Here is a 72,089-nt window from a genome sequence, read left to right as displayed (position 1 = left end):
AATTAAGTGATTAGATTTAACAAGAAAATAAAAGAGTCAGTGCAAAATTAAGAGATCAGATTTGACAATTTCACTACACTAATCGAATGGATATTAATGTCTTCCTCGATCATCCAAATGAGCAACAAATCGTGTATGCTTTAACAGAAGAAGAAATCATTGCTACAGTTAGAGAAGAAGATAAAGGAAATAATCCTAAGAATAATAGTACGGAAATACAAAAGTTTGCATGCCATGAAGCTCTAAACATGTTTGAAAAGCTAAAAATATTTTAGTTTCAACAAGAAGGTATCCATGCTAGCAAGTTATTACATACTAGAAAGGTAAAAAATGCGGTAACAACTCTAAAATATAAATCATTGTCCCAAACAATTTTAGATAAATATTTTATTTTATCTTAAACCTTTAATGTAACATAACATATTTTTTTTTAGTAATATACAGATAATTAATACTATGTGGAGGCAACTTTCCTTAAGACGGGAATTAGAAAAATTATAACTTATTACAATGTGAAGTTTATTCTTATTTACAAAGATCTTCATACAAAGTGAGGTGGCAAAATATGAATGGAATGGTGAATTTAATGAGTTTGACTTTTTGTTTCACTCTTCCATTCATTTTTTGCCACCTCACTTTGTATATAAATCTTTGTAAGATTTCTTTGTAAGTATAGTATTATTGCAAATATTTTACCCACCACCAAAGCCACTGATTTTACTTAAAACAACTGGATCAAGTCATCGATTGAGACATGAGCAAATAACATAAAGAAATGGCAAAGTGGTCTCATTACATTAAAGAGAGAAATGAGAGAGGGACTGAAAGGCTCAAATTTTATTGTAATTTTGACTTTTTACCAGACCACCGATGCCTGGATAATAACATGTGTACCCTACAGGTTTCACATAAATACATTTAACCCCACACTCATTTCTCGTGAGATTGTATTATTTAAACTACAAAAGACTTAGCCAGTTTGAACCTTAGATAATCTGCAAACGCCGCTACTCAAATGGCGTTCAAAACCTTTCTTCGTCGTTGTTCTTCTTCTTCTGAAACCAAAATCTCATCTTTGTTCACAAATACATGTAAAGTGACTACAACTATACCACCAGATTCAGTACATAACGTTGAAGAGGTAGCAAGGCTTGATAAATTCATTCAAAAGGATTGTAAACAAGGTAATATCACTCTTGATGAAGCACGCTATTTCTTTTATTTAATGATTCATATGCAACCCAAACCACCGATTTCATCATTCAACCGATTGTTGGAGCTCTCACTAAGAAGAAGTTTTATGAAGAAGTTATTTTGCTTTACAAGCGAGCGACTTCAATTGGGTTGATGCCAGATCTTTTTACATTAAATGTTTTGATTAATTGTTTTTGTAACGTGGGTCGAGTTTGTGATGGTTTTGTTGTTTTCAGGAGGATTTTGAAGTGGGGTTTTAGCCCAAATGTTGTGACTTTGACTTCTTTGATTAAGGGTTTGTGTTTGGAGAATAGGGGTACGGAGGCTAATGAGTTGTTCGAATTGATGAGTCAGAGAGGTTTGCAGCCTAATTTGGTGACTTTTAATACATTGATAAATGGGCTTTGCAAGGAAGGGAAGACGGAGCAAGCTAATGGATTGTTGGAATTGATGAATCAAAGAGGTTTGCAGCCTGATGTGGTGACTTTAAATACAATGATAAGTGGGCTGTGCCAAGAGGGGAAGATGGAGGAAGCTAATGGGTTGATGGAATTGATGAGTCGAAGAGGTTTGCAGCCTAATGTGGTGACTTTTAATTCAATGATAGATGGCCTTTGCAAGGAGGGAAAGATGGAGGAAGCTAATGGGTTGATGGAATTGATAAGTCAAAGAGGTTTGCAGCCTGATGTGGTGACATTTAATTCAATTATTAATGGGCTTTGCAAAGAAGGGAAGATGGAAGAAGCTAATGTGTTGATGGAATTGATGAATCAAAGAGGTTTGCAGCCTAATGTGGTGACTTTTAATACAATGATAAATGGGCTTTGTAAGATGGGGAAGATTGAGGAAGCTAATGGGTTGTTTGAATTGATGAATCAAAGAGGTTTGCAGCCTAATGTGGTGATGTTCACTATAATGATAAGTGGGCTTTGCGAGTTGGGGAAGATGGAAGAAGTTAATGGGTTATTTGAATTGATGAATCAAAGAGGTTTGCAGCCTGATGTGGTGACATTCACAATAATGATAAGTGGGCTTTGCGAGGTGGGGATGATGGAGGAAGCTAATGGGTTGTTGGAATTGATGAGTCAAAGAGGTTTATCAAGAATATTCATCAATCAAAAGAAAAATGCAACACTAGAACTAATTACTAATTATTGTTCCAAGAGTTGATTTCTAAGGATTTGATCTCAATTTTACTGAAGCTTTGCTTATACAATTTCCGGTGTGCAACATCTAAGCAGGGTGTTTTAGTTGATGAAATGACGGTCGTTGTGAAGAGACTAGGAGATATATATTGAGGAGAAGAAGCATTTTAGGCTGAAGTGAGTACAAGTTGCAAACTCTTTCACATGAACCAGGATGCAAAATTGTTGTTGAAATTTGCATGTCTGGTGTGGAAGAAGATAGAAACATGAGACCAGCAATGGATTCAAAAGTCAAGGCTCTTTCAGAATGAGAAGCTGAAACTGCAATCAACTGTGTGGAAAATTAATAGCTGCAATATTTGAGGTATAAATTTGTTTTCTGTTTTTGGTATGTTTTTGTTTTAAGGATTTCCAAGATGAACATTTTGATTATATGAAGGTTTAACTCATGGGATTTGCAAATGTATCATAGGAAGAGTGTAATGTTTATGCAATATATTTGTGTAAGTTTAGAAAAATGATTTTGTGTTTTCTATTAGTTTGTGAGAGGACAATAGACCTTCCTAAATGAAGAAGAAGGTGTTTAAGGGTTGTTTTGTATTTGAATAAAATAGTTTGTGTTAGTAATCAGAACCATCAAAGTCAGCTAAATTTGAGGATGAATTTCTTAATGTAAAAAAGTTTAATGAATTGTTAGCGGACCCTTAAACATTATATTATTACAAAGGTAGTAAACATTATATCCAAGTACATAAAAAATTATTAAGAAGAAATTGAAAAGATCACAGGATACAACACAGTTTAGATTATGAAATGATGACTAATAGATTTGATATAACATTATGGCAAGATTCTTTCACTTATTTTTCAATCTTAATAATAAATAACACTGGCAAAGTTAAATTATCAAACATTTCAGATTGACATATGCTCAAATACAAAACCAGATTCAGCTTAATTTGTCTATAAGTTACAATAAAGATCAAATGTTAGAGAGATTAGTATCTTAGAAAACTCATCTAAAAGTTGGAGAAGACTCAAGTATTATCTCTAAATAATTTAAGCTAAATATAATCCTCATAGTTTTAAAAATAACAAAATCCACCCTAGAAAGTTGAAAGTACAAACATATCATAAGAGTAATTTCTCTTGTTTATGAAACTGATGAGGTTTATTTAACTATCCATAACCACCATCAAATCATATGATTAAAATCCAAAAGACTCCACAACTAAAAAATCCCTCAAATTATCTCAAAAACCAACAAAACCCTTAAAAGTTAAAAAATAACACAAACCACCCCAAAAAGTACAAATATTTCACATTTCATTCAGCTAACACCAAGGTGATGAAATTTAGTTAAATAATTGGTTCAGCACACACAAGTGGGTTTATGCAGTAGAAAGAAGCAAACTAGTTATATCACAATTATATGATCTTAATCCAAAAGGTAAATAAATAAACACTCTGTAGTTATCCAAAAATCAATAAAACCGCTAAAGTTTAAAAACTACCATAAAATACACCTACAGTATAAATGTTTTAGAGGTCCATTCTAAACATTTCACCCATCACCTCTGTTTTAAAAGCCGGACCGGACCGGACCGGCGGGTCTAGCCGGTTTGATTAGGACCCGATTGTGTGTCTGGTCCGAGCTAATATAAAACCTACTATTACTTAAAAACCATTTAAGCCTGTTATCAAACCGAATGAACAGTGCGACCCGCCCAGTCGAACCAGACCGCTTGGTGAACCGGGTCAATATTTAAAATGAAAAAACCCTAAATCTGATTTATTTTTCACGTGACTCCACTTCTCCACTCTATTCAATCTCTCCACTCTCCAAAATCGCAACTCCCTTCTCAGATAACTGCACTCAGTCTCAATTCAATCTCTCAACTTCATCTCAACTCCACTCTCCCTTGGACCCTTGCTCGACGACAGCAGCACCTCCCTCGCTGGATTTCGACGATAACGCACGTCCCTTCTCCCTTGCTTGATGATGGCAACACCTCTCTCGCTGGATTTCGGTGATGACACACCTCCCTTCTCCCTTGCTCGACGATGATAGCACCTCTCTCGCTCGATTGCATTGCTTGATGACGGCAACACCTCCCTCGCTGGATTTCGACAGCGATGCACCTTCCTTCTCCCTTGCTCGACGAAGGCAGCATCTCACTCACTGGATTTCGGCGACGACGCACCTCCCTTCTCCCTTGCATGATGATGACGGACGACGACGCCTCCCTCCTTTGTTGGAATCGACGACGACAACACTTCTCCTGCTCAAAATCAATGAAGACGAAAACACTCTTTTGTAAAGATATTTCCACTTTTTTTTTTTTTTTTTTTTTTTTTTATTTTTTTTTTTTTATGAATCTATTGCTTTGATGGATAATTTGTTCACTGAATTTGTATATAAAAAACACTTGCAGTTTTGTTATTAATTATTATGTATTTTATCATTTAATTTGTAATGGATGATGTTTGGGGACTTTGGATTGTAGTTAAATGGGGATTGTTATTGAGTTTGCATTGGGTAGTAATTAAGTTGGTATTCTGAAATTTAAAAAAAAAAAAAAAAAAATTTGTTTTGGCCGTGCTAACATCACTGGTCCAATTGGTCGGTTGGACCGGTTGACCCGTGACCCAGGTAGTGAAGTGGGTTGCCCTCCGGTCCATGTTTTAAAACAATGCCCATCACCAGAGCCACTAAGTTTACTTAAACAACTGGATCAAGTCACACACAAGTGGGTTTATGTTAACGCAGTAGAAGAAACCTGAAAAGAAAAGAGAAGAAAAATGTACCTTTAAGTTGTTAGAAAAGGTGTTGGGGCTAAGAGGAGGATCCATTGAGACTTTACAAACATAAGAGAAAAAAAATGAATGAATGTTATATGAAGAAAGGACATTGAGTAGCGATGAATTCTATGAAAAATATATATTTTTTTAAATTAGAAAAAAAATAACAAGGTGGGAAGTTTCTATTGTTGGTACTTGGTAGTTTATTTCAAGCAATGGTGGAAGAGAGGGAAAGTTGGACTAATTTTGATAAGGACAGACGGCTATGATTTATTAAAAAACTAGATAGAAAGCCTACGCGTTGCGCAGGTATATTTATAGAATTTTTTTTACATTATTATTAATTGTTTGTCTCGCATTAAATTATTTGTATTGAAGTTAATTTTATATTGAATTGATAATTAAAGAAATAAATAATAAAAATATTATATACCAAATAATGAGTATTAAATTTAAATATATATTTAATGTTGGTGTAAAGATACTGGACAAGTTCTAGTAGTTGTATCTCCACCCATTTAACACATAAAACAAACTCTTTGTTCTATACCTTCTTTCTTTATCTTTTTCTTTTTGAAAATAATAGTAATAAATTGAAGTTCTTGCCCAAGTCTTCTCATATTGCATTGCACCACAAAATCGTTTAACTCTTTGTAGTAAAATTACCAGTACCAAAAATTTTTAGCTATATATCTATCAACTTAACTATCCAAAAACAAATGAACAACTTTCTTGCTTTAGCACAGAAAACATATGTAAATCAATCTAACTTTTACAATTCAATCTTATTATCTCAATCTAACATTTTCTCTTCTTTTATTAAGAAGAGAAGCCCTGGAATTTGAGTACTTGAGTTTAGGTTAGTGAACATGGTATTCGGGTGAAATAGCCGCAAATATTATAATATCACTAAGCAAGGCTAACCCCAATCATAAACTATTAACAACCATGGATTCTGGACATCGTTTAGATACACTTCTCCTTTGTAAAAATGTCAGTTTCTTTAGAAGACCTGTTTCTGCAGTCGCCACAACCAACCCATATGTGTAGAGACCAAGGAAAATGTGCCATGGCAATACACTAATTCTTGATTTCAATCAAAGTAACTGCAACATTGTTATATTATTCTCTCCAGTGTTATGTAATACCAAAATTAATCTTAATTTCTGTAAAGTTTATGCACCATCCTAAAAAAATTTGTTGTACAATAAAACTTTGTTTGCTCCCCCTGGATTTCTTCTCTTTCGCTAAGTTATTTGCAATTGTCATCTTTCAACAACCAAATTTCACAAAATCTCAGACTTAAATTATTCAGTACACTCCAAAAATATCTATGCACACCAAACACATAATTGGCTTCCAATGATCTAGTAACTTTAAAGATCAAATTCAAGTTCTATGGGATTTTAATACTCCTAACCTGTGATATTTGCAAGACTTGGAACTGAAGTTGTTGAGTCTATGGACTAAAAATCAGGCCTTTCTAGCTCAAATTAATCTAATTCTGAAATTTAAAACCACAGAAGTTGGAAATTTCAGAAATCCAGTTTTTTATAGCTGTGAAAATGGTAGATCTCTTCTTTACAGTCACCAATTGAACAATAAATAAATGAAATAGAACAATTAAGATTGAAACTAATAGAAGCCATAGAGTAAGATGATATCCAGATAAAGTCACAAATTTTCAATTTAAGAAACAACACAAAAGCATAGCACAAGATAGTCACTTGGGTGGTTTCAAGATTCATGGTAAAGATTGCTTCTTGCAAATTATCAAGAAACGAATCCATGATTAGAGCACCCAATACCATTATATCACCAATCATACTGAAATTTGGTGAAGTTTGTGCATCTGCTAAGGTAAAAAGAATCAACCCCACAACTAAAAGTATTGCAGATACATATTCATGAACCGGGTGTTTTCGTCTACGGCTTGGTATGAATGTGCCCATGACCATTACAGGCAAAACCTGAGATGACAAAATAAATTTCCAATTATAGCCAAATTGATCCCGTTTACTTGATTCACATTGGAAGAGTCAATGAGCTAATTTGAATCATTTACACCATTATAAATTAAGAGACCCAATTTGGCTATCAAACAAAAACTGAAGTTATCAAAACGTCTAGCAGGGAAAATTGTTATTTTTTTTTAGCATGAAATTAAAAAAAGTAATAGAGTTAAACATTTACCTTTGTGGATTTGAACGCAAGTTGTGCTGGATAGTTAAGAAAGCCAAAGACTCTTTGGTAAGTCCATGAGAACCCCTTAAGACTGGAGAGAGCTTCACATAAGTCTTCCATGGATTCATCATCTGTTTAGTGATGAAACCTTGAAGATAAATGAGAATGATATAGACAAATCCTTGAACAAATGTGAAGTACCAACTGTAATTGGGAAAACAAAAGGTGTCCATTGATCAATACATATCTTTTCCTTGAGCTGTATTCCTCAAATTTCTCGATGACAAAACATATTTCGCAAAACTAAAACCTCATATCTTTCAACTGCCATATTGACATTTCTTAAAAAACGGAAGGAAAAATAACATAAAACTCTAAGTTCCATTTTTCTTTCCTTGGTTGTCAATTTTCTCTAAGATCAAACAGAATCTAATAAAACTAAAAATGAATTATTCACTTACAGCTTCATCAGTTTCTCCAGGGAATGTAATCTTCTGTCCATTTTGTATACCCTTCTCAACTACTAATTCCAATACATTCTTCTCTTGATCAACTTTCTCATCCCTACACACTGTGCATTAATCCTTGTTGCTAATAGTTTCTCCAGCCCAATTGATCCATCCTTCTTCACTAACCTCTTCGTAGGTTCCAGTACCTACAAATAAAGCAATCACATGTAAATTAACAAGTCATAAAGACAGTGCTTGGTTGAATAAAGCTACTATCTTTACATTATAATTGACCCAGTAAGGGTACCAAGTCCCCACCAGTGGTCTCAAAAGTGATAAATCTATAAAGACAAACCATCAAAGACCAAATGTGAAATCAATAGCAGAAACTAAAGATAAACCCATCAGGACCATACAAATCATTATACAAAAAAAAACTAAACATAGCCATAAAAAATAAAAAACTTCTAGGCATGATTTCGGCACAAGGTGAATGTGAAGGGACTAACATGAATCTATATATCTTTTAATTATACCTTTGGATATCTATATATCTTTTAATTAGACCTTTGGATGCCAAATGTGTGCTACTATTGCAAATAAATAACAATTTACATATAAACAAAGTTTTCTTGAGACATTTGGGATGCCACTATTTCATTGTTATTAATATTTAGGTGAATGTGAAGGGACTGACAGGAATCTATATATCTTTTAATTAGACCTTTGGATGCCCAATATGTGTTATTAATACTAATAAATAGCAATTTACATATAAACAAAGTTTTCTTGAGACCTTTGGGATGCCACTATTTAATTGCTATTAAAGATCCTATGTGGCATCCTACGTGGAATTCTACATGGAGTCCAAATGGCGATCAATAGAGAGGGTGTGCTGCAGGATTATATAGATAAACAGATTGTAGAAATGGATAATTAAATTTTATTTAATGGGAATTATTATTTGATTGTGATCTTCGAGAAAATAAATGGTCATTAGTAAATTATGAATTAATCTCATTCACGTGGGGATGAACATGGCATTTGCAGGTTCGGAATTTAGATCCATATCAATATTGATTTTTTTTTTCTAATGATTGGAGTGTTTGGACAATTTGTGCACATCTCAACTATATTTTAGGGATTTTGAAATTTATCGATCGAATAAAAGTTTTAGTAGCCACCAGTATTAACAACCTTAGAGACTTGAACTCGAGAGACAAAACTATCAACTAAGTAAGGTAGTAATTTATGTGTTCCTAATAAGGGTGACCACTAAGGGGATTTATCCGATTGCCAACTTCAGAGCCCCAAGTGATTAGTTAAGGTGCGCGCCAGCTGACCCGGATAGTCTGATCATAAAAAAAAAATAAATAAATAAATTTATGTGCCAGTTCTCTCTTTACAGTTCTTGTCATGGATCACAATTCATATCACATGGCCTGATTTTAGGTTGCCAGGTATTACATGGTTTGTCCATTTTTGAGCAAATTTCGGATTTTGGCTTGACTTGTTAGGGATAAGTTGATGGGGTATATAATAAAAATCATAAACTTTATTGAAAATTGATTAAGAAACACTATTTCAGCATCCAGGGTTGTCTACGTCATACCTATGCAAGCATGTTGACAATAGACAAATATGCTTAATTTTAAATATTGTGTATAAACTTAAAACAAAATAAGTGTGTAAAATGTAAATTTAGTTACAAATGACGCCACTCTTTTTTTTTTATCTTAAAAATTTGGTGTTAGAAATAAGGGTATAAAATTAAAATTTAACGAATTTGACATCCAAGTGATTAAAGAAAAAACTTTAGGGAGCAACTACATTTATGGATATTTGAATTAGAGTAGATCATGTATATGTACCTGCAAACCTTTAAAAGAAGAGCTATACAATCTAATCTCACAACCCTCGATAGCTCGCAATTTGTCAGCTCGCAAATAGATCTCGCCTGCTTGTAATGGGTCCTATTTGTCCATTTGCTAGCTAACTAATTACGAGCTGTCATGTAAGGGGTTGTGAGTGAAGGTTGTAAGATTGGATTGTAGACCTAAACATTACTATTAAAAGAAAGAAAAAGATTCCTTGTAATGGTTGTATAAATAATCGACTAATCAAAAGATGTCACATCAAACCTCGGGTGTCAGTGTACAACTTTATGAATCAGACCGTGTCATAGATATATACCAGTAAACCAGAAGAACAAGAAAAACTTTGTTATTTCAGTTGTACATACAATCAACCAATCAAAAGAAAATAAAAACTTATTCATAATTGATTGTACATAGAATCATCAAAAAAAAATTATTCAACTTTTTTCTTGATTGACAGTTTATACAACCAAAAGAATACAATTAACAAATAATAAAAATTGATAACTAAAAAACAAATCCTGTATGTTGATTCGTTGAAACATGCGCAAATAACATAAAGAAAAGAGAGAAAATGGCAATGTTGTAATATAATATAGCAAATATGGTTTAAAAATAAGATGAATACATGTCATTACATTAACGAGAGAATGAGAGAGGAAGTGAAAGACTCAATAATTTTGCTTCGTTTAACCGTGCCCTTGGTGTCTAGATAATTACATGAGAACCCTACAGGTTTCAAATAAATACATTTGATCCCACTCTCATTTCCTGTGAGATTGTATTATTTAACCCTAAACTGACAAAAGACTAAGCCAGTTTGAACCCCAGACAATCCACAAACGCCGCTACTCAAATGGCATCCAAAACCTTTCTTTGTCATTGTTATTCTTCTTCTGAAACGGTTACTGGAACCAAAATCTCATCTTTATTGACAAATTCATGTAAAGTGACTACAACTATACCAAAAGATTCAATACATAACATTGAAGAGGTAGCGAGGGTTGATAAATTCCTTCAAAAAGATTGTAATTGTAACAATTGCTGTATACTAGTAAAATACATGTATAATAATAAAAGTAAATGGGCCCAGAAATTTTCTTGTATTACGTATATACATTCTTTGTACAAAAAGAGTATCATTTACAAAATAACAATCAAAAACAGGGAAACAGTGTAGCTATTGCTCCTCGCTTGCCGACGTCCCTCCGACTGCATCATCACCTAGATCCTGCATCCACAAAGGAAAATAATGGGGTGAGCACAAAATAATGCTCAGTAAGTAAATCCGCTACTTGTCTATCCCCGTAGCTCTTTCTCTTAATTCTTTTCCTTACACTTATTCTGTTTCTGTTTCTCTTTCACACAGCTTCTTTTATTGACTTCGGTTAAATGTCATGGCCTCATCTTACTGGAGGCACAATCGAGTGGAGTTCGCACAGCACCATTCCACTTTTCATGACTATCGGGTGGAGTTCGCACAGCACCAACCCATTTCTCATAACTATCGGGTGGAGATCACAAAGCACCATCCCGTTTCTCATAACTATCGGGTGGAGATCACAAAGCACTAACCCGTTTCTCATAACTATCGGGTGGAGATCACAAAGCACCAACCCGTTTCTCATAACTATCGGGTGGAGATCACAAAGCACCAACACGTTTCTCATAACTATCGGGTGGAGATCACAAAGCACCAACACGTTTCTCATAACTATCGGGTGGAGATCACAAAGCACCAACCCGTTTCTCATAACTATCGGGTGGAGATCACAAAGCACCAACCCGTTTTTAGTGTTCTTCTCACTCACTCTACTCTAGCACTTCATCCTCTCTACTCTTAGAGTAGTTCGGTTCTCTACTCTTAGAGTAAGTGCATTCACAAGGTTATCTACTCTTTCTTAAGTCACTTCTCAATGCACAATTAATGCATATGGATGGTTTATCTACACTAATGCACTTATGAAATGTCAATATGCCATGTTGCAAGAATTAAGGTTTACTACTCATACTCAAACCTTTCTTAGGCATCTCATCAAACAACTAAAGTGCATAAAAAGACTCTACTCTAACAATAGCTCTATGGCTTTCTCTAACCATCCAAAATGGGAGAGACTCCCTCACATAGCTATATTCCCTATCATAAGATAACACTTCCAAAAAGGATTTCTCAATATCCTTCAATTTCATCTCAAACTCATCACATATTACCACTTTTTATAAAGGAAGCATATCCAACAACACAACATGAATATTCATCTCAACTCAATTTCTCAACACATAAACATATATCTCTACTCAATTTCTCATCAAGTGTCATGTATACATGTATAAAGAAATCTCTACTCAAGGATTTCTTAAACTTTAGTTTGAATTGGATTTACTTACCTTGAATGGAGGGACCTCACTAGCACTTCCTTTCCTTTGGATTGCTTGACTCTTCTCTACCCTTAAACAATAAAGCCATGAGGCTTCAATAAAATATATCCAAACCTCACAAAACCTTACATCCAAGCAAGAATCCTTACCTTAGGATGCCTTAGATTGATTTTCTACCCCAATCACTCCAAAAAGCCTTCTAAAAATCCTTGAACTAATGAAAGAGGAATTGAGGAGTAAGAAGAGAAATGGGGTGGAGAAGAAGAATGAAGGGTTTTGAATGACTTAATTCCTTTTAACACAATTTATGCACAAGCATTCCCATTTTGCCCTTACTATTCTTGAGAAATCCATCTATATCCTTTGATTCATTACAATCACATCCCCACACCAACATATTCTCCATGAAATTTCCTTACATTTTACTCCCACTTTTCCTACTAATTAGGGGTAGAATGGTCAAATTGTCCTTAGGGAAGAAAATATCTAAAACTTAACAATATTTTCAGCCGACCCGTCGCCGCGGCGAAGAAGGTTACGTCGCCGCGGTGAAACTTTCCAGCAGCTCTTCTGTGGCTGCAACACCTATTCGCCGCGGCGAAGATTCTTCTTCGCCCTGGCGAAGCCTGGAACCCCAAAATCTTCTAATTTTACCCATTTCAAAGAATTACTCAACATATCAATACAACCAAAGGCCAACAACCAATATTAATAATAAACCGACTCAATAAGAGCAAAATAAGGAACATTAGCCACGTACCTCAAGTGGGGCATTACAATTCTCTCCCCACCCCCCCTCCCCCAATAGAATTTCGCCCCCGAAATTCACACAAATAACTCCGGAAAGCGATTCTGCATGTCCCATTCTACCTCCCATGTGGCCTCTTCCACTTTGTGATTTCTCCAAAGGATTTTCACTGGTGGAACACTTTTGTTCCGAAGCTCTTTAGTCCTTCGATCTAGAATTTGAACTGGACGTTCTTCATACATAAGATTCTCTGATAACTCAACGTCCTCTACACTCAGGATGTGGAAGGGATCACTTACATACTTCTGTAGCATCGAGACATGGAAGACATTGTGCACCTTGTCCATGCTAGGTGGTAGTGCCAATCTATAGCCCACCTTTCCCACTATTTGCAATATCTCAAAAGGACCTATATATCTCGGTGCTAACTTTCCTTTGCTTCCGAAGATAGATAGATAGTAGTTTTACATTTTCTTAGATTCATTTTTGAGTGATTTTGGATTAAACAAAGTGTGAAGATTCGAGGTGAAACCAGTGGATTCATCAATTGGGGAGATTCTATTCCTTTTCTCTTGTTTCCATGATGTTGAACTTGGAGTTTTCTGTTTCTTTTAATTGTTTTATTGATTTAGCCATGAACTAACCTTTTCAGGGTTAGGGTTTTGATGTAGTTCAGATTCTAATGGGTTAGAAAGTTGATGATTATTAATTTCATATGATTTTTGCTTTGATTGTGTGATTATTCTGTATTTATTGCTTTTATGTGATGAACATGATGAGATTGAGAGATAATTCATGTTAAGCTTCTTGGGTAATCACCAATGTATTATTGGATGCTAGAGATAGATTCAAGAACCAATGAAATCAATCTAGGATTCTTGTGCTTAATGAGCTTAGATTTATTAACTTTCAATTTGTTGGGGACAGAAGGTTAATAGGGAAGAGTAGGAAAACATAGCCTGAGAAGGTATGTTGGACACCTTAGAGAATTAGATTTAAAATCAATGCAAGTGAAAATGAATTTAGTTAAATTCTTTAGGTTTAACCCATAGAGTCCGAATGAAGTCAAAACCCTACCCGTTTGTTTGAATTGATTTTATCCCATTTTAAATCTTGCTTTCGTAGTTTAATTTTATTTTAGTAAAATTTTGTTTTAGTTACAGTTTAAACTGCTCCCTTAAATCCAAAAGAATTCGATTACTTCAACTTGAAAACGGTAGAAAACTTAGTGCTTAGCAACAATCCTCGTGGAAACGATACTCACTCATCACTCTATTACTTGTGCGACTAGTATACTAGCTACATATTGCATGTTGTAGGAAACACGCATCACTGGTAATTTGGGCAGTTTTGATGGTGGGGCTGATTCACTTGTGGATTCCCATAGCCAAGATTAGGGTGATCCCTCCATCCAGGGTTATATGTGCTCGAATAAGGATCATACTTCCTTTACGGTTGTCCAAGAAAACCAACTGTTACATTCACTTGCTGAACAAGTTCCTCTTGAAGAGTTGGGCATATATCAGTTGGATGCCCTACTACCGAACAAATTCCACAAGCCTTCACTATTTGCATGTTACCTACAGCCATTTGACGAACAAGAGAAATTAAACTCGAGATTTGTTGTTCTAGGGAAGAAATATTTACCTCATTATCACGACTAGATGAAAGGTCAAGCCTACTGCCAAACTGTTGAGAATTGGCCGCCATATTTGCAATCAAGTTTCTCGCGGCCTCAGTAGTCTTATCCACCAAAGCTCCTCCACTTGCAGCATCAATCATGCTCCTATCATTGTATGTAAGGCCCTCATAGAAATACTGGATAAGTAGCTACTCACTAATCTGATGATAGGACCAGCTTGCACACAATTTCTTAAAGCGTTCCCAGTATTCATGTAGGGACTCTCCGTTATGCTGCCTTACACCACAAATTTCTTTTCGGATGTTGGCTGCCCTCGAAGCTAGGAAATATTTCTCCAAAAACAATCTCGTTCCATGTGGTTATAGTCCCGGAGGGTAAATAATAGAGTCAATCCTTAGCTGCATCCTTCAAAGAAAACGGAAAAGCTCTTAATTTAATTTGCTCCTCGGTCACCCCCGTAGGTTTCATACTCGTGCAAACCACATGAAGCTCCTTTAAATGCTTGTGAGGATCTTCACCTGCAAGGCCATGAAAAGTGGGCAAAAGATGTATTAGTCCAAATTTCAATTCAAAAGTAGTAGCATCATCTAAAACATGAAATGTTATGCATAAAGGTGTTTGATTCAAATCAAGGGCAGGAAGCTCTTTCAAAGTCCGATTTCCAGCCATGACGTCCTCCTCTTCTAAATCAAAATTGCTTTCCTCAGAATCTGTCCGAGCTTCCTTCCTTGACCTGCGCAAAGTGCTCTCAATTTTTGGGTCGAATGTTAAATCACCAAGATGAGAGGACCTGGTCATAAAACACAGAATCTTATAAAAGGAATAAATGACAAATAATGAAAACCAACCAGAAAATTAAAAAAAAAATAAAGAAATTTTTTTTTTTTTTTTATATATATATGACCAGAAGCACAAAAAGGCCAAAAACCCTATCAAAACATTCGAATTTGGCCTGAAGAGGGTGGGGCTAGAAAATTTCTAGTGTTGCTCATAATTTTGTTTTCTTCGAAATGGGTACTCGTAACATTCCTAACTCAACCAAAATGTTCCTTATGAATAGTACTACTGTTCATCAGGAACAGTACTCCTGTTGACAGTACTCCTGTTCACAGTTTTTTTTTTTTTTTTTTTTTTAAAACACAACCTAAATCCCCTCCCCCACACTTAAAACTGACATTGTCCCCAATGTAAGATGAAATGCAAGGAAAAGGCAAAAATAACCAAAATTTAAAATGCGAGAATAAGAAAATAAACTCCGCTTAGGTTCCCCGGCAACGGCGCCAAAATTTGGTGTGCTGTCATAGGCAACCAAGATTAAAAACCTTCCTAACCTAACTACTGAACTGTAAATAGGGTAAGCAAGGGTCGATCCCACGAAGAGTGTCTAGCCGAATTTTTGATGATATGAATAAGGCTGGGGGGTTTTGAGTAAAATAGAAAACAATCTTAGCCAAAAACAAAAACAAAAACAATTCAATTTGAAATCAATTAATATAACAAAACTTGGTCTCCGCCAACATCCACCATCGGAATCTTAAAACTGATCATTGATGCAAAAGTAAATCAATTCTTACTTTGAATATTCACCGTTGGAACTATTTTCCTATCTCTCCTTAATTGTAATTAATTAGGAAACAAGCAAACTTAATTAATCTTACCACTAAACAACCCTAGACAAGCGCTAAAGATTTAATCTAGTGGTAGCCTTAAGAATTAGAGAAATCGATGAAGCTAAACAACACAAACTCAAGCAGTTGTATTTAATTTAGTCGAGTGTTCTTCTTAAGATTACTAATTCCTGGCACAGCAAATTATTAACCCTAATTGCTTCACAAGTTAGAGGAATCGAACAATTACGAATTTGATATCTAACTTAGCAGTAGATTGCAACAATTAATAAACTAGTAGGCCTCCTAGTAATTAAATGCAACAATCATAAAATTAGGCATAGAAGAACATCCAATACTCAAACATAAATTGAACACTAAAATAAAACGGATTAGATCTCACAGTTTATTGATTCCAAGGCCTCCGTTTCCTTCGACCAAGTTATAAATTAGCCACTCATGGCCATCACGAAAATTCCAAAGGAAAAGTTACAGAGAAGACCAAAGAGAGGCATGTGTCCCCCCCAAACCTAATCTGATCTCCTTAAAAAATATCCAGTTCAAGTATTTGAATTCCACTAAATCTCCTAAAAGAAATATTCTAATATCCTAAAATAACGTTAATCCTAATTTGATTCTAATTAATTGAAAATAAGATAGTCCTAAAATAAAATAGGAAAGTGGTGATTCTGAGCTGTAACTTGCGTGCCACCTGTCTTCAAATCTTCCAATGATAAACTGCCCAATTGATTTGCATGACAAGGCAAAATGTTCCAGAACGTCGGTAGTGCAGGTGTGTCAAATTAAAGCCCAATTACAGCCTTGATGCAGCGAGTATCTCTCCAAACTCAAAACATGAAAGTTTTACATCTCTTTCTTAGTGTTCCACATCATTTTGAATCATCTCAATCGGAGCTCGGATGAGAGAGTTATGCCCGGATTATGAAACAATGTCGAAACTGTCTAAATTCACTTAATTAGTTCCGTTTTGCAATTAACGCCTCCATTTGCATCCTAAATCAAAATAGAATAATAATGAGTATATTTAGGCAGCAAATAAGTATAAAAGACTAGACATTAAGGGGGGTAAATATGACATTTTGCATTCTCATCAGCTCCAAATCCATGCCTCAACCAAGTCCAATCGGCAAGAAAAGAAAGAATAGAAAGAATAGAAAGAAAGAAAAGAAAGAATAGAAAAGAAAGAAAAGAAAGAATATGAAAGAATAAGAAAGAATGAGAAAGCTTGAGCAAGCAAGAAAATAAAAGAAAAGAAAAGAAGAGCTTGAGCAAGCAAGAAAAGAAAAAGAAAGAAACAAAAGAAAAGAAACAAAATAAGAAATAGAAAAGAAGAGAGAAAATGCATTTCTTTGCATTAGTGCATGTGCATCTCATCCATGCATGTTACCATGATTTCCATCATGGTTAGTGAGAATAAGAAAGAAAGAAAGAACAGAGAGAAAGAAAGAATAAGAAAGAACAGAAAGAAAGAAAGAAAGAACAGAGAGAATTAGAAAGAAAGGAAAGAACAGTGAGAACTAGAAACAGAAAAAGAACAATGAGAACTAGAAACAAAGAAAGAAAAGAGAAAGAATAGTGAGAACTAGAAACAGAGAAAGAAAAGAGAAAGAACAAAGAGAGAATGAAGAAGAGAAAGAATAGAGTAAGGAAAGAACCAAAGAGAAAGTCACGGGGATGGAAGAGTAGAGGATTTACTTACTGAGCATTTTGTGCTCACCCTGTTATTTTTCCATGTTTTGCAGGAAATAGGTGAGAAGTGGTTGGATGGATGTCAAGAAGTAGAAAGAAATGGCACCACTGTCCACCGTTGTAAAAGTTTTTGTTTATGCTATTTTTGTATTATGTAAAGAATTATATGTTAAGTAAAGGAAAATTTGGGCCCATCTACTTTTCATATAATAAATATGTGTGTTTTCTTAGTATATTTTTTTAAGTACACTAGTAGAAAAGAAGCTATTACATTTTGATGTTTAATGATGCATAATTTCCAGCCATGGGAAGTATTGTATGAGTATGTGATGAATTGGTGGAATTATGGAAGAATTAGTGATGAAATTGTGAAGTGTTGAGAATTTGTTAAAATGGCCAGGTTTGATGCTATAGTTAGTGAGTTTTTGGCTCAAATTTTGGTGGATTTAGAGAGATGTGGAAGTGTAGCCAACATGATAGTTGCATGTGCATATGAAGTGTTTGTGAAAATCCAAAGAGAAAATGAATGCATGAGTTGGCAAAACCCTATTGAAGAAAGGGTTAGAAAAAGGCAAGAATTGAAGTAGAAAGATTATGTTGGGCTTAACCAAGTGTAAATGTTAGTATTCAAGAGTGCATATTTTTATGCCAAAATTTAGAATATCACTTGGTCATGTAGTTCCATGAGGGAAATGGCCCTTAGTGCTTGGTTCTAGTTACTTGAACCTTTACTACTTCTTGAATAGCACATGAAAGTCTTAGAGAAGAATTGCATGTTAAAGTGTTACTTTGATATGGCATTTGATAGTAGAAAATGGTAGAATATGTTATGACATACCATTATGCCATAGTGAATTTTCAAGGTTGTGCATGTGAACTTGGAAAGAACATCAAAGAATGGGCTTGATCATGCATATATTGTGCATATGATTTATTTATAGCTTTGATTTGGTAAATGAGAATAGTAAAGAATATGTTATCAAAGAATGAGAAAAAGAAAGAAAAGAAAATGGCTTGTAGTTTTCTTTTAAGCTAACATGCAAGTATGTATATTTTCTCATTTACTAAAGAATGCAAGTGTAGAATTTCCATAGCTTGGAAATTTAGTTGGTAATATGAATAGTATCTCTTTCTATTCTCTTTCTACAACATGTTGTGGTATAAGGTTGTTGCAATGGGGAACCCGTGAGTGACAAAGATGCCCACATGCACGCCGCCATTAGTGAGCGGCCTCAACAGAGAGATACAACATTTGTATAGTCCGTCAGTAGCAGTGTATGTGGATGAGGACTATACCCAGCAGAAAATACCTACATGCAAGCCGCCATTAGTGAGCAGCCTCAGGTCAGCAAAACAGAATTAATATAGTCCATCAGTAGTGCATGTAGATGAGGACTGTACCCAGTATACACTCACATGGCCAGGGTTCCAAATCCATACCTCATCTTAGTCTAATCAGCAAATCAAAACAGAATAAGAAATAGAAACAGAAAAGAAAAGAAAGAGACCAACCCAAATACAGCAGGATGTCATACATGAGAGATTCAAATCATGACCTCTTAATATCTGTTGTGTGTGATTTTTTTCGTAAGCTTGAAAGTCTCGGTAGCCCGAAAATTAGTAGATCGACGTGATCTCGAGGTCATGGAATCTTGAAGTCTGACTGAACATAACCTCGTCGCGACCGTCCAATATAGCTGTTCGATAGACTAAGGGATAAGCCTTATCTCAAACATCTCGGGAGGGATGAGAACGAATCAATATCTGCGTGATCCCCAGCGCGCAATCATTAAAATCATGAAATCACTTACCAAGTCTGATGGCAATCCCGGATTTCTCTCTACTTCCTTTGGTGTAAACTTGTATAAATACCCCTTCCAAATATGAGAAAGGGGTTAGCAAATTCCAAATATGAGACTCATGGGCGTGAAGTTAGAAAACAAGCTAATTCTAGGAGGCGACATGGGGGAACAAGTTAATAATGGTCGTCGGGGGGAATCTCGCACTTAGTGACTTAGTACATAAAAGAAACGAAAAATGAAACATAATTCATAGATCACTTAAACCCTCTTAAGTACTCGATTAAAATTAAGAAGGAATATCATATAAATACCATGGAACAATGTTTAATCCTATTCATGGGGATTATGTAAATATTCCATTCCGAAAATAGAAAATGAAACAATTAGATCTTTTTTGAAGATTGCTACTAATTCATGATCTAACATGTACAAAGCGAAAGCCTCATTCTCGGTTCTACGAGAAATTTTAAGAAAGCATCCAATAGAATCATAAAGAGTCTAAGTGAAACAAACGTAATCATATGAGATATGGATATTCATTCAAAACAGACAATAAAAATGAATATATGTGTGTGGAAATTTTAATCCGCCGAGCATACAGATGATATTCTTCATATTCTTCCTCAGACATTTTCCAGGCCAAAGACATTTTTTCACATTTTCCACAAGCATGAGATGCAAGGCCATAGCTGTTTCAATTAATGTTGGAAAAGTAGCCCGCCCAGCCCGACTTGACCCGACCCGGCCCATGGCGGGTTAGTGGATTTGGCGGTGCCACTTGTTAGGGTTGGATGGCCCAGCCCGGCCTGCCAACCCTAACCCTGCAGGTTATGCTGCGGGGCCGGGTTAGCCCCCCTGCCCTCCCCTCCCCCCCCCCCCCCCCCCCCCCCCCTCCCCTTCCCTTTTTAATTTAATTTTTTCTTTTGTTTGTTTTGTTTTGTCTATGTAATGTTTTTAGTTAACTTTTCAAATATCATAATTCAATTAAATTATTTTTTTTGTTAACATTTAAAATATTATTCAATTTTATACATAAATTGTAATATAAGAAAAATTAGATTTATTCATTTATCAAAAAATAAAATAGAAATTACAACATTATTGCCTCGTTAAAAACCTCACCAAGAAAACCCCAATGGGAACAAACACTTGGTAAGAAAAAGAGTGCAATAATTGACAATTAATTTACAAGTTACAATTTACAAAACAACTAATTTGGGGGTTGACTAGGACCTCCCTCATCCGTATCATCTATATTACAAAATTGAAATGATTCTATTAAAGTATCATCGATAGCCTCGTATTGTTCTTGATGGCGCGACCGTTCCCAATCTCGAAGACATGTGAGGACTTCAATCATTTTTTGTGAAAGTTTAGTCCTCCTTTCATTTAAAATTCTTCCACTTGCACTAAATGTTTGTTCGAATGAGAAGGTTGAGACAGGAACAGCGAAAACATCCAAGGCAAGTCTTGATAATACCCGAAAAATACATTTTCTGGTTTTCCAATATTCTAAGACATCAAAGTTGGCTCCTTGTTGTGGATCTGCTGGTAACATTTCGGGGGTTCCCAAATATTGTTAAAGCTCGTTACTCTGTGACTGCATGGAGGACAATATATTCGTTGTTGGTGCTTCTGAAGAGGAGGTTGTGCTTCGAGTTCAGGTCCTCTTCGGCCTATTAAATGCACTCTAGGTGTAGAAGTCTTCATTTGTTTCTTCTGATGCAACTTCCCTAGGTATTTCGCATTTTTGCACGTTCCCACTGTTTTCATATTGGAAATATACCTCTGTAAGACAATCTCTTACCTCTCCTAATTGACTGGCATATGCTTCATTTTGTAAATTTTCAGTTAATGTGTCTAAACCATTTTCTAAACCTGCTACTTTAATTCTAGGATCAAATATAGAACCTAAACAATAAAGAAAAGAAATGGGTTTCCAATATTTAAAAAAAAAAAAAATTCCATTGCCTTTATTGGTTCCCTTAAAATTTCATTGTTTTTGTTTTTTCTAAATAACTCTGAAATTTTTATAATTGTATGTATTACCAATGGACTAGTAGGATAATACACATCAGAAAGTTGTAAAGTGGATTGGTAAAAAATTTTAAGAAAAGAATGAAATATTTTAGCTATATGCCAATCATTTTCTACCAAATAATGAGGACCTCATTTATTTGCTACAAAATAACTAATTAAATTGCCATAAGGTAAACATGAATCAAGCATTAAATAAGTACTATTCCATCTAACAGGCATGTCTAATGCAAACGTTCTAGGAGATATATTTGATTTTATACAAGCATCTTAAAATTCAGCATTTCTTTTATTACTACTAATAATCCATAATAAAGAATCCCTAATTCTATCAATATTATCTCTAATTGTTTTCATACCACTTTTCACAATTAAATTAATAATGTGACATGCACAAAATTGGTGAAAAAACTTCAAATTGTTATAAAAAAGACAATTAATTTAAAAAAATTCTATAGTTGTACTATTAGCACTTGCATTATCTAAAGTTAAACTTATCACTTTATCAATAACATCATAATCTTCTAAAACTTCAACAATTTTATTATAAATTTGTTGACCACTATGATCCACATCCATTAATCTAAATCCTAATAAAGATTTGTTTAATTTACATTCGTTATCAAAATAATGACTAGCCACACAAATATAATCTTGTTTTGCTCTACCACTCTAAATATCGGCAGTTAGCGCCACACTAACATGACAATTATGTATTTTATTTTTTAATTCTAATTTCCTTTTTCCAAACAATTTTATCAAATCATTTCTAGTTGCGGTTTTAAAATAACTTTTAAATCCTAGAAAAAAATAAATTTTTCAAAATATTTATCTTCAGCCATATTAATAGGTTGATCAGTTGCAGTAATATATAAAGCTAATTATTCCCTATATACATCAGAATTATAACGCCAAGTAGTACCCATATTAGTTAATTGAGTTTGATTGGTTTCTCTATTTCCATGTTGAGCAGTATGTTTATTAGCATGCCTTTTTAAAGTACTAGTATCATTACCTGAATCAGCTTTATAAATATTTCCACAATACTTGCATCTTGCTTTCTTCACTTGAACTCCATTTTCTGTCTCGTAAAACTTATCGAAATGCATCCAAACGTCTTATGTGTGTCTGTCGTTGGTTTTGACAGCAATTGATGAACTCGCTTTTGCTTGAGAAGAAGTTGGACGAGGACGACGATTATGAGGACGACTTCTAGAACCACCGGGAGCTGTAGCAGCATGGGGAGGAATTGGGATCATATTTTGAGGTGTATCAGATTTTGAGACTAGGAAAGCATGACTATTTGAATCTACTGCATTTATGTTAGTAAATTCAGCGGGAGTAGGATAGAAGTTTCCTTCATCATCGAAATTGATGGGAGAGAAATATCTATCCATTGTATTTAAAAAAAAAAAATTGATACAGAAGAAATAAAAAATTAAAAAAAGGAGAATTGGAATATGGAAATATGGAAATATGAATTGAAAATTGCAAAGACTAAAAATTAAAATGAGAGCAAATTGACAACAAAGAGAATAATTGAGATATTTCAATAGAGATTAGAGAAAATGAGAGAATGAGAGAATTTGGGATGTGAAAAAATATGAGAGTTGAGGGTCAATTTATAGAAAAAATTGGGAAAAAAATGAAGAAAAAGACCCCTCCAACTGCTATAAAACGATTATATTTCAAGGGTAAAAGGGGTATTTGAAAAAAAAATTAATTAATTTTCTTTTTTTTTTTTTTTTGGCCAACCCTCCAGGTTGGCAGGCTTCTTTCTAAAAAAACAAAATAGCAACCCGTCGGGTCATCGGGTTACCATATATCAACCCGGCCCACCCAGGGGATTGCATGCGGATCGAGTTTAAGCCGGACCGCCTGCTATGTGGTCTGGGTTGAACCCTCTTTAATGCAGGCCGGGTTAGGGTTGACCCGCCTAACCCGACCCATTTGCTCCACCTCTAGTTTCAGTACACAAACTCAAAAGTGCTCTCGTGGTCCATCTTTCTGCATTAGGATTTTCATCTATGACAAATTGTAAAATGGATTCTCCGCTAAAATAAAATCAATAGGTACAGAAAAGCAAAATTCAATGTTATTTTAGACCAAAAATAAACCACCAAGCCATTATAGTTTTCATCATCTTGTTGGATCCTATACCATTGGTCATTTGACACATAAAAAGGAACTTGATCGCCATCTAATTGGCTGAAATTTCTCTGAATATTGGGGTAAGGTATTGAGGCTATCCTTATCACAAATTGGATAAAATATATGTTCCACAGGAAACATATTAGAACTTTACCCTTTTGAATAAAATGGGTATAAACTTTGACATATCTGGAGGAAAATTTACAAGAAGGGTACTGATATAGATTGATCTCAATAGCACATACATTTCTCATCCTCAAACAAGTATCTTTTGTCATAACTGTGTTTACAGAAACATATTAAGGCAAAACCTAATGTTTTTTATAAGAAAGAGAAGTTTGTCAATTACTATACTATTCTAGTTAACATGTAACATGTAACCCCAGGAACAAACCTCACTTCTTAAAGAACATTTCTTTGAACTCATTATTTGACTTCGGCTTCTCATCTTCCACTTCCCCGGCTTTTGGATTTGTCGAAGGAACACCAAGTGGCCTGATGTTCCTTGGCATTGCAAATGTATTCCTCCCCTTTAGCTGAATGCTATCACTATGTTTATTAGCAGCATAGTGTGGCGCTCTAGACACCCTGAAAGTCTGATTACTACTTTGCTCTGCCATTTAACCCAAAGGAGTAAGAAAATAAAAGGTAAAACTAGGAAACACAAACATGCAAACATCTATAGACTGCATTGCACACAAACAAACACATAAGTAATACCAAAGATAAAACATAATTCCACTTAGCCTACCATGTTCTCCAGAGGCCTCATGACCAGCAGAATCCTTTCTCTTTTGCTTCGGATTTGATCTTGCAATGCTTATCTTCTTCCCAAGAAACATTTTTTGTTCTTTCCTATAGCTGCAACAAAGTGTGCATCATCGGCAAAATCCACATATGCGAGGCCCTTCAAAAATCGATCAGAGGATATTATAAATTAGTGTGCAACGATCCTATACAGATGCTCTACAGTTTAAAGGCAAGCTGGAATGAGGGTAAATTTGTATGGGACTATGGTTAAGTCTCCTAAGCATATCACTTGCTAGCAAAATGAAAAAAATATGCTCTTAGACAGTTAGACTCTTTGTAGTTAGAAAATTAAGCAATTTTACCATAATTATGGAATTCAACGCTTTTGTAGTTTTATTTGAGACTGCATAATCGTCTCTGAAAAGGACATTCATCTTAAAACCAAAAGCGTAAAAACTAATTGATTTATTGATTGCATGAAATGAAGAAATCAAATTGAAGTTTCAGTGATCACCCTTAAGAACGGAAGCAATTAGCAGTTTCTATCTTCTTAAAGCATTAGCCATGCTGATCTCCTAGTCTCATTAAAATTAGTTTCTTAGGCCTAATTTCTGTGGTACAGTCCACATTATGCATACATATGTTGGAGTTTAAAGGTCAAGCAATGTTAAATAAGGATTTGACTGTAAGACTGATGTGCACATGGAAGGTCCAGTGGATAGCTTCCCCTTTTTCATTTGAAGCATAAAGCACAAAGAACATTGAAAAATAATGAATGAGAGAAAGAGAGTCATACCTTTCACTTTTCGGTGAACTTGTCCTGTAGAATTCAAACAGGTTCAACCCCACCAACATCGTTAAAGAATTTTTTCAGATCTTCAGAAGTTGCCTGAAAAAAAATTAAAACCATCAAAATCATCTCTCTATATTTGCCTATCCAACGTTAAAAAAGAATGAAAAGCAATCTCTCTCTGAAGTGCGAGAGAATCCCCACTTGGCCTGAAGTTAAGGTTTGATAAAAATGCAGTACACTCGTCAGTGTATACTTTGGCTCTTCCCGTGGTGGAGTCTTTGATGTGCTGGTCATTCGGATGCTCTTCAAACTTGGGTTTTGCTTCTTCTACTTCGTTTTCTTCAGCTAAGTTATGTGCTCGCCCCTTTTCTTTCCCATGCACTTTGTTTGGGTTTTGGGCAGTATTTTTTTGCCATTTAGCTGGAGACTGTTCGTCAGTCATGTTTGAATCTGTTTTACTCTTTCCATTAACACTTTTCTTATATGACTTCTCTTTCTGATCTATTAGTTCAGGAATAGATTTGGCTTCCTGCTATAACCTAAATAGTTGCAGCTCTTCCAAGTGAGGTGTAATCTGAGAAAGGGAACAAAGACAAGCATCTTTACGCATTGAGTTAAAATAGCAAGTGATTTGGTCATTTTGCCTAATAGGCATGACTCATATACCTCATAAGACTGGAAGTCATATGGGTCCAAAACTTTATCTTTTTGGAGCTTTGCAATGCGAGTTTGATCCTAATCTACAATGTCAAGGATACGTTTGGTTTAGATCACCATATTTGGCTTTCTTGGTTTCTAGATTAAGAAATTCCTTACTATTTAGTTCTAGAACATATAAACCATTATGTAAATAAGCAGTTCTGTAAAGCATACCATTTAAACTAAAAGACATCAATCCATTTGCAATAGTAAAATGGTATCCTTGTTCATCCAAAATGGATATGGAAATAAATTTATTGTTTGAAACTATTGGAAAATCATAACAATTTAATAGTTCTAAAACTAGGCCCGTAGGCAAAGATAAGTAATAAGTTCCTAAGGCTAATTCAGCAACATGTGCTTCATTCCCAACTCGTAGGTCCACCTCTCCTTTGGTGAGCAATCTACTCTACTTTAGTCCCTACACATTAGTACAAATGTGAAAACTATATCTAGAGTCTATGAACCAAGATGTAATAGAACATGGACCGATCTCAATCATAAACATACTTGTCGAAGAAGACGTTGACTTCCTCTTGTTTGTTAAGAAAGCCTTAAAGTGTTTCCTCTAGTGGCCTGGCTTTCCACAATAGAAGCAAACAACCTTCCATTCTTACTAATGCCACCAAAAGACTTTAGAGCATCTTAGGACTTGGGACTTGGGCTTTGGTTTGGGCTTGGCCTTAGCCTTAGCCTTACCCTTGCCTTTGCCCTTCCCTTACCAGTGTCAACAACAACTAATATAATTGGTTTAGACTTCTTGATGTATTGTTTAACATTCCTAAGCATAGTCAAGAACTCAGAATGGGTTTTCGTAATTCTACTCATATTGAAATTCATTATGAATGTTGCAAACGAATTAGGCAAAGACTGCAAAATCAAGTCAATTTACAAATCAGCATCTATGCCAAAACCCAAAGTCTTAAGTTTCTCAATGTACCCAATTATCTTGAGTACATGAGAACCAACTAGGGTACTCTCTGATAATCGACTCCTATACAAAGTCTTTGACACCTCATATCTCTCACAACAAGCTTGTTCTAGGAAAAGCTCCTTGATATGATAAATAATCGCATTAGCATCCATCTTTTCATGTTGCTTCTGCAATTCAAGTGTCATCAATGTTAGTATAATACATTGAGTAGTATTATTTTTGGTAAGTATCCTTGACTTCCTGAATGGCATTAGGACCCGGCTCAGTTGGATAGGGCTCATGATGATATATAGTTTCTTTTCTAACTTCAGTACAATCCTTAGATTTTGCTACCAGTCAGTGAAATTTGTACCATCCAACATGTTTTCTTTCTTGATTATTGATTGTAATGAAAGGTTACTGTTGCTCATTTTAGTATGAATCTACAAGTGCAAAATAAATAAAGTTAATATCATGTTTATTTTAATTTATTTATTTAGGACTTTAATTAAATTAAAGACTCCTACTATTTTACTCAAGCTAATAGCCTTCTCTATTAAACTGGGGAAGACCCGTTTATCTTCCTAGTGGGTCAAGATTGCATCAACTTCATTTTCAACTTCCGTTGAGGCAAACAAACCAAAATGGATCCATTATGTAGGTCAACAAACTTGATTTACACCAATCAACGGTACCAACCAACGCCCTCAAATGCAAGTCATATCAATTATCAACAAACCAATTACACAATTTAATGGCACCAACCATTGTCCTCAAGTGTAATTCTTGGATCAATAGAGTGGATACTACTTGCCCCACGTACACAATGTTGAACAAGCAAAATATGTTAGTTAAAGTCAAACCCATCACTATTAGGGAAAAACTCCAATGAATCTTAATCTTCCATTGATTAAAGTATACCCTTCGTTGAGGCAAACAAGGTCACGACGAACAATGGTTTGATTAAGACCATAGTAATGGAAGGCATTGGGTTATTATTTTGACTTAATATCATTTAATTGAGGGGGTTTTATTAGGTCTCACTATTCGTTTTTGTAATCATGTCAATAAAACATTCACCCTTGGCATGCATACTAAGCTTATATAAAATGTGTTGATACATGCCCTAACTAAAATCGATCTCCTTAAGCCTTGAAGGATCGGTGAGTCAACCTAGGATCAAATGCAAAACATCTTGAGTCTTCAAGCTTGCTTGCAACTCCATTGCTCCATCGCACCATCATCACGTACATTACAATATTTCAAAATTAAATTAAACCTAATCTAATTTTACATAATGAAATCAAAAACCTCGAGTACATTCCAGGGGAGTGAGATGAGAGAATGAATTTACATAGAGAAGATGGAGAGAGGCAAGACACACAGACCCTATTATATTTAAAAATATTACAACCTAGAAATAAAATGCATTATCAAACACCATAGGTCTAAGGCTCATGTATCGAGGGCCATGCAATTTCATATACTAGAACATTACATTCAATCAATCAAAAACATATTTTGATTTGGTCTATAAAATATTGTTTACCCTCTTTATAATTTGTAGAATTGATAGTCCAATAGTTTTTAAACTTTGCAGTTTAATCCATGTTCATGAACGTCAATAATTGGGCCACGAGATTATCTCTTTATGTGCTACAACACATTGTCAACCATCATGCAAACTTCACTGTTTTAAAAACCGGACCGGACCGGGAACCGGTCATGTGTCCAGTTCGAGTCAACATCAAACCCGTTATTATGCATTAAACCACTTTAACCCAGTCAAAACCCGGATAAAGTCAATGAACCACTGGTCCAACCAGACCGACGGATAAACCGATCTGATTTCAAAAACCCCTAACCCTACGCAAATGCACTATCGCGCAACCCATTCCATTGATTTCCTTTCTCTGTTTCTCAGCTTCTTCTCTTCCTCAGTTTCTCTACTAAAATTTCTCAGATTTCTCAGGTTCTCTTCGAAAATTTCTCTCTGAAATCCCACTCAAATCGCAATCAACTCCACTCCCTAAATCTGAAATCAGAACCATTCGACATTCACCAAATCGCAACTGAACTCCCTCACCAGAAATCGACGACGTCTTCTTCCCTCACCGGAAATCAAGCTGAGGAGGGGTAGAGGGCAGCAGTGTTGAGTCGTCGCTCATAGTGAGGGTAGAGCACGAAGACGTCGTTCACTGCAAGGGGAGAGGACAACGACATTACTCACGGCGAGGGAAGAGAATGATAGCGTCACTCACAGTGAAAGGGAGTGGACAGTGGCATCATTTGCTGTGGAGGAAGAGGACGGTGGTGCGACTGATTGGGAAGGGAGGGGACGACAGCGATTTGGGTAAAATACGAAGGGTAAAATTAATTGACTTTGTGTAGTAGTAGCTTCGTAAAGGAATCTGTGTGAAACTTACGAGAGAAAAAAGGTTATATAATAAAACAAGAAGAAGAAGAAGAGAGTGAGATCATGTGAGTCCCACTTTTCTTCTCTCTCAACTCTTATTGACTGTATCAAAGTCCTACAGCCCACACCTGTTGGAAGGGGCTGACCCGTGAGTGATATTTCCCATACTAGTGTGTGATAATGATCTTAAAGCATGTGCTTATTGTCACGGGTTAGGAGTTTCACACCCAAAAGGCTAACCTGTTAGGTGGAGGGACTCCTCCCATTTATAAGCCCAAGACCTCCCCAATACGCTTTCAATGTGGGATTTGTTACATTATGCTATTATAATATAAGACCCCTAAGCTTATATATAATAAATAAGTATTTGAACATGACATTATTCCTTTTCAAAGATTGTTTACGATACGGCACAAGAAATGCAACGCTCCATTTGTTTTGTTCTTAATTAATTACGTTAGATCGTCCATATGCTATGGTGGTTTTTCGTTGGGTGGTGCGTCACTCATAGTGAAAGGGAGTGGATAGTGGCATCATTTGCTGTGAAGGAAGAGGACGGTGGTGGAACTGATTGGGAAAGGAGGGGACGACGGCGGTTGAGAGTGGTTTTATCCTCTTCCTTTGCATTTCGCTGTGGGGGAAATGGGGATTTCGACTGAGAGTAGTGGTGGAAGAGGAAGAGGATAGACGATGGTTGAGATTAGCAATGGGGTTGTGACTTGTGAGTGATGGTGGAAGAGGATAGACGATGGTGGTGGTTATGGTTTGTTATTTGAAAGGGAATTGGGGATTTTGATTTAGTGAACCCCTTTGTAAATATAGTCTTTTTGTTTTACAAAGGTGCTCTGAACTTGTTGCTGTTATTGGTATTATGAGTTTCAAGTCATTTTTAGTTTTGTTAAGTTGTACATCAAATGTTTACAATGTCTTGTTGAGACAATCTATGGAATAAAAATTTTCTTTTTGGGTATTTTGCCATATTTTAATTTCTCTAATAACTGATTATTATTTGCACAAATTAGATGTCTACTCTCTAATAACTGGTTATTATTTACACAAATTATCAATTTAAACTGGTTTTTTTAAATGTGCTGACATCATCATGTTGTGTGATAACATCACCGGTTCAACCGACGGTCCAACCGGTCTTTTAAATGTACTGACATCATCATATTGTGTGATAACATCACCGGTTCAACTAACAGTCCAACCGGTTGGACCGGTTGAACCATGACCGGGGCAGTAGAACTAGCTGCCTTCCGGTCTGGGTTTTAAAATAGTGGCAAACTTACGTGCATCAATCATCAACCCAAAAGTTTGGTCCACATGTGCCATTACGCGGGCTGCTCGTAAAAGCTCTCGTGCGCAACAACGCACATGGGCAGCCGCTATTTTATTACTTTAAGATGTGTCCTTGCTTATGGCACAAATAGCAAGTCAATTGACTCACTATATTCTCAAAAATCCACAATTTACGAGCACACAGTCTGACCACACGCACCAACATGCAGTCAAATTGGTTGCTCGTAAATTGAGCAAAACCCTTTTGCTGCATGAGTGGAAAAACCCGTGCATCCAACTCCGATCAACCTTGTCACATGCAACAACACGTGGATGGCGTCCCCAAACCTGTTCGCACGCTACAGCACGCGAGGGAGCAAGTTTATGCGGACAGCCTGATTGCTACCGCAAGCGGGTCTGCTATAAAAACAACGCCGCGAACAATCTCATCATCTCACTTTAGTGACGATGTTAAATGGTCCAATTATATAATGACTTGTATTTGCCATGTATATGTTAAAATCTCTTTCATCCAAGTGTTGGCATTATTCAAGAATAACCATCCGTTATCATTCTTAATAAGCACCACCACTCCAGGCAAATTTGAAATCTTGTTCTATTGAACTATCTCACCCCGTTAGTAACATGGGGTCGTGAGACTGTTCCCCCACCTGCACATAATTCATGTCATGTTATTAACAAGGAGGTGGTGAAAAATCTACAAAATGGAGAAATAGGTAAAATATGACCATGCTAGAGAAATATTTCACAAATTTGTATATAATTTTCTCTACTTTGAAAGGTAGGTGACAAGGAAATGAATTCTACCTTTTTCCCATCAACCATTATTGCGCTCCCAGGCTCTACTGGCGCTGAGAGGCGAATTCCCCATAATCTCTGCTTAACTCCATCATATGTTATGAGCCTAGAAATGGTCTCTTGTCCCTTATAACATCCTGAGATTGTTTAAGAGTCAGGTCAACCTTCTTTTTATCTTGCTAAATGTATGTTCAGTAAAAAATGATACCTTTGGTTAGAGAAACTGAGTTCCAGAGACCAGCCTCCAGAACATTGAATTCATTAGTAAGCTCCTTTCCAGGTGTTGGCCTCCCTGCGAAAAGCAAGAAAAATGCCATCACAATGCCTTTCTTAAAATGCAAACTAAATGTTGTTTGGTTGAGAACAGATACAAATTTTCGAACATAAACAACCATCTAAACTGAAAAGCAACTTGCTTACAAGCTTTTTGTACCATTTAAGTTTCCCCCATGATTTAGGCAACAACTGAAAATGCTGAAGAAGCTAAATCTTTTATCCTCATATTATTGTCCAAGCAATCAGCAAAGACTTTAAATGCATTACCCGNAATTATCAAGTTCTATATATATTTATAGTAAATTAGTAATTAATTAATTATATATGATAAATTGATAAACATGAGTACATTACTAGTTAAATTATTACTTAATTAATTATAATATTATATTATAAACATTAGTAATCTACTACATTAATACATTACTTAATTAAATGATTAGAAATTTAATTAACTATAACATTACATTATAGATTTATAAATTTAATTAATTATAACATTACATTATAGATTTATAATACGATTACTTAATTAATTATAACATTACATTATAAACATTACTAACTTACTGCATTAATTTTATGTGAATTGTGATGAATTAATTAAATTCAAGTGTTGCCTAGAGATTAAAAGATTTATGAGTTACATTGAACACAAATGAATGAGTAATCAAAAGTTGAAAACTACTAAATGCAGGTTTTCTTAATTTGTTAGGGGTGCATTTGTAAACTTTTAAGATGTTTTTGTCATTTTTTTAAACTAATAGAGGGGTAATTGATTTTTTATAAGGTACCCGAGTAAAGAACCAAAACCTGCATTTCATTTCAGATTCTGCTTCTAGGAATTTAAGAATTGGAAATAACAGGTTCCAATTCCCCCAAAAATTGCAAGATACCCGAAACTGCTCACCCTTGTTAAAGACTATTTATCATGTTTCAAGTAGGCTGCAAGAGCGTGAATGGTCAACAACCAACTATATATCAATCTACACATTGACAACCGTAGGAAGTTACACAGTTGTGCATTATTTGATAATGAACTTATACCGCAATGACAAATCATTGTCTTCTAGTTCTTGTTCAATATGTCAACAATGTGGAGTAATAGCATTGATGGCCATGAATTCCAAAACAATAACCTAAGTTTTAATATCTTAATTTAATTATTTTAAAATAGTAAGCTATAAGGGTAAAATATAGAATTTTAAACAAGGGTAAATTAGTCATTTAAACCCATTCCGATTTTTGATTACTCTCAAAAGGAGCAGAAACTGAATGTGATGTTGAGAAGCCTTTGGCTAGGACTAGAGGTGGAAAAGCAGCCCGCCCGGCCCGACTCGCGGCGGGTTGTGCAAAGTGGACCGACCCGCCCGCCAACATTGGCAGGCCGGGTTAGGCCCGCCAATGTTGGGGAATTGGCTGGCCCAACCCGGACCGCCAACCCTAACCCGCCAGGTTAGGCCGCAGGTTGGGCCGAGTTAACCCTCTTTTTGTTTTTTATTTTGTTTAAGTTTAAATGTTTAATTAACTTTTCAAATGAATAATTAACAATTTATAAATGAATAAATGTAATTGTTTTTAGTTAAGTGTTAACTTCTTTTCAAATATCAATAATTAAATTAAATAAAATTAATTTTTTTTTTGTTAACATTCTAAATATTAATTCAATTTTAATACATTAAAATTGTAATATAAGAAAAATTAAATTTATTCATTTATTAAAAAATAAAATAAGAAATTACAATAATTATTGCCTCGTTAAAAACCTCACCAAGAAAAACCCAATGGGACAAAAACTTGGTAAGGAAAAAAGAGTGCAATAATTGACAATTAATTTACAAGTTACAATTTACAAAACGACTAATTTTGGGGTTCACTAGGACCTCTCTCATCCGTATAATCTATATTACAAAATTGAAATGATTCTATTAAAGTATCGTCGACAACCTCGTATTGACCTTGATGGCGCGACAGTTCCCAATCTCGAAGATATGTGAGGGCTTCAATCATTTTTGGTGAAAGTTTAGTCCTCCTTTCATTGAAAATTCTTCCACTTGCACTAAATGTTTGTTCGGATGAGACGGTTGAGACAGGAACAGCGAAAACATCCAAGGCAAGTCTTGATAATACCGAAAAAATACATTTTATGGCGCTCCAATAGTCTAAGAGATCAATGTTGGCTCTCTGTTGTGGATCTACTGGTAACATTTCAGGGGTTGCCAAATATTGTTGAAGCTCATTACTCTGCGACTGCATGGAAGACAGTACATTAGTTGTTGTTGTTGGTGGAGCTTCTGAAGAGGAGATTGTGCTTCGGATTCGGGTCCTCTTCGGCCTATTCAGTGCACCCCAAGAGTAGAAGTCTTCATTTGTTTCTTCTTATGTAACTTCCTTGGATGTTTCGCCTCTTTGCGGGTTCCCATACCTGTTTTCATATTTGAAATATACTTCGAAAAGTCTATTTTTTACCTCTCCTATTTGATTGGCATATACGTCGGTTTGTAAATTTTCACATAAATTGTCAAAACCATTTTCTAAACCTGCTAATATAATTATATGATCAAATATAGCACTTAAACAATAAAGAAAATGAATGGGTTTCCAATATTTAAAAAAAAAAAATTATATTGCCTTTATTGGTGCATTTAAAATTTCATTGTCTTTGTTTTTTATAAATAATTCGGAAATTTTTATAATTGTATGTATTACCAATGGACTAGTAGGATAATACATACCAGAAAGTTGTAAAGTGGATTGGTAAAAATTTTTAAGAAAAGAATGAAATATTTTAGTTATTTGCTAATCATTTTCTACCAAATAATGAGGACCTCTATTATTTGCTACAAAATAATTAATTAAATTAGTATAAGGTAAACATAAATCAAGCATTAAACAAGTACTATTCCATCTAACGGGCATGTCTAATGCAAAAGTTCTAGAAGACATATTTGATTTTATACAAGCGTCTTGAAATTCAGCATTTCTTTTATTACTACTAGTAATCCAAGCTAAACAATCTCTAATTCTATTAATATTTTCTTTAATTGTTTTCATACCAATTTTCACAATTAAATTAATAACATGGCATGCACAACGTTGGTGAAAAAACTTCAAATTGTTATATAAAAGATAATTACTTTGAAAATAATCTATAGCTTTATTATTAGAACTTGCATTATCTAAAGTTAAACTTATCACTTTACTAACAATATCATAATCTTCTAAAACTTCAACAATTTTATTATACATTTGTTCACTAGTATGATCAACATCCATTAATTTAAATCCTAATAAAGATTTATTTAATTTATATTCATTATCAAAATAATGACTAATCGCACAAATATAATCTTGTTTAGCTCTACCACTCCAAATATCGGCAGTTAGAGCCACACTAACATGACAAGTATGTATTTTATTTTTTAATTCTAATTTCATTTTTCTAAACAATTTTATTAAATCATTTTTAGTTGCAGTTTTAGAATAACTTTTAAATCCTAGAAAAAATGAATTTTGAACAAATCTTTCAAAATATTTATCTTCAACCATATTAATAGGTTGATTAGTTGCAGCAATACATAAAGCTAATTGTTCCCTATATACATCAGAATTATAACATCAAGTAGTACTCATATTAGTTATTTGAGTTTGATTGCTTTCTCTATTTCCATTAGTTATTTGAGTTTGATTGCTTTCTCTATTTCCATGTTGATTAATATGTTTATTAATATGCATTTTTAAAGTACTAGTACCATTACATGAATTAGCTTTATAAATATTTCCACAGTATTTGCATCTTGCTTTCTTGACTTGAACGCCATTTTTTGTCTCGTAAAACTTGTCAAAATACACCCAAACGTCTGATGTGTGTCTGTCTTCGCTTTCGACGGCAATTTTTGATCCCGCCTCAGCTTGAGATGAAGTTGGACGAGCACGACGATTACGAGGACAACTTCTAGAACCATCGGGAGCTGTTGGAATCAGGGGCATATTTTGAAGTGTATCGGATTCTGAGAATGGGAAAGCAAACTATTTGAATTTTCTCATGTATTTATGTTAGTAAAATCAACGGGACTAGGACTAGAATAGTAGTTTCATTCATCATTGTAATTGATGAAAGAGAAATATCTATCCATTGTAGTTGAAAAAAAAAATTGATGTAAAAGAAATAAAAATTAAAGAAAGAGAATTGGAATATGAAAATTGGAATTTGGAAAATTGGAAATATGAATTAAAAATTGCAAAAACTAATAAAAATTAAAATACGAACAAATTAATAACAAAGAGATTATGAGAATAAATGAATAATTGAGAGATTAGAGATTAGAGAATTTGAGTTGTGAGAAAAATGTAAGAGTTTAAGGTCAATTTATAGAAAAAAATGGGAAAGAAAAATGACGAAAAAGACCTCTCCAATGACTAAAAAACGACTGTATTTCAAGGGTAAAAAGATAATTTAAAAAAACAAATTAAATTTTAAATTTTATTTTTATTTTTTTTCGACCAACCCGCCGGGTTGGCAACGGGTCAACCCAACAGGTTGGCTGTTACCAACCCGCGGGTCAACCCAACGGGTTGACCGTTATTGTATAACAATCAACCCGACGGGTTGACAACAGCCAACCTGGCGAGTTAGCGATCCTTTTTTAGAAGGGACAAAACAGCAACCCGTCGGGTTGCCATTTTGCAACTCGACCCGCCCAGGGGTTGCTACGAGGTTGGGTTCAACCTGGGGTTCAACCCTCTTCATTGCGGGCCGGGTTAGGGTTAACCTGCCTAACCCGACCCATTTGTTCCACCTCTAGCTAAGACAAGACTTGTGACATTGTTGTTCACTACATTACAAGATAATATCAATGTTGCCATCCAATAAATTCATTATAGAAAAAACTATTTAATTGAGTTTATATAATACAACACTAACTATGTAAATTAGAAGCTGGCACCAAACAATAAGCATTCAGAAGACTCTACAAAGAGTCAAGTTTGCCATGCAAAAGGAAAGCTATCTCCGCTCATGGTTTCTCCTTGAACCTGGTGTTGACCTCCCAGAGCTTCTAGATTTTGTATCTTTATACCTATCTTCATCTTGCTCTAGTGTTGACTTTTGCTTACGCAGCATATCTTCAGCATATCGGCGCCACAAAACCTCCCTTTCCTTTCTTGGCATCTTGTTATACCTGGGATCAGGCTTCAGAAGACGTTTAGCTGTTGACCATGAATTAAATACTGTTTTTCCGTCTTCTGTTTCTTGGGCAGCCGCTTCTGAAGTTATGACTTCAGCTAAGAGAGCTCTGAAGTCTTGAACACCTCNAAATCAATTGCTCATTCAACACAAAAGAACCCTAACAATTTCAGACTAAAAAACCCGATAGCTGTACACCTTCTAGCTATGGTTTGCCTTTAGATTGAAAAATGTAAAAGGTGTTCACTTAAATGTAAGGGAGCGAGGAATGGCGTACCTGGATCGAGGAATGGAGATATCGTCAACGAATGAATCTATCGCCGTCGATTTCCAGCGAGGAACGGAGCTGTCATCGTCGATTTCCGATGAGGGAGGAAGATGTCGTCAATTTCAGAGAGTTCAAACGCGATTTGGGTGGGGTTTCAGAGAGAACAGAAGACAGAGCCGAAACCGTAACAATTTTCGCAAAGAACAGAGAGTTTGCTTAGAAATTTTAGTGAGAAAAACGGAGAAAGATTGAAAGAGAAGAACTGGAGATTGAAGAAGACGAGAAAGGGCGAGAGAATGACTGCATCGCGTTTAGGATTTATGGGTTGTTAATATAGACCGATGGTTTACTGATATTATCCGATTTTTAACCAGTTTAAAACGGTTCAATACTTATAATAGTTTTGAGAATAAACCAACCGGACACGTGACTGGTTCACGGTCCAACTGGTTGGACCGACCGGTCCGGTCCAGTTTTTAAAACAATGGTTTCAGGTAATCTGCAAGAGCGTGAATGGTCAACAACCAACCATATATCAATCTACACATTGACAACCGTAGGAAGTTAAACAGTTGTGCATTGTTTGATAATGAACTTATACCACAATGACAAATCATTGTCTTCTAGTTCTTGCTCAATAAGTCAACAATGTGGAGTAATAGCATTGATGGCCATGAATTCCAAAACAATAACCTAAGTTTTAATATCTTAATTTAATAACACCATTTAATCATAGATAATTATTTTAAAATAGTAATCTATAAGGGTAAAATATAGAATTTTAAACAAGGGTAAATTAGTCATTTAAACCCATTCCGATTTCCGATTACTCTTAAAAGGAGCAGAAACTAAATGTGATGTTGAGATGAGAAGCCTTTGGCTAGGACAAGACTTGTAACATTGTTGTTCACTACATTACATGATAATATCAATGTTGCCATCCAATAAATTCATTATAGAAAAAACTATTTAATTGAGTTTATAAAATACAACACTAACTATGTAAATTAGAAGCTGGCACCAAACAATAAGCATTCAGAAGACTCTACAAAGAGTCAAGTTTGCCATGCAAAAGGAAAGCTATCTCCGCTCATGGTTTCTCCTTGAACCCGGTGTTGACCTCCCAGAGCTTCTAGATTTTGTATCTTTATACCTATCTTCATCTTGCTCTAGTGTTGACTTGTGCTTACGCAGCATATCTTCAGCATATCGGCGCCACAAAACCTCCCTTTCCTTTCTTGGCATCTTGTTATACCTGGGATCAGGCTTCAGAAGACGTTTAGCTGTTGACCATGAATTAACAACTGTTTTTCCGTCTTCTGTTTTCTGGGCCGACTGCTTCTGCAGTTTAGGACGTCAGCCTAGAGAGCTCTGAGTCCTTTAACACCTCGCGAAAGAGAAGGCCAAAAGCACTATTTACAGATCAGGTGAATTATTTTATACTCTTACGCATAAATTTATGCATTCTATAAACTACAGATAACAACATCAATTCAAAAAAGTCCTATTGAAGACCAGAACGAACATCCCCAAGTATCATCCCCAAATTCCTATCAAAATATGTGTATGATGAGTTGATAGGTCAAGTACATCATATACCACATAGGGTTGCTAATCACTTAATAAAAATCATTAAAAACTATCGAATGTAATACCTTGGCCATGATGAAGAAGAATATTAGATATTTTATGGTGATTCCAAGTTCCCATGCTCTATTCTCACACAAACAAACATTAGCATTTCAGTGCAATACTTGTTTTTTCCGTCCTAATTCAAGTTCATCACATAGAAATCTCTGTCATTTTTTATACTTTTCACCTCTTCAAGGTGTTGGCAAGATAAAAAACCTATCACAACACAAATACTAGAGGCCTCGTCATTCCAATAAGAATATTAAGTTATTCATCTCCCAGCGATGAACACACAAACAGGGTTAATACAATCATCTATGCTTTCAGTGGGTCACCTAAAAGATCAAACACAGATGAGGGAGTACAATTGAACCAATAATCTAGAATCTTCTTTGGCTAGAATAGCATTCATTTGTTTCCAAATGACATGACTTTACAGCAATTTTTCGACTGATCCATGTGTTATTATCTTTAGTAATAACCAAAAACAAACCACCATCATAGCATATCATTGGTAGTTCCCAAGAGCTTGCAACATGCTTTTAGATCATTTAATTTATATTACAGCCTTATGTGTAATTGGGGAAAAATAATTATCAATACATTTTGTCAATGCATTTAGGTTTTGTCAAAGAAATATCATTATTGTTTGGTATCACTCATTCTTTTTTTGGAAAAAGTTTCAATAGTCAAACATGTATCATGGGTGATACCAAAATCACCAATCATGATATGGAAATAGTGGTACAATGCAGAGGGGGAGAGCATCAATAAGACCTTAAACACCATTCAGCATGAAACGCAGGAATTACATGTCAGCACTAATTTTGGAACTCTTACCATTCTAACAGATTAGGTAACAAAATCACTTCAACTCTTCCTCTTCCCGAACCCACCAATCAGAGAGACAAAAAACAATCACCAGCTTTGCTTAGTTTAAAACATGGTATGCCCACCTCAGAGAAAAAAGTGTGAATTAACAACCCAGTTTTTATTATTTTATTATTATAGTTTTTAATGTAAAAAAAAATGTATGTAAAAAACCAAGAACCTACCCTAAAGGCACACTATCAACTGGTGCCTAATCACATCAGTTTAACACACAGACACCCATGTACCGGAATGCCCATCGATAGAACTAACCAATCCATCAGATGAGACTAAGGTCTGCTAAATCACGCTCAATAAAGCATCTTTACACTGTTCCCGGAAAGCTTCTCTGATCAAGGTCTAAATCAAATTTGTGCACGTCCTGAGGATCCTTTTCCAGTTTATGCTTTGATCTTGTCCAAGATGCCTAGCACACCATATGCAACTATCAAAAGTAATCACTGGATTAACTAGGACAGAATTCAAATTCCTATACTAATAAGCTTGCAGAGTTAGTAAAGATAACAATAGGGGTTTGCTTTTCCATTGTTCAAATTTATGTTCCTTTTCTAATGGGAGAGGCAACTTATGTTCAGGCTGGCTCATTTGGGTTATATGACTCAACAAGTAATTGTAGGTCCACAAAACCAACTCCACAACACTACTAAGGTACGCCAATCCTGAACAAACTAAACAGATTAATAGGTTTTGGTTGGATCTGGTTGCTTCTACTTTCAGTGATTTGGACCACAAGCAGAACGACTAAGATTGAAATGCTCTACAAGTATTGACGTTATGAGTTAATGATCAATTCTTGCAGATTAATAAGTGAGTCTATGAGCACTCAATCTAGTAACATTGAGATCAACACAATTCTAAATACAGTCAGATCTCTAGTGAGAATCTGAAGCAAATTGATTTGTTCAGAATACACCGAACATTACAGAATTGAAGTTTGGGAGGAAAAAAACTTAGCAAGGAAACCCTGTACTATGTAGCCTCTGCACGAGAGAGAGAATTGAGGGATCCATTTGTTCGCAGGAGGCTCAACTTATTTTTCGAACCTGATGCTGTGTAGTTACTATCTCATAAGCAAGGCAAGTTGTGACACTACAACTTGCTCACATTTTCCTCTCTACCAAGACCGGCACTAAATTTATGGAAATTTTTTTTTTTTTTTTTTGTTTTCTTGATAGAACACAGCATTAACCTATTAAATAGAAACTATACACAAGGACCCATAAAAGAGATCACAGTTACGTGACTGGTGAAAAGACGTTGTTTGTTTTTTGTAAGAAAGTTTGGAAAAGTATTATTCTAGAAAATGAGAGTTTTAATGTAGTTTCTAGGGAAGCCTATAATAGTTGAGTGGTTTGTAATGGCTAGTCCTATAAAGGAGGGCATTGTTTAACATAAATTGCTGTCGCAAATAAATTTGTTCAGCCTTTTCTATCAGTCATGATATCGAACTTGTTTTGTTTTTTTCCTTGATTTTCTTGAGAAACCTTGGCTCAATGGTGTCTGAAGTACTTTCCATCACGTCTATTGATCTGTTAGACTTACGTATGTCTATTTGTATCACAATATCAGCACAAGAAATAATGCTTACGTCTTTCTTTTCCTATCCTAACATCTCTCGAATATGAGATCATAATATTTTCATTATGAAGTCAATTTATCAGCTTCAGGAAAAAATAACAAAAAAAAAAGAAGAAAATAATCATTAACAAAATGGGAGAACAAAGGAGGCGACGCCCTAGTTGAACAAGAAAAACAACCAAAAACACTCAACTCAAGCAACAGTATCCGGTTAATTAAGAATAAAGAAAAAAGGCAAGATATATAATTTATGGGACACCTTTTAAAATTAAAAATTAGTCAGAAAAAGTTTGTCCATATAGCCATTTCTGGTTTGATTTTACCTTGCGGCAAAATATAGATAGCATATTACAAAATTGGGAGATGATGCTATTACATAACATATGACAATTTAAAATCTTCCATGAAATTTTTCTTTTCACACTTTTACAGCATGCATCACAAGCAAATGCAACACTCGACACACTGGCTCATGCACACATTGACTCCATACAGTTACAACTAACAAATCTTGATATTGAACAGAATTTATCTAAACCTATTTTTTTTTAATACAATTCTGCAATCATTCCTATCTACTACCAGCCACAATTAGTTGCTAGTAATCACCAATACCTGAGGGCCTTTGATTGTTTCCACAGCAAAGCTTGAAAGATGTGACTGCCTCCTTTCTGCGGACTTTAAATCGCACCCTCTCCATTCTTGTTCTTCTCTTTCCTTCCTTTTCCGTAATTCTTCGCTCCCTTTCCTTTAGTTTTTCCTGAAATCAGCAAGAGTTTCACACATTTTAGAGACATACGAACACTTACAATTTCTACAAACAACTCTATTACAAATAAAAAAAAACAAGTACTAATCTAACAACACATAATTTTGAAACACAATTACAAATAGTACAAATAGAGTCAGAACTTCACTCTTAATAAGCCCACCTTTTGGGCACTAAAACTTTCCTGCTTTCTTTTACTGTTCACTTAAGTCGTGAAATAGAGAACAGAAAAAACCTCCACAGACAAAATATTCTAATCAAAATCAAATCAAATAAATGATAAAAACAAAGAATATGATATAGATCCTTATCCAACTTGCCCGATTACAGTTTTCCAACAATTTGAGTCAATCATACCAAAATGTCAAAATCTAGGAATATTGGAAAAAAAAATGCTGCAATTTACACTGAGATGTAATTATCATTCATGACAAGACTCCACATGGTTTTCTAAAGAAGAATTCCATAAACAGTTTTTATGAATTAGATAAGAACTCCAATGTCTATAGTAGCACATGAAATAGATGAAAATCATTTAGAATTAGTTTATCAGAATCAGAAAGAAGCTGACACAAGAAAGTTATTTAAGCCAGAAATAACTTATAAATGAATATTCTCTAATTTGTATCTTAGTACAGTAAAATTCATAAGTTATATGAGTTATTGATAGTTTAGAAATTTTCAAGTGTGTCGGCTACACAAGTAGTAAAACACAATCAACAGATGAATGTGTTAAAGCATCAATAGAGGGGAATTTCTTATGAGAATGTAGAGGAAAATAATACCTGCTCTTCCCTTTGGCTTTTGCTTCTCTCTCTACTTCCTCTTCTGCAGCCTTCAGTTCAGATACTACTCCTTGAATATAACTTCTCTATCTTCAGGCTTAACAGATCTGATCTGGATCATTCCTTAGACTCTCCTTCACCTACAAGGTTCATTAGAATGTTGTAATAATTTTAAACATGTATGCTAGAAAGCAAGCTGTTCCAGACATATTAAGTTGGACCAAAAAAACTACCTCATTAAAAACTTGGTATTTAGAATCTTTATTAAAGTATGCTACCTCAGCACAAAGTATGAAATTGTTCTAACTCATTCATAAAAGAGGAAAAGCTAATTGATTGATCAAAACATTTCCATTAACCAACCTTTTTAAACAGTGTAGAATAGCACCACCTCCATCCACCACCTCATAACCAGTAATATATCCCAAAGATACGGTGATCTATTTGCCACCCTAAAGTCACACATAAATCTAGTTTGTTCTTTGTACATAATCCACCCTTAGAGCTAAATATTAACTCTTAAAGACCCATTCCTTCACCAATGCTACCTCTACCTCAATTATCACATAAATAACAAACTTTCCCAAAGGTTGGTGCAAGAGGAATTGATTCTTAGACCATCCGCTCTGTTAGAGATTTAATTAGGTAGGCTATCTTCTAGGGAATAAAACCTAGTTGTACATCCTAAAAAACCCTTGGAGTTGTCACTAAAACAGTCTTGATGCCTTATGTTTAAGAATTCCAAGTGACCACTAAAAGAAGTAATAATTTAAACATAAATAAATAAACAACCTTCTATGCAATGCTCAATGATGGAAAATGTAGGATCTTAAATTTTAGGAACTAATTTATACAAGATATAAATATCTTAGTCAGATTATTCTTCTTGTCTAAGAAAGATTTTAGGTAGCATATTTCCAAACAAATTTCTATTTGAACTGGTACTATATAAACGGGTCTTAGTTTTCAGTTAATAAAAACTTGTTGAAATATTAGTTTCTTCCCTGTCTATTTGTTTCTTTCCTAATTCTCTAGTTATGTCATCTTTCTTGTTCTTCTAATTTATTGCCCTTTATTTCCTCCTATTCTCACATTTCCTTGTCCTCTCATATTTTTTATCCTAATGCTCATACATCAACCAACCTTGGACCAGCGGGAACTGACAGTTACATCCCCTTTTTCTTTAAGCATAGACTTGAAACTAGAGGCAGCCGCAGCACGTATTGCTTGAGCTTTTTCTTCGACAGCCCTCTTCAATGGAAGGACCCTGCAAGAGTAATAAAAACCTTGTGTAACTAGTATGATAAAATTGACACATTAATAACCAAAAAGCATTTACCATGCTTATCCAGAAACAAATCAAACAAAAAGTGAATCAGAGAATCTTGTCACTGGCTTATTCCTTGCTGACACATACTGCTTTGAAAGATACTCAATAGAAATCAAATTTTGTGTCTACAAACAAGTTCAATATAAATTCTAATAATGATAAAGGGAGATTATACGAGATTTAACAACTCAACAAACAAAGCATAAAAAAACCTAATCATAGTCTCAAAAGTTCAGTAAACAACCATAGTCAGCCAAGTGTTTGAAAAAATGATCATATCGTAAACATATAAACATGTCTAGAGCTGTTGAATGCAAGAGATGTAGTTGTGCACAATATTAGTCTGAGATGAACTAAACTCCTCCACAACAGTATAGCAGTCTTCTAGTATGTACACTGCAGTCAATAGTCAACCTTTGAATACTTATCACTCATACAAGTCTTAATACTGGTCAGCAAAGATTAGATAAGAAACTGGAAGCCATTTAAAGGCCAAACAGAAAATATCAGACATGCAGACAATCTTTTGGTCCAAATTAATAACCAGATATTTAACTCAAGTTACTAAACAATACTTAAAGAAAAAAGATGAGAAAGATAAAGAATAAATATCATTTTACATTAGTGATGTGACAAGACAACTTTGCAATGAACAATTCAAAGAAAGAGCTGAAATTAAACCTCATACGTGTAACCTGACGAAAACTCTACGATGGTTCTACATGGCATTAACTAGCAATCTTCCCAAGCTAAAACAGACATGAGCTAAGCGATATTAAAAGTGATGCATCCTACTGAAACAATTAGACTTCCTCATTATTATTATTATTATTATTATTATTTTCATTCCAAAGGATAGAAACATAAAAGAGACAAAAAGACTGCACGAAAGTTACAAAATACTCAACAGGTCTGTCTAAGCAAGCATATTTGATTAATAAATTTAAGAGGGTAGCTTTTGGTATGTTCCACACTAGAAATTTAAGTTCCCATTCGCATAGAAATGACCAAAAAACAATTCTCTTACAGTTCCCCAAATCTAATGTGTTTCTGTTTGTGAAAACAGGTTCAAGTAGAATATGTATTATGCAAAAATGCTAAGTTCACTTTTTCTTCCAAGGATGAATGAAAACATGGATTATCAATTCCAAAGTAAAAATTAACTTGAATTGGTTGGAAAAACATGGCTAAACTGACCAATAAATAGACACCAAAAATATAGATGCTGAGTTACTGCACAAGAATGAAACATGTGATGCTGAAAAAGAGCTCAAGCTATTCTCCTCATTAAATGATACCTTTCATTCAATAAAAGTTCTCGATCCTTGCGGTCTAACGCCTCAAACCGTGGATCACTGCCCCATTTCTTTCTGAATGTCTGATAATCAGTGTTGTGGTCAATATCCTGAAAATGAAAATATACTCAATAAACCACCTCCGGCCCGCAGTCTTATATTTATACAACTTAGTAATAATTGTTATTAAAGTAAACATTAGCAAAATAAGAAAACACTTGAATTCAATATAAGCTCTGAAACCTCTAATGCTTCTTCAAGTAACTGCTTGAATCCCTCTATTGCAGCCTTCTGAGCTGCTCGTTTTTCCTTACGTTCCTCCTCAGCGCGGTCTAACATAGTGTCAAACAAGCCCTCCTTGCCGATTGACTTGGGATGGCCTACAACAGAAAATGCCTTTCCCAATCAGCAAAGCAGCAAACTCATTACAGTATAATGAGAAATATTCCCATCTAGCACAATATACATAACTGCAGTAGCATGAAAAAAAATAATAAATCAATTGAAATAAACACAGACACAGAGAAAGAAAAAGAGTTGCCATTATAAATTGAACTTGTAATTCAGTGCATAATAAACCACCATCCCGCTAGTCCATATTTACCAGGATAGACTAAAAGATCATAAGCCTAAACCACTAAAAGTATACCCAGGATAGGCACGGGTATAGACAAAGGATACAATAAAAATGCTATGGATAACATTAATACCATGGTTGTCAAAAATTAACATATGACAACAAGAACAATAAATACCAACTTAAGAACTATAGAAACAAACAAATACCAACTTAAGCAAAATTATTTCACAAGTAATATGATGTGTGAGAGAAAACAAACCTCAGATATAACACAGTCAACTCATCACAAGTGAGCAACTTACATTGGCCTAATAGCCAAACTTATCACGGTAATATTAAAGCATGAAGAACCAAACCAAGACAACTACATTGACCAAATCATCAACAACCATCTAGGTTGGGTTGCATAACATTAAAACAGAAGAACTAAACCAACAATAAGTTGGTACAATTCTCTTTAGGTTAAGTTTCCCAAGCAGTCTGTTCGTTAAGTAATACCTAAAGCCGCATGTTTTTTTTTATTTTTTTTCTAAGAAACAGAAGTTTTATTAATAGAAAAAAAAAAAATATATATATTAATATATATATGTTATTAACAAAAAGGTAAGCTGGAAACTAGTGGAAAAAAATAAAAATAAACGAACATTCCAATCACAAAAGAAAGCCCAAACCCAATTATATTCCAAAACAAAAGAAAGGAAAATCTTAAGCTGTTGTCACTCTCTCTATGTCCTAGTTTCTTCTCAAAAAAAAATAAAATAGAAAAAAAACTTCACATCTTCCTCCCTAGCATCATTAGAAAATTTTGTATTCCTTTCCACCGAATATTAAAGATTTCATCACCTAAATTACACAAGACCTCCAACTCCTTTCCTCCCCAAAGAACAAAACCCTCAACTAAGGCAACACAATACTTCAAAATCACCCAAACAGAAGAAGTTCCAACAATTGATAAACCACCCATCAAAACCTTTCTTTTATCTCTTTTTAAAATGATAGTGCTACATGTAACCCCTAACCTTGTGTATTCTAATCAATATTATTGCCACCAGACAACCGGTGGGATAACCAGTCAACGGTCTTGAAATGTCACATACGAAGACACTAACAAGAATAAAGAAGCCAACAATTCAGCACTGAAATGACCTCCAAAAGCAAGTCTTCACCCATGCACATCAACTTGTGTTAGAAACAAATCTTGATTTCCTCACACAATAACTTCGAAGAGCTTCTCAACTTCTAATATCCACCTTACCAAAGACAATTGTTCCAATCAAAATCTCATAGCTATTTACCTAGTTTTCACATTACCAAGCCCCAGACAACCATAATCCCAGGCTAGACCCTATTCTTGACAACTGAATGATCCTTCTTTTCTTCCTTATATTGGCACTAGATAAGACCAATTACACAAACTAATCCCCTGGATAAAGGTGACCCCAACCTCACATTCTCTCTCAAGCCTTCTAACCATCTCTTAAGGACTCTAAGAAAAAAGTTACATAATAAGGCTAGATAACCCCATTACACAAAAGTGGCCTTCTCCTATAGGAACAAGCTTTATTTGAACATGCATCTTTTCTCAACTCTATCCACTAGGGGTGAGCTGAGTCACCGTTGCGAATGGCTCGGGCTCAGCTTGAGCTAGGGCTCAAGTGCCCTTCGAAGCCTGAGCCACCATGCTGGCTATAGGCTGCAAGCCTCCATGGCTCGAAAGTGTACAGATGCAAGTTTTTTAGTATAAAGGGGTCCATGTAATTATCATTTTATATATAAATTGTTTCAATTCCAAAAACTCTTAACATTTTTCTTCCACAACAGCACTCTCCTTCCCTTTCTTTTCTCTTCTTCTTCTTCTCCTTTTTCTCTTTCCCTTTAGAAACAACTCATTATACCACTAACGCTAGCTAATTATGCCTTTATTAATGAATATCTTACCCTATTTATTTGCAGCATCCATGCTTTGCTCTATTGATTTGATTCATATGGATGTATTACTGATTTCTGAGTTTCCATAAATGAATCCTTAATAACTCAAGTTTACATGTTTTGTAATCACGGGTACTTGTCTTTAGTTATTATATTTCACCTTAGTTGGTGACTTTGATTGATTAGTGATTACTTATTATATTTTGATGGCACAACACAAGGGATTTGTTTTGAATACAGAAAGGGTAGAGCAAAAAGAACTTAATTGTTCAGGAAGAGAAAGAAGTATTGAGCTCATCGCGCCTAGGTTAGAGCTCGCAAGCTGAGTTCGAGTTCGAGCTGTACATTTGTCAGACCGACTGAAACCGAGGTGTCCCGCCGCTCGGCTCGTATACAGCCCACTACCCACTAAGACCCTAAAACTCAGAAATTCTAGGATTGCCTCTTGAAGGAAACAAAAATTTTATAGGCAAATTCTTAATATCAGCACAAAGCTACTAACCAAAGATGCAATATTACTTTTTTGATTAAAACAAAAAATTACATTAACTCAAGAGAGAAGTAGAAGTGGACTATATCTACAAGGTGTAGATCACCCTGTGGTAAGAAGCCTCCAATTCTCAAACAAAATATTCAAAATCTTTAGACCGGCAAACCTTAAAGGATCAAATCTATCTTTGGCAGTTCCTTCTCCCATTTTGGAATGGTGCCACTCCTCTTTCCTTAAGCATTTCCTGTAAATTTTCTTGGCATGTTAAACATTTGTTAAAACTAGCATTTCTCACAGCTACTTGAATTGCATCGAAAAAAGATAATCCAGCATACAGACATATCATTCAAAAATATACATATTTAATACAAGAAATAACACAGGAAAAATATAAATTTTATTTACATATGCTATAGGACAACACTGGTTCCAAGAGGAAGCAGTCAAAAACACACTGCCAAATTGTTAACTGGAGAAATTTTAACAAAATAAGAGCAATAAAGATACCTTAATTTAGAAATGCACTCTCCTTCGATGGTCCACTGTCTTCATCCTCTGAATCTGAAGAAGAGTCAGACATGTTACTGTCGCCATTAGCATCTTTTAACTTTTCTTTGCTGTTCTCATTTGGCAGCCCTTCACCAAACCTCAACAGCTTTAGAGCCTATTAATTCTGGCACACTGTTCCTATGCAACTGAGCGCTGAGGAGTAATAGTTCCAGATCCTGCAGCTTCTTCTTGATCAATCCAGGCAGATGATGATCCTGCCCTGAGGTTCTCAAGTTGTGGCATCACGTCGCCTGTGTTAACAGCGTAGCACTCAAATTTGTTGGAGCAGATGCTTCTTAATGTGATGTTAGTACTTGGCAGGACATTAATGATCTTTTGAATGCCATCCTCTGTTTCTTTCTCAATTTGTCACCTCATTGGGGATCTGCCAGCTGCTTACCTAGATGACAAAGCAAAAGTACAATTTGTAAATGATATAGACTTAGCCCAACATCTGACATTTTAAGACTTAACCTCCCTTTGAAATGCCTCATCCTGCTTCTTTCTCACTCTTTTCCATTATAAACTTGGCAGAATGACAGTCATATCTCTCACTCATAAATCAAGTTTATCAACATTATAAAGCATGTCTTTTTATTATATAAATGCTATGACAAAAAATGTTAGCAATTATATCCTTAAACAACTAATTCGCATAAAATTCTTATTCATATTTATAGATACTATAATCATAGTAGACGCCAATAGTTTGTACACTATCACTCGAACTAGTTTTTTTAATTAGAAAACATATCAAAATTTGCACAAGTATGCCATAGCTAAATTAGAGAAGACAAGGCCACCACAATTCAAGAAAAATTATGCATTCACTTAACTTTGGAAATAAATTTACACTAGATCACAACTATCTCTCGCATTTTACAAGCAAATATGTATTTAGGGATATCAGGAAGATGCAAGAGCAGAGAAATTGTCATATCCACATAACATAAAATATAAGATAATAACAAGAAAGGCTCCGTTTGGTTCTTATTCTGAAGTTTTTTAGAATAATCTCTTGAAAAAGTTAAATCGGGCGAGTATTAACGATTTAGATTTGAAATTAAAAATACCCCTATTTTGTTTATTACCAAACCCCCTATAATAAATATTAAAAAGTACAAACACCCCCAACCCACCCAATAAATGGGACACCGGTCCACCACCGCCGGCACGGGTGGTCGGAGTTTTTTTTGGCAATTTCTACAAAAATTTTGTGATGTGTTTTAAGTTACTTAACAGTTTAGGAGTTTAAAAGAAATTGAAAAATATAGAATAATATTTTGGAATAAACTGACATTTTACTGTTTAACTTTTTGAATACTAATAATAGTATCCCAAAAGAGAAACAAACGAACCTAAAACAATTCAAACTTAAGAGAAAGGCGAAGTAAACAGTACCCCCTCCCTTAATCTCCTTCTAGACACTTTTATGACCAATTAAAAAACATTTATAGAAAAACCACATTATTAGTGCAATCCACCTCATCTTTCAAAAGAATACTAATCAAACATACACTCATTCGTTCAGTTTATTCATCAGTCATACCCAACTTTTCAAGTAATAAACTGGAGACCTAACATGCTGCACAGAACATCAAATTTTAGAAAGTTCCAGTCCTACAACAAAAGAGTCAATTGGCAATTTCACCCCAGGTTACATCACTAAATGTGTTGGAAGGATAATTTGTATCACTTGATAGCTGTTTCGAGAATGCTATTTCTTCAATAATGTGATGTTGACAGTTTAGTAAAGACTATGTGTCACGATATATAACAACATCCCTGTCAAGCTGAAGATGCCAGACAAGAATCAACTGTTGCAGTGAACACATACTCACAAAACTTTTGATCAATACACGTGCAACAGTTGAATCCATCCTGAGATTGCATGCTGTCTATTTCAAGAGATTTAATATGATTTATGAATTTCCTAGTCGCGACTACAGATTCATACAATATGATTTCTTCAGAGAATGAATAGACAGGTGACCGTTCGTACTCTAGATATTCAGTATTTTGAAATTCGTTAACTGACACAATATACAGCTTTGTAAAAATGCAAATCAGAGCCATTGTGTAATTACTGTTGAACAACACAGGCTATGTGACTGATACATATTTCTTTCTTTCTCGAATTAAAGAGAAAGATCTGAGTAGTAAACATTTTAAACATCCAAATGTTCTGGCTGAGGCTGGCAAACTGATAGAAACAATGAAGACACAGAGATTCAGATTGTCCTTACATCTCTTGCTGCTCTAGACCTTTTTGCAACCAACCAACAACATTGTTCACACGAATATTCGAATACAATTCCTTTTTTACTTTAATGTAAAATTAAACAGTCAAAGTTTTTGAGTCCATGCAGGCAATTGATTGACACATGTGCATCACAACTTTTACAGTATAGCATTAACAAAGCGAGCTCCACAGAAAATTGGGAAAACATAGAAGTCCATTATTTATATAATTATAATCGATGTGAAAGAAATCTTCAAATATTTTATAATCCCTTCCCACTTATATGTGAACGCTGAATCAAATGCCATAAGGCTTTAGAAAAAAGTCCTCCTACGGCTTTTGCCTTTAGAACAATCTCTCACTAGCATTTGCAACATTGCACAGTGTAAAAACGAATTATGGGGGAAAAAAATATTAACATTGTTCTACAAATGTCTGGTAATACTACTTGTATAAGAATGAAAGTAAGCTATTCCTAGGACGAGGGTTGTGTGGACGTAGTGGAATAATGAGTGAGAGAGCAACAGGAAAAAAAATCTATAATAATAGACTGGGAAGCTCAGAAAATGAACGAGAAACACAATGGGTTGAGAGAACAATCATGTACCCATTGACGTTTAGTCTACCACACAACAACTTAATATATAAAGTGGCCTACAAAAAAGCCTAAAACTCTATCACACAAGATGGTTAATAGCATAACATCAGTTTTGCTTCCCCATTCTCGTGTTGTATTTCTTAGTATTCAGCCAATTTGAGTTGAGTATATGTAGCATAATTGATCTTGATACCATACAGCATAGGTTTTCACTCCTATTCTATATCTATAAATACTGACACATGGTGTGATAATACTGAATAATATTATTTCTCACACGAACTCTTTCTACCCTTTTTTTAATGAGAACAATGCCTATTCGAATATCACAACCTGTGGTTTTGGCTGTTGCAGTAATCTTTTTTGCCATCATTTGTTGTTAACAATCCAATCGTGCCCACACCAATATCCCCACAAGAAGAAAACATAAGAAATACGAGTGAAATCGATAACATTTGCTTCCATATAGGATACACTCTTAAAAACGATAATAGCCAAAATGGTCCCACCATTTAACCTTAGTGTTAATGGAAATTTAACTATGAAATAGGTCATTCATGTACTAGCAAGCAAAAAACCCAATGGACTGTTGTTAGGAAGACATCTACTCTTGAATAAGTCTCTTGGCATGTTAGAAATTATATTACTTTGACTTACTTACAACTTCAAGTCTGTCACCAAAATTATAAGAAAGTTGTATTTTATCATTAATGGTGTGTAAATTTTTGAGATCATGTGACAAATAAAGATGGTGCTAAGCTTACAGACTACATTGTTAGACCCTTACACAGGACTTTCACGGAAAAAGCAGGGTTTAGGCAAAGTTCTAGGTAAAAGTTGGGTAGCTGTTTCCCGATGGAAGAATGTCCTGACTTGTAGTCATGAAAGCTTACATGAATTCACCCAAATGAAAAGTATGCCAAAGTTTGTGCACTCTAGTTCAAACAGTAGTCCCGTGGACAATCATATTTTTCTAGTTGTTCCCGTCCATTCTAATATTGATTTAGTAATTTGAAATGGCAAAGTAATCTATTTTTGGTGGTAACATTGGATCAGAAGGAGAAAAAGCATCACGTGGATTTCCTCTGTTTCCTCATGCTTTTTTTAGATTATGTATCATAGCGTCATTTTTTTTTTATGCTTATAATTTGAAACAAGCCCCTGTTTCCTTCTCGGCTCATAACACTGGAGCTGATTTATAATTTCAAAGGAGTTAGAGATAAGGAATCTCTAGAAATTTTCAACATTGTCGGATTGATTGATATGTGCTTTAAATAGACATGGCAGATAGGAAGACCCGGAACTTGCGCTAGATTGGCCACTCCTCTGAATCCTATTTGGACAAACTTTTTGTGAAGAAAATCTAATATACTTCACACCAATTCAATATGATTTGGAAACCTTTTCCCCCTTAAAAATTGAAGTCTTTGCCTAACTTTAGCCGCTGAAGAATTCACAGAAATAAAATGTCTTTTAATTTTGAAAATACCCAGCGATAGTACCTCTGGCCCCTTCTTTCTGTTGGTGCAAAAACGAATGATCAAATAATTTCTCCATGTACCACATATTTGGCTTCTTTGATGAGAAAGCTAGCAAGTTAACTCCAAAGGGTCATCATGATATAATCTTACCTTTTAGCATAAAGTTTTTGGGCTTTCATTAAAGGAAAGAGAGCTAGGACCTCAAACGGGCCAATATAAAATTTGAACTCAGGCCAATGCTTCATGAGGCACTTTAGCCCAACCAAAAGCACAAATAAATCTTCAATATGTAACTGATTATTGCTGATGGTCAATATATATTTGAAAAGTACACAACAGAAAACGAATCTTCAGCACTCAACATAGACATATAAAGAAACCAGAAGACTGAACCAAAAAATTACATGACTCAAAACACATTTTGTTTTCTGAGGACAAAACTGTTAGTAAGATATTGCCAAATTTAAATAACTTACATTGAAACTGGAGTAGGTTGCACAGAAACTTTGTCAGCCTGCACAGTGTTAAAACAAAATACGACACATCATTATACACAAATTCAACAGCTCAAGAAAAGGCTCATTGAAGCCACAAATGATAGCTAAAAGGGAAGCAAAACACCACTAGCCAAGAGGTCAACGAACACTAGTTTTATACTTCAATAAAAACCCAATGGTAGGATGCCAGAAAGCATCATAAGAGTTCAAAAAAATAATAATTCCTCAAACATTATATGTTACCCAGTCCACAAATTTGGAGTAATACGCCAGCAAGAATTTTGGACAGTGCAAGAAATGCTAAGCAATCTAATATAATCTCATTATCCCTCCCCTGTATTTTTCAGAATCTTTCAGCAGTATATCCTACGCCTTTTTTGTAGCTCTAAACCAGCGTGCTATCATTATTTGTGCACCAAATTACTCGACTTCTTTCATATTACAGCAGGGTGGTTTTGGGTGGGAAAATTAAAACAAATACAATTATATGGACTTGACCCAAAAAAAAAAATCAGATAAGAGGTCAATCGAATCAAATGCATCACCAATAGAATTTTACATCAAAGCTATTCCATTCACATTTTGGAAGTTATAGAAAATTTACTACCAGAAGTATGCTTTGCATACGAATATATAAACAAAATAACATGCATAGTGCTCTAACAACTTATCAACAAGTGACCATAAGTAATAATTACATATACCTCCCCCATAAAGCCAGCAGGTTTGTTATAAGTTGATTCTCCTGTTTCAGCATTATAATAGTAGACAACCCCTGTATCAGTCTTGTGGGCTGTCCATGCATCTAATTGTTCATTGACAGCACATCGCTCATTTGCATCGAACTCATGTACACGTTCCCTGTTATCTACAAAGCCATGAAAGATTGATGAGGCAAAAATTGACNACCCTGGACCTTGTGTATTCTAATCAATATTATTGCCACCAGACAAACCGGTGGGATAACCAGTCAACGTGTCTTTGATGGTCACATTACGAAGAGAAGCACGTAACCAAGGAAATAAAGAAGCCAAACAATTCAAGCCAGCTGAAATGACCTCCCAAAAGCAAGTCTTGCAACCATTGGCAAACATCAACCTTGTGTTAGAAACAAAGTCTTGATTTCCTCACACAATGAACTTCGAAGGATTGCTACTCAAACTTCTAATATCCACCTTAACGTCCCACCCAATATCTCAAACTTTGTACTTACCAAAGACAATTGTTCCAATCAAAATCTCTATACCTATTTACCTAGTTTTCAACATTACCAAGCCCCGGACAACCATAATTCCCAGGCTAGACACCTATTTCTTAACAAACTGAATGATCCTTCTTTTCTTCCTTATATTGGCAGCCTAGATAAGACCAATTACACAAACTAATCCCCATGATAAGAAGGTGACCCCAGACCTCACATTCTCTTCTCAGACTTCTAACAATCTTCTTAAGGACTCTAAGAATTAAAAGTTACATAATCGAAGGCTAGATAACCCCAATTACACAAAAGTGGGCACTTCTCCTATAGGAAGACAAGCTTTATTTGAACATGCAATCTTTTCTCAACTCTATCCACTAGGGGTGTAGCTGAGCCGAGCCGTTTGCAAATGGCTCGGGCTCAGCTTGAGCTCAAGTGGCTCAAGTGCCCCTTCGAGCCCAGCCCGAGCCACCAAATGCTTGGCTCGATAGGCTCGCAAGCCTCCATGGGCTCGAAAGGTGACAAATGCAAGTTTTTTAAGTATAAAGGGGGTACATGTAATTATCATTTTATATATAAATTGTTTCAATTCCAAAAACTCTTAACATGTTTTTCTTCCAACAGACACAATTCTCCTTCTCCTTTCTTTTCTCTTTCGTTCTTCTCCTTCTCCTTTGTTTCTCTTTCCCTTTAGAAACAACTCCAGTAATAACCACTAAAGCTAGCTAATTGTGCCTCTATATGAATGAATATCTTACCCTATTTATTTGCAGCATCCATGCTTTGCTCTGATTTGATTTGATTTCATATAGGATGTTATTACTGTGATTTCTGAGTTTCCATAAATGAATCCTTAATAACTCAAGTTTACATGTTGTGTAGATCACGGGTACTTGTCTTTAGTTATTATATTTCTACCTTAGTTGGTGACTAGTGAGTGATTAGTGATTACTTATTATATTTTGATGGCACAAGCACAAGGGATTTTGATTTTGAATACAGAAAGGGTAGAGCAAAAAGGAAGAACTATAATCTGTCCAGGAAGAGAAAGAAGTATTGAGCTCGAGCTCGAGCCTAGGTTTTTAGAGCTCGCCAAGCTCGAGTTCGAGTTCGAGCTAGATACATTTGTCATGAGCCGAGCTCGAAGACCGAAGTGTCCAGCTCAGCCGGCTCGTATACAGCCCCACTATCCACTACAGAACCTAAAACTCAGAAATTCTAGGATTGCCTCTTAAAGGAAGACAAAAATATTTTATAGGCAAATTCTTAATATCACATCCAAAGCTACTAACCAAAGATGCAATATTACTTTTTTGATATAAAACAAAAAAATACATTAATCAAAAGAGAGAAGTAAAAAGTGGACTAGATATCTACTAAGGTGTGAGATCACCCTGTGGTAAGAAGGCCTCCAATTCTCAAACAAAATATTCAAAATCTTTAGACTCGGCAAACCTTAAAACGGGGATCAAATACTATCTTTGGCAGTTCCTTCTCCCATTTTGAGAATGGTGCCACTCCTCTTTCCTTAAGCATTTCCTGTAAAATTTTCATTGGCATGTTAAACAATTAGTTAATGAAACTAGCATTTCTCAAAAGCTAAATTTGAAGTTGCATCGAAAAAGAATAATAACAGCAGTAGCAGACAATATCATTGATAAAGTATACATAATTAATACAAGAAATAACACAGGAAAAATTATAAATTTTATTTACATATGAATCTATAGGACGAACACTGGAATTCCAAGAGGAAGGACAGTCAAAAACACCAACTCAAATTGTTATACTGGAGGAAATTTTAACAAAATAAGAGCAATAAAGATACCTTAAATTTAGAAATGCACTCCTCCTTCGATGGTCCACTGTCTTCATCCTCTGAATCTGAAGAAGAGTCAGACATGTTACTATCGCCATTAGCATCTTTTAACTTTTCTTTGCTGTTCTCATTTGGCAAGCCCTTCACTGCAACCTCAACAGCTTTAGAGCCATTTAATTCTGAGGCCACTGTTCCTGATGCAACTGGAGCAGCTGAGGAAGTAACAGGAGTTCCAGAGTCCTGCAGCTTCTTCTTGATCAAATCCAGGGCAGATGATGATCCTAGCCCTGAGGTTCTCAGAGTTGTGGCATCACGTCCGCCTGTGTTAACAGCCGGAGCACTCAAAGTTGTTGGAGCAGATGATTTTTCAATCGTGATGTTAGTACTTGGCACTGACATTAAATGATCTTTTGCAATGCCATCATCCTGGTTCTTTCTCAATTCTGTCACCTCATTGGGGATCTGCCAGCTGCTTACCTAGATGACAAAGCAAAAAGTAAGTACAATTTGTAAATGATATGAAAGCTATAGCCGCAACATCTGAGCATATTTAAGGCTTAGACCTCCCTTTTGAAATGCCATCATCCTGCTTCTTGCTCACTTCTTTCCATTATAAACCTTGGCAGAATGACAGTCATATCTCTCACTCATAAATCACAGTTTATCAACATTATAAAGCATGTGCTTTTTATTATATAAATGCTATGACAAAAGAAAATGTTAGCAATTTTATATCCCTTACACAGCAATTAGAATTCGCATAAAATTGCTTATTCATATTTATAGATACTATAATCATCAGTAGATGCCAATAGTTTGTACACTAATCACTTACAGAACTAGTTTTTTTAATTAGAAAACATATCAAAATTTGCAAAAATATGGCCATAGCTAAAATTAGAGAAGACATGACGGCCAACCACAATTCAAGAAAAATTATGCATTACACTTAACCTTGGAAATAAAATGTTACACTAGATCAACAACTATCTCTCGCATTTTGACAAAGCAAATATGTATTTAGGGATATCAGGACAGATGCAAGAGCAGAGAAATTGGTCATATCCACATAAAACATAAAAATAATAAGAATAACCAAAGAAGGCTCCGTTTGGTTCATTATTCTGATAGTTTTTAGAATAATCTCTTGAAAAAAGTTAAATTGGGCGAGTATTACGATTTAGGATTTGGAAATTAACAAAAATATCCCCTATGTTTGTTTATTTACCAAACACCCCTATAATAAAATATTAAAAGTTAACAAAAACAACCCCAACCCACCCATTAAATAGGGACAGCCGGCCACCACCGCCGGAGGGTGGTCGGAGTGTTTTTTGCAATTTCTAAAAAAAATATTTGGGAGTGTTTAGTTAAATTAACAAATTTAGGAAGTTTAAAAGAAATTGAAAAATATAGAATAATATTTTGGGAATAATGACATTTTACTGTTTAACTTTTTTGGGAATACTAATAATAGTATTCCCAAAAGAGAAACAAACGAAGCCTAAAACATATTCAAATTAAGAAGAAGGCGAAGGAAACAGTACCCCATCACTTAAATCTCAGNATTTGTAAATGCTATGAAAGCTATAGCCGCAACATCTGAACATATTTAAGACTTAAACCTCCCTTTTGAAATGCCATCATCCTGCTTCTTTCTCACTTCTTTTCCATTATAAACATTGGCAGAATGACAGTCATATCTCTCACTCATAAATCAAAGTTTATCAACATTATAAAGCATGTACTTTTTATTATATAAATGCTATGACAAAATAAAATGCTAGCAATTTTATATCCATTATATAACAACTAGAATTCGCATAAAATTTCTTATTCATATTTATAGATACTATAATCATTAGTAGACGCCAATAGTGTGTACACTAATCACTCAGAACTAGTTTTTTTAATTAGAAAACATATCAAAATTTGCACAAGTATGCCCATAGCTAAAATTAGAGAAGACAGGATGGCCAACCACAATTAATCAAGAAAAATTATGCATTACACTTAACTTTGGAAATAAAATGTACACTAGATCAACAACTATCTCTCGCATTTTAAACAAGCAAATATGTATTTAGGGATATCAGGATAGATGCAAGAGCAGAGAAATTAGTCATATTCACATAGACATAAAAATAATAAGAATAACAAAAGAATAAAACATATTCAACTAAAGAAGAAGGCGAAGGAAACAGTTCCCATCACTTAAATCTCAGTTCTAACAATTTTGTGACCCATTTAAAAAAGTTACATCGATCATGTTAGTGCAATTCGCCTCATCTTTCAAAAGAATATAATTCAAAACATACGCTAATGTTTATTTCAGTTTTCATCAAGTCATCCAACTTTCCAAGTAATAAACTATGAATACATTAACAAGCTCACACAGACATCAAATATTTTCAAGTTGGCAGATCCTAAAACATAAGTCATTTGCAATTTACCCCCTAAGGTATTAGTTGGTAAGGTTAATTTGTAACACTTGAATATCTTTTCAAAATAAGTACTGAATGTTAGTACGAACAGTGTCAACCTGTCTTAATAAGTATCTTGTTTCCATTGAAGTTGCCTTTCTAGAAGAAACACCATACTTTCCCTCTTCTCCTACAGATCGTCAGAAGGATGATGATAATGATGATTTGTTAGTTTATACCTTCACTTCCCCTGCACCGATATCTGAACCAGCTCCTGTCTCTGACCCTGTCACTATTCCTGTGCTTCCTGCATCGGCTCCTATCTCTGATCCTGCTCCTGTCAAAGTCTACTCTCGTCGTCCACCTCCTCCTGCTTCATGTCTGGCACCAACTTCTTCGTCATCTGATCCAGTTTCAAGTGATGATCTTCTTATTGCATTGCGAAAAGGTAAACGACAGCGTATTTATCCTGTTTCTTCTTGTGTTTCTTATGATCATTTGTCACATTCATCATGATCCTTTATTGCTTCCCTTGATTCTATTACTATCCCTAAAACTGTTCATGAAGCCCTTTCTCATCCTGGTTGGCGTAATGCAATGATAGAGGAAATGAATGCCTTACATGACAATGGTACTTGGAAATTGGTAGATTTACCTTCAGGGAAACAGGCAATTGGATGCAAATGGGTGTTTACAGTTAAAGTTAATCCAGATGGGTCAGTTGCTTGACTAAAAGCTCGTCTGGTTGCTAAAGGATATGCTCAAACCTACGGCGTTGATTATTCTAATACTTTTTCCCCTGTGGCTAAGTTCACCTCTATTCGGCTATTTATCTCTATGACAGCTACTTACGATTGGCTTTTGCATCAGCTAGACATCAAGAATGCTTTTCTTCACGGCGATCTTCAGGAAGTGGTATATATGGAGCAACCGCCTGGGTTTGTTGCTCAGGGGGAGTATGGGAAAGTATGTTATCTTCGCAAATCTCTGTATGGTTTGAAACAGAGTCCTCGTGCTTGGTTTGGAAAGTTTAGTCAGGCTGTTGAGAGATTTGGTATGCTGAAATGTAAAACTGATCATTCTGTTTTCTACAAACGGTCTGAAACTGATATCATTCTTCTAATTGTGTATGTGGATGATACTGTTATTACTGGGAGTGATAGTGTAGGCATCACATCTCCTAAGCCTTTTCTCCATACCCAGTTCCACACAAAAGACTTAGGGATATTGAAGTATTTCTTGGGGGTTGAAGTTACAAGGAGTAAACAAGGTATATTCCTCTCTCAGAGGAAATATGTGCTCGACCTATTAACTAAGACAAGGAAATTGGGGGCAAAGCCATGTAGTGCTCCGATGGTTCCTAATATGCAGCTTACGAAAGATGGTGAACTTTTTGGAGATCCTAAGAAATATAGAAGATTGGTCAAGAAGTTGAACTATCTTACGGTGACTCGTCCAGATATTGCATATTCAGTAAGTGTTGTCAGTCAGTTTATGGCCTCTCCAACAGTTCATCATTGTGTGGCTTTGGAGCAGATCTTGTGTTATTTGAAAAGAGCCCCTGGACGTGGTATATTATATGCCAATCATAGTCACTCTCACATTAAACGTTTCTCAGATGTAGATTGGGTAGGTTCCAAGGTAGATAGAAGATCCACATCAGGCTATTGTGTCTTTGTCGAAGGAAATTTAATATCATGGAAGAGCAAGAAACAAAATGTCGTGTCACGATCAAGTGCAAAGTCGAAATATAGGGTTATGGCACAAGCTGTTTGTGAAATAATGTGGATATATCAGTTCTTGACTGAAATAGGCCTTGAAACTTCAGTACCAACGAAATTATGGTGTGATAACCAAGCGGCTCTTCATATTGCATCTAATCCACTGTTCCATGAACGAACGAAACACATTGAGATCGATTGCCATTTCGTCCATGAGAAACTACAGCAAGGTCTGATTTCCACTGGGTACGTGAAGACTGAAGAACAATTGGGAGATATCTTCACAAAGGCTCTAACTAGGATTCGAGTTGATTATCTTTGTAACAAGCTGGGTATGATTGATATCTATACTCCACCTTGAGGGGGAGTGTTACAGATGTATGCAACTTCCCAGATTATAGGAATCACATTGATATCCTGGATTATAGGGATCACATTGATATCTTGAATTATAGGGATCACATTGATATGCAAGATTATAGGAATCACATTGATCTTGTATCCTAATAGAGATTGATCACCTACCTAGTTTAGAACACTACAAGTGTATATAAATATGTATCCTTTTATTCTATGAATAAGAAGTGTGTGAATATTCATCCTTACTACGTTTTTACATCAACATTCAAATGTTACTGGCTAAGGTTGCAAATTGATAGAAAAATGAAAGACACGGGATTCAGATTGTCCTTACATCTCTTGTGTGCTCTAGACACTTTTTGCAACCAACCAACAACATTGTTCAACAAATATTCAATAAAATTCCTTTTTCTTTAATGCAATAGTAAACAATCAAAGTTTTGAGTCCATGCAAGGCAATGAGATAGACACATGGTGTGCATCACTAACTTTACAAATAATAGCAGATACAAAAGAAGCTCCACAGAATTCAATAAAAGTCCATATTTATATACTTATTAGTCGATGGTGAAAGAAATCTTCAAATATTTTATAAATCCCTTCTCACTTATATGTGAAACTGAATCAAATGAAAAGGCTTTGAGAAAAGAGTCCTATAAATGTTCTGGCATTTAGAACAAGTCTCTAAATATCAGCATTTGAAACACTGCAGAGTGTAAAATATGAATTTAGGGGGGAAAAAAAAAAAAAAAAAAAAAGATTAACATGTTCTACAAATTTCTGGTAATCTGCTTGATAAGTGTGAAAGTAAGCATATCCTAGGAAGAGGTGGTGTGTGGGACTAGTGGAATATGAGGGAGAGGGCAACAGGAAAAACTATAATCATAAGAACGGGAGAAGCTCAGAAGAAATGGAAGAGAAACAGAAAGTGTTAAGAGAAAAATCAATGTTCACCATTGAAGTTTAGTCTACCACTAAACAACTAAGACTATAAAGTGGCCTGAAAAAAAAAATCTAAAACTTCTATCAGCAACAAATGGTTAATAGCATAACATAGTTGGCTTCCCACATTCTCTGGTTGATTCTTATATTTCAGCAACTGAGATCTAAGTATATGTAGCATATTGATTATTGATACCATACAGCATAGGTTTCACTCACTTTCTATAATACTTGAACAACATAGATTAATAATACTTAAATAAATAATGTTCCCACAGAACTCCTTCTTCCCCTTTTTTTTTTTTTTTTTTTTTAATGAGAATCAAATGTCTAATTCAATATCAAACCTTGGTTTTGCTGTTGTAGTAATACTTTTTGCCATCATTTGTTGTAACCAATGCCCAATCAGTGCCAACCAAATAGTCCCTGAACAGAAGAAAACATAAGAAAATTACGAAGGAAATATTATACATTTCTTCAATATAGGGTACTCCTTAAAAAACTATAATAAACAAAAGATCACCATTCAACCCTATTAGTGTTTAATGGGTAATTTTAACTATGATATTGATGAATACCCTTCTATTCAGACCCACTCTAACGCCTACCAACAACTAAGTAATCCAACAACAGACCCACAATGTGCATAAACCATCCACAACAAAATAACAGCAACTACATACACAGTAATGAAAAAGACTTTTCTTTAAGATCCCAGAATTTACAAGACAACAAAAGAGATAAGAAAGCAACACCCAGCTGGTCTTCGAGGGCCAGCAACCTCCCTAAACCTTTTACCCCAAAATCAGAGAATGCCTCTATCACCACATTCCTTCGTCCCTTTATTCTGTCACCCAAGATTCTATCTAACAACCTAGGCCACTTGTTATAACAACCCAGGCCACCTGTACCCATGTCAAATGCCCACCTGTATTATAACAACCCAAGCCACCTGTACCCATATCAAATGCCCACCTGTTATAACTACCCGGGCCACCTGTTACCCATATCAAATGCCCTTTTTGCCCCCTTTGCCCTTGCATGTGTACCTCTGGATTAAATCGGGTCCATCAATACCCTCCCCAAGGAGTGCCACCTTGTTCTCAAGGTGGAAGGAAGGGAACTGTTGGCATATAGCCTCATAATCCTCCCAAGTATTATCACAAGCAGGGAGATTTCACCATTTGATCAGCACCTCATAACTCCGATATAGTAATCAACGTTTCCGCAATGCTTGTTCAGGTTCAACCTTAAGTACCATGTTCCCATCAAGAAACTCTGGAAGAGGTAATGCATATATGGGGTGGGAAGAGACTTTTTTCAGCTGTGAGACATGACAGACATCATGAATTCGGGCTGAAGGTGGGAACTTTAACCTGTAGTGGGAACTTTAACCTGTAAGCAACTGGTCCAATCCTTTCAATGACTTAAATCCTTTCAATGACTTCATAGGGGCCATAGAACCTAGGGCTAAGCTTCTTGTTAGGTCGCCGTGCCAAGGATTTCAGCCAATATGGTTGTAACTTCAAGTAGACCAAGTCTCCAATCTCAAATTGAAGGTCCCATCGCTTACCATCTGCGTACATCTTCATCGAGTGTTGCGCCTTTTCTAGATTACCCTTTAACTCCTCCAAAATAAAGTTTCGCTCAGTCAAGAGTTCATCCACAGTGTTCACCATCGAACTGTGTTCAGAATACTTGAGTAGGATCGACGAGTCTCTTCCATAAAGTGCCCTGAACGGCGTCATCCCGGACGATCTGTTGTATGTGGTATTGAACCAATACTCTGCCCAGGCAAGCCACTAAGGCCATTGTTTGGGCTGGTCATTCACAAAACACCTTAGTATGTCTCGAGGCAGCGGTTGGCGACTTCAGTTTGCCCATCTGATTGAGGGTGATAAGCCGTACTCATGTGGAGTTGGGTACCCGACAACTTGAACAACTCACCCCAAAATGCGCTCATAAATAGGTGATCCCGGTCCGATACTATGGTGCAAGGGAATCCATGTAACTTAACTATATTAGTGAGGAAGAGGGCTACCACCTCTTTGGCTGAAAATGGGTGGCATAGTGCGATGAAATGAATATACTTGGTAAGATGGTCTATCACCACTAAGATAGTATCAACCTGTTGAGCTCTCAGGAGTCCCACCACAAAATCCATGGAAACTTCCTCCCATACTTGAGAGGGAACAAGCAGAGGCTGAAGTAATCTGGCCGGTTTGAGGCAATCATTCTTATTCTGCTGACAAGTAAGACAATCTCGGACAAACAATTGAATATCCTTCTTCATACCTTCCCAATAGATTACCTGTGACAGTCGTTTATATGTGCGGAAAAACCCAAAGTGACCTCCCATTGGTGAGGAATGAAATTCTTCAAGAAGGAGTTTTACCTGAGGGCAAGATCGTGGAAGGACTATTCGGTCACCATAAAACAATTGGCTTCCTATTAATCGAAAATGTGGGGGACTGGTCGGGTCAAGTATCAAATCTTGACAAATTTTACGTAGCTTTACATCTCCCTGAACAGCTTCTTCCCACTCTTGTTGACTCCCGAAGTAGCATGTAGAAATTGCATTACACTCAATAAGACCTTCTCGTCTGGACAAGGCATTAACGACCCTATTTTCAAACCCTGGCTTATATTGAATCTCATAATTCAATCCCAAAAGCTTGATAATCCATTTTTGTTGCCCTTCCCCCTGTAACCTCTAGTCATTCAGATAGTGAAGACTCTTCTGATCGGTTCGAATAATAAAATGGCGTCCCAACAAGTAGTGTTTCCATTTCTAAACTGCCATAACTATTGCCATAAGCTCCCTTTCATAAACCAACTTCAATCTAGACTTAGGAGACAATCCTTGACTAATGAACGCTAATGGTCTGCCTTCCTGCATTAAAACAGGTCCCAACGTTGGTCAGAGGCATCGGTTTCAATGATAAGGGTCTTGGAAAAGTCTGGCATTGCGAGAGTGGGAAGGGAAGTCATGTGTTGCTTGAGTTCATCAAAGGCTGCCTGTGCTGATTCACTCCATTGGAATGCATTTTTATGTAGGAGATCCGTTAATGGCTTTGCCCTTGCCCTTGCCCTTGCCCTTGCCCCATACCCCTGCACAAATTTTCGATAATAACCGATCAACCCCAGAAATCCCCGTAACGCCTTGATGTCCTTTGGAACTGGCCACGCCTAAATACACTCTATTTTGGTAGGATCAACAGCCACCCCCTACGCCGAGATCAAATGTCCGAGGTACTCAAGTTGTGACTGTGCAAACTTGCATTTCTTTTTATTAACAACCAACTGATGCCACTCTAAGATCTAAAAACTGGTTTCTAAATGATCCAAATGAACTTCTAAGTATGTATTGTAAACCAAGATGTCGTCAAAGAAGACTAAAATGAACTACAGTAAGTGGTGTTTGAAAATGTTGTTCATGAGAGCCTGGAAAGTTGAAGGAGCATTTGAAAGTCCAAACGGCATAACTAGGAATTCGTAGTGTCATTCTTGGGTTCTGAAGGCCATCTTATCAGCGTATCACTCTCCTTCACTCTAATTTGGTGGTATCCGAATTTAAGATCAAGTTTAGAGAAGACGGTGGCTCTACCCAGTTCATCAAACAGTTCGTCGACGGTTGGAATGGGAAACTTGTCTGGAGTTGTTATCTTATTAAGGGCTCTATAGTCGACGCAGAATCGCCAACCCCCATCCTTTTTTCGTACCAATAACACCGGGCTTCAGAATGGACTTTTGCTTGGATTGATGATGTCGGCTACCAACATCTCCTTCACTAGGCAATCAATCTCATTTCTTTGATAATAGGGATACCGATACAGTCGAATGTTGGGTGGTTTACTATTAGGCTCTAATCTAATGGTGTGGTCATGGATCCTTTCCAGTGGAAGTCCCAGGTTTGTTTTAAATAAGGCTTCATGACGTTGTAATAGTTTCTGGACCCTCAAATCCCCCACTTCCTTCTCTTCTAATTGTGATTGTAGACTATTAAACTCAATCCAATACCCTGGACCTTCCGATTGCAATGTCTTCAGCAGCCCTTTAAGTGACACCATGGTCTTGTTTAAGGATGGATCTCCCTTAAGAGTAATCACTTCACCAACCAAATTGAATTTCATTACCAGTGTTTTCCAATTAGTCATGGTCTCCCCTAAGGTTTCCAACCAAGCCACTCCCAAAATGACGTCAGCTCCAATCATCTCAAATGGGAAGCAATTTTGAAGAATGGTGATACTCTATAAGTTAAGGTCAACCCCCTTACATTCCCCATCACATCTGACGTGATACCCATCGCCCACTCTTTGATTCTAGCAATGTTAACTTTGGAAGCGGAATATCTTCGAACACCAGCATCTACCTCGATTAGACTCAGAGAAATAATAAAGAAGAAAAATATACTACACAAACTCCTTGGCAGAATATAACATAAAACTAACAAATCAGCCAATAGCTTGGTTAGGAAATTCTTAAGACTGAAATATTCACAGAATTCAAAGAACTAGATAAAGTGACTAATACAACAAAGTATTATCCTTCAGGTTAAAACCTAATTATTTTGATAATAAAAAGTTGGTGGCCATGATAACATTCATGATTCTTTTTTTTTTTTTTTTTTTTTAAATACAAGATTTCATTCATAGTATCAGTCTATGAACTCTTCGATTCTAGCAATGTGAACTTTGGAAGCGGAATATCTTCAAACACTAGTATCTACCTCGATTAGACTTAGAGAAAGAATAAAGATATGCTACACAAAAAGAAGAATAGAAACACCTTCCAATCATATAGGTACAGCGGGATATGTTACAAACAATATACCCAAAATTTTGTGTATAGCATGATCAAATTAAGTCGGAACTACTAATTAGAGTAGATTCAACTAATTCAAACATTCCTTCATCTGATTGAAATGAGGCATATAGTAATCTGATTGAAATGGAGCATATAGTACTCCTTACCTTGGCAAGGGTGTGTTGCCAAGTTAACAAATGTAAGTGTTCAACTACAAATGAGCTTCAGTAATGCCTTCAAACATTAATACAGTCATCAGAAAATTAGAGTTCCTAGTAGGCAGTAAGAACCCAACAGTGATATTTACCTTTCAACCAAGCCCCCTCATATATAACATGGCCTAAACAGAGACAGAATAGATTACATAAGGGCAAACAAAACCCAGATACAGATTCCTACAAATTGGGGGTTCAAACTCAAGATCTCAACTCTGATATCACGTTGAGAAAACATTCAACTTAAAACTCAAGCTATTAGGTAAGAACCTAACATTAATAGTTAGCTCTTTGACAAAAAGATCAGTAGATATATCAATAAAGAGGAAACGACCAAGGATGAGCTTGTACCCTCAATGGTGCATAATGGGCACTAGAGAAGCTAAGAGTGCAGGTCATATTTTCTCGCATTGCCAATGCCTTGCATCTTCGAGACAATTTATTTTTGGTTTTCAATATTTCAAGTAGTGCCCTAATCTTTTTGTTTTGGCTGAAAAATCATGGCCTAAGGAGTACAAAGCCTCTCTATTGTGGGATTGTGTGATGATGGCTATCTTATGGTACTTGGAATAAGAAAAAAGGTTGTTCATGACCGTACAGAGAGGAGATTTTGCTATTGCTGGAAGACCACATAAACTACACATGGTTTTGTAATTATTTTCTGTTTAGGATTTTGTTCTTGGTGGTTTTCTAGACATCTAAGTTTTTGGTCATATTTCTCAGCTTTTTTGCTTATAGTACTCCCTTTGTTGATTGTAATTGCAAATTATTAAAAATCATCTTCTCTAATATAAAAGTTCATACAATTTCTTACTGAATAAAGAAAAAAAAGAGCAAATTCATCAAAGGGTAGAAAAATATCTTATCAAGCCCAGCACTTGAAAAACATACAGTTTAATTTTACTCAAGAAAATTTTTTCTCTTAGCAACCTTAACATTTTTATGAGTCAAACAGAAACTTCTTTTATTTTGAGAACGCAACTAGGTCTTATAATGAGGCAATGAAAGCAATGACAAAACATAACATAAAATCTTAGGGCACCTACCAAAAGGTGTAAGATATAACTAACAATACGGCCGGTCATAAGCATATGATATGCAGTGGAAATAGCACAGTATCTTGGGTTCTTACCTATTTCACTTGAGTTAAAAAGATAATACCTATCTAAAACTATACTCGAATTGTTCAAAATAAACTGTCCCATCAATCAGTGGATGCCACCTAAGATACCCAAGTGAGAAGCTAAATGTAAAACATAACACAAAATCTAATGATTGTCATTTCCTCACAAAACAAAAAGATTATACAAGAAAAAAATTGATGCCATTGAAGGCCATCACAGAAGAAAGAAAAAAAATAATATATATATACATATAAAGAAATGGTTAACTGAAGATTCAATAAAGAAATGGTTAACTGAAGATTCAACTCTCACCATATTAGATTTTAAATGCTGGTTAGCAAGGAAACTAACAGCCGTCAGTGAACTGTTATATGAAAATGAGTGACCTGAAGAAGAAGCCGACCCAGGTATCGGAGGTTGAAAGACCACTGGTGATGCCGATGAATTTGAGTTAATGACCTGCATTTCAAACATACGAAGAAAAAAAAAAAGAGAGATACAAGTTAAATAAGATTTACAGATAAGTAAGAAAACAACAAAAGCTGGCACCGACAGAAGATTATGTTGACTCCTGAGACCCTCCAGTGTTGTAAGAGAATGTCAAAGATGGAACGGCATAAGCAGGGGCATTTGCAAATTTAACTTGGGCAGGTTCATGCATTGACCCAATTGCAGTACCACCAGAAACTGAAGCAGGACTAGCCATTGCAGTTGAAGATCCCCCTGATGGTCCTCCAGAAGATGGCTGCACTTCTTGAGGTAACCAGGTAGGCGATGCCATTTCATCTGCACAAGATAAATTTAAGAAGATAAAATTTGAAAATCATATTATGCCCCTAACTCTCCTCTTACAATTTCATGAAATATATTGTGCTCCGCATAAGTTATACCTACAAAAAAGAAAAGTGAGCAATTTAAGTAAAATATCAAAGTGGAATTAAAAATAAATAACCAGGCAAAGGTAAACCCTAGCGACATTTATCACAATTTAATGAATCACAAGTTAAATGTATTTTTAAAATAAAAATGGAGAAACAAACAATATAAAGACTGGAGAGATTAAGACATTTTCATTCCTCGGAAGAGATATAAGCGAATAGACAAAGTAAACATTCATTTTCAAGGGAAAAACAGGAGGAAGAAGAAAGTAAAGAAGATACTCACCCAACAGTGAAAACCAAAACCAATAGAGTTCTCCAAAACCGGCAGAGAATTTGTTTGCTGTAACTGTGTTGCGTTTCTAAGTTTTCAAATTTCAACAGAGAAGGAATGAATTAGTGGAAAATTTCACAAACCCTCGGGTTTTGCATGTGCTAAAATATTTTTAAACGGGTAAAATGTAGGAGGCTAATAGCGTCACTCTAAATTAATTGAGTTTTTATTAATTTAAATTTAGTTTGAAACAAACTCATATGATAACGTTAATTTTATTATTTTGATAATGACTGATAAGGATAAAACTGACATTTTAATGGCAAAATTGTCAAATATAATTTATTGTCGACGAATATTAACTGTGGCTGAAAAGTTGATGGTTTTTCAAGCTTTTTTTTTTTTTTTTTTTTTACTTTTATGATCATGGCTGTTCGGGTCAATTTATGCGTACCTCACTTAATCTCTTGGGACTTTAGAACTACTGGTCAGGTAAGAGCTCTAGTGGTCATCCTTATTAGCAACTAAGGAAAGACTCGAACTCAGAACCTCTTGAGTAATACAAGATTAAGAGTCCTTGTCGAATCACTCGACTACCTAGATGTAATTCTTTCAAGCTTTGTTTCGCGAAACCTAGAGTAAGTTTATGTAATTCGACCTAAATTAAAAGTTATTAAAATTTACAATAAAGATTGGCTCACAATCTACTCTTACAAACTTTATTTCACAATTCTGATGTGGCAGCTCGTAATTAATTAGTTCGCAATTGGGCAAACGAATTCTATTATAAATTGACCAATTGCGAGCTCTCCCGTTTGGGGTTATGAAAAAAAGTTTAAAAAGTTGAGTTGTAAGTGTAGTATTACATTCAAATTTTTTTTTTTTTTTTTTTTTTAAAAAACACTACTTAAAACTAGAAGAAGTAATTTTGCTCGCAAGGATGGCCCCTTGAATTTATCAAATTTGTTATGTCTAAAAAGTCAAGACTGGCGTAAGCTTACATCAGTAAGCACCAATCAGAGTTCAGGAAAGCTTTACGCCATCTAGGAGTTTCCGCGTCGCCCCAAGACAAGAAGAATATGGTTGTCACCAACTTGGTAGATTCAGGTTTTGTCTATGAGTGAATGAGAGCCGCACATACGTCCAAGCCCCAAGTAATTTGAAGATATCTCCTAAGTTATCAGACAATGAGAGGAGAGGAAGGACTTGCACGACACCTACCCACTTGCAGATTTGTAATCATTATCTTGAATTCCTCTACTATAAATAGAGGACTCCCCCTCTCAATTTCAGGATTCTGATGCTAAACCCACATTCTGATTGTAATCTTTATTTTCAGAGCAAAGATAACCTACGAGAAAGAGATTGACTTGAGATTCTATCTGAATACTTAGTTATTGTACCTCTGCTCGTTGTTCGCAATATACGACCTCCTGTAATCTCTCATATATAAAAAAGCAGTGGATGTAGGATTCGCTTTAAGCATCCGAACCACTTTAAAAACCATCTCTTATTTATTATTTAGCCTTTGCATTCAATTATACCAATCATTCACATGTAATTTCTAAGAGCAACTTACCACTTTGCACGTGCGAGTCGTTGGTGTCAAAATCAAGCATCAACAGTTTGGCGCTAGAAGGAGGGCTTGATTTAATATCCGCTCTTCATCAGGAATCTCTGATCAATCAGTTTTACTCACGAACAAATGGCTTGTGGTCTTGAAGTCGAGCAAGCTAGCACTAGCAACGAGGAGATCCTCCCGGTACAGGACGATACTTCTCCTAAAATACCTCCAATTCCGTAAGGTACCGTGATGGATATTCCTTCGAGCTCACAGCTTAACTCAATTGTGATGAATTACCTAGAGAGGTTTAACAATACTCTCCAAACGATCAACCGAAGGCTAGATCGTTTGAATCAGGTCGTACCGCCCAATTTTGACAGAGCGGTGCCACCGTCGAAAATGCACGTAGGTCACACTAAAGCGCGGAAGCGGGCGAAAGCCCATGCCATGCGCACTATAGCGCGTAAAGATAAGGGGAAGCAGGTGATAGATAATAGGCCAAAGGGTTCCAAAGGACCAACGAATACCGGTCATGAAGCTGGTAGAACATCTATGGCTTTGTAACTTGGTGGTCTGTCGCATCATGAGCCATTCGCATGGGCACCCCCACAAGAGTGCCAGGCAGGGAGATTCCCATTATCGCCGGCGTGATGGTTCCGACCATCACCGCTAGGGAAATGCCTACCATTCGCAAGTCAGTTTTGACCATCGTGGAGGTCGGGATAGCTCCCCTAGCCATTCAATGACTTCACATGGTTCTAGCCAGCGTGTGTCAAGGTATGCCGGAGGCTCCGACCGAGGTGAGGAAGACTTCAACCTATGGTCTTTCCTCAATCGCAATCGTGAGGGGTGAACCTGCATTGCGAAAAGTGATCCCCAGATAGCTTCGCTTCCTCAGATTGAGGAGTTACAGTGAGCTTTGGATCAAATTAGGGCTCAACAAAATGAGCGAGGGCAGGTCGCTGTGACGTCTCCCTTTTCTCTAGCAGTGT

At 35.6% G+C, this 72,089-nt stretch overlaps 2 protein-coding genes and 1 pseudogene across 2 annotated transcripts in view; 1 reads left to right on the top strand and 2 right to left on the bottom strand.

Annotated features, from left to right (window-relative positions):
* Window positions 1-2,650, top strand: part of LOC116131699 (pentatricopeptide repeat-containing protein At1g63400-like) — a 6,194-nt gene extending 3,544 nt beyond the window's left edge. Inside the window, exons 3-5 of the mRNA XM_031417364.1 lie at window positions 1,762-1,841; window positions 2,076-2,182; window positions 2,553-2,650. Of these exons, the coding sequence (XP_031273224.1) occupies window positions 1,762-1,841; window positions 2,076-2,182; window positions 2,553-2,650 (285 nt within the window). The remainder of the gene's footprint in view (window positions 1-1,761; window positions 1,842-2,075; window positions 2,183-2,552) is intronic.
* A 28,046-nt stretch (window positions 2,651-30,696) lies between these two features.
* Window positions 30,697-31,793, bottom strand: LOC116131698 (putative transferase At1g60990, chloroplastic). The gene is made up of 3 exons (XM_031417363.1): window positions 31,607-31,793; window positions 31,408-31,535; window positions 30,697-31,250 (listed from the first exon to the last, which is right to left on the bottom strand). Exons 1-3 carry the CDS (start codon window positions 31,791-31,793, stop codon window positions 31,209-31,211), a joined length of 357 nt encoding a protein of 118 aa, XP_031273223.1. The 3' UTR covers window positions 30,697-31,208.
* Window positions 31,794-36,591: 4,798 nt separating this feature from the next.
* Window positions 36,592-63,984, bottom strand: LOC116131697 (annotated as a pseudogene).
* Window positions 63,985-72,089: the final 8,105 nt, after the last annotated feature.

This window comes from Pistacia vera, unplaced genomic scaffold, assembly GCF_008641045.1.
Source record: "Pistacia vera cultivar Batoury unplaced genomic scaffold, PisVer_v2 Contig239, whole genome shotgun sequence".
Classification (NCBI taxonomy): Eukaryota; Viridiplantae; Streptophyta; class Magnoliopsida; order Sapindales; family Anacardiaceae; genus Pistacia; species Pistacia vera.
Note: the sequence above shows the minus strand (reverse complement) of the source record. Positions and strands in the feature narration are given on the sequence as shown.

Excerpts from the sequence above, each read along its gene's own strand:
- LOC116131698 (XM_031417363.1), bottom strand. The coding sequence starts at position 31,793 with ATGGTTGTTTATGTTCGAAAATTTGTATCTGTTCTCAACCAAACAACA. Across the intron at positions 31,536-31,606 it reads CTCAGTTTCTCTAACCAAAG|GATGTTATAAGGGACAAGAG; the intron begins GTATCATTTTTT and ends AAACAATCTCAG. Across the intron at positions 31,251-31,407 it reads TAATGGTTGATGGGAAAAAG|GTGGGGGAACAGTCTCACGA; the intron begins GTAGAATTCATT and ends AATTATGTGCAG.